General features: G+C 37.2%; 1 protein-coding gene across 1 annotated transcript; it reads left to right on the forward strand.

The window, feature by feature from the left end:
- The first annotated feature begins 25,998 nt into the window (after positions 1-25,998).
- Positions 25,999-53,954, forward strand: LOC144894194 (uncharacterized). Its single transcript, XM_078786287.1, has 7 exons — positions 25,999-26,186; positions 26,625-27,056; positions 27,143-27,336; positions 27,428-27,625; positions 46,225-46,231; positions 46,409-47,142; positions 53,921-53,954. Exons 1-7 carry the CDS (start codon positions 26,070-26,072, stop codon positions 53,952-53,954), a joined length of 1,716 nt encoding a protein of 571 aa, XP_078642413.1. The 5' UTR covers positions 25,999-26,069.
- Positions 53,955-72,089: the final 18,135 nt, after the last annotated feature.

Genomic DNA, 72,089 nt, shown 5'->3' on the forward strand with positions numbered 1-72,089 from the left:
TCCCAGCAAGCTGGTACTCAATTTGCCAACCTCAGAAGGATGACAGCCTGACTCAGCCTGAGTCAGGCTGAGTCAACCCCCCTGCCGTTAATTCATCAATTGACTTGGGATTCAAACTCAGGATCCATATTATCCCAAGCCAGCACCCTAACCACTAAGCCAACACCAGGCTCACTCAAGAGGCTGAATACTTTTGTAAATTAGATATTTCTGTATTTCGTTTTCAATAAATTTGTAAGACTTTTTAAAAATATGTTTTCCCTTTGTCATTATGGGGTATTTTGTGTAGATCGGTGAGAATTTTTTTTACTTTAATCCATTTTTAATTCAGCCTGTACCACAACAAAATGTGAAAAAGTTAAGTGGTGAAAATACTTTCTGAAGGCACCGTATATACATATGTAATATATATATAGGCACACTTAGTCGTCAAATTACACTCATTCTATTTGTTTTTTGTGTTAACACCTTAGACAAAGTACTGAACAATTTTCGATTTACACCTTGTGATTTTTGAGTTAACGTTTTTTTTTCACGCGGATTTTTTTTTAAAGTTTCGCGCCGGTGCACAATGGAGGTACAATGTACAGTACACCACTTTGCTCGCCCTCAGTATGTACTGTGCTCATGATAGGTATACTGTGACCTTCATTGATCGTATTCTGTGCCAAACTCTCCCAAAGCTCTTCATCATGAGTGGAAAACGACCCTCAAGTTCTCTTGCTGATATTCCCAAACAGAAGCTCATAAAGCTATTATGTGGACATTAAAATGGACATGGTGAAGCAATTCGAGCATGGGGAGCATTTGGTTTGGTGGACATTGCCTTTGATACTGCGCACTGTGCCTTTGATAAGTGCAATACACATTTACTTAAAACCGTCCATAAATTTATTCATTTAAACATTTATTTCTGTTCTTTATTGATTTATTTAGTTATCATGTCTTTACTATTTATTTACAGTGACTGTATTTAAACATTTACTGTCTTTACTTCGGTTAAAGTTTACTTAGGACCGGAAATTTCCACCCAGGAAGGCATCTTCAATTTATAACATTTATAATCTATGGAAAATCGTTTTCTATTTCATATTTAAGTTTTACATTCATGTTTTACATTTTACATCCCTGAATATTATTATATCGACCCAACAGCACCAGAAACGCACTGCATGAGTTTGAGATTGCTAAAAAGGACTAAAATGACAACTTGGCTAAGAAATAGCTTTGCATTGAAATTTTAGTCCTGTTATTTACTTTGGATGAACTACAAAGAATTACCGTCAACACTTACCTATTATTATTGGCAATAATCCTTATTGTCAAGAACACTTTTTAAATACAAAGTCAAGGCTCATTGAAGAGTTGGAATGTAATGTGTCAGAGGGAAGAAAGATAACGCGTTGATGGTGGGGGAAACGTAGTAATCTGTGATTGAGGAAGCTTGGATAGCGGAGGGTTAATGGGTTAGAAAACTTCATCTTTGCAAAAGGTACCCAATGACCAAAATTTACATTTTGATGTGAGAAATATTGGGTAAGTAATAAATATTGGTGGTAAGTCGGTATCTATATTTGTGACATATTTGGTTTGGGCCAAATATCCAATATTGATATTTCAATGTAAGTAATATTGGGTAAGTAATAAATATTGGCGGTAAGTCAGGGTCTATATTTGTGCCATATTTGGTTTGTGCCAAATATCCAATATTAATTTTGATGTGAGTAATATTGGGTGAGTAATAAATACTGGCGGTAAATTGGGGTCTATATTTGTTCCATATTTGGTGCATGCCAAATATCCAATATTGATATTTCGATGTAAATAATATTGGGGAAGTAATAAATATTGGTGGTAGGTCGGGGTCTATATTTGTGCCATATTTGGTGCGTTCCAAATATCCAATATTGATATTTCGATGTAAATAATATTGGGTAAGTAATAAATATTGGCAGTAAGTCAGGGTCTATATTTGTGCCATATTTGGCTTGGGCCAAATATCTAATATTAATATTTCGATGTAAATAATATTGTGTAAGTAATAAATATTGGTGGTAAGTCAAGATCTATATTTGTGCCATATTTGTTGCATGCCAAATACCAATATTGATATTTCGATGTAAATAATATTGGGTAAGTCAGAAATATTGGTGGTAAGTCGGCGTCTATATTTGTGCCATATTTGGTGCGTTCCAAATATCCAATATTGATATTTCGATCTAAATAATATTAGGTATGTAATAAATATTGGTGGTAAGTCGGGGTTTATATTTGTGCCATATTTGGTGCATGCCAAATACCAATATTGATATTTCGATGTAAATAATATTGGGTAAGTCAGAAATATTGGTGGTAAGTCGGCGTCTATATTTGTGCCATATTTGGTGCGTTCCAAATATCCAATATTGATATTTCGATCTAAATAATATTGGGTATGTAATAAATATTGGTGGTAAGTCGGGGTTTATATTTGTGCCATATTTGGTGCATGCCAAATACCAATTTTGATATTTCGATGTAAATAATATTGGGTAAGTAATAAATATTGGCGGTAAGCCGGGGTCTTTATTTGTGCCATAGTTGGTGGTTTTAATATAAAACCAACAATTCCTTCAAAATTCTGCACCATTCTGCTGGCTTATTGCTTTGCACCAGCTTTAATAACGACAGAGGATGGATGCTCTGCAGCATTAAATCGTCAAGACAAAATTCCAATGCATATTTTGTACATCGGGCTGGAGTTGGGAATGGGGACAATAGTAGTTCGACTTGTGCGTAAACGTTGCACGTACAAGGTTGCAGAGGGAAGTGAAAAATTCCACCATATTTGTGTTCACACCAACAATTTGAGCACCTCAATATATTTTTATGGAAGTGAGTTGGCATGGAAGGTAATACGGCTGATTTGTTAACTCTTCCTTTTCAGTTTCACTTTTCAACATTGCTGCTCAATATGGTAATCTGAGTATGAACAAGTAATATTTATGCATGAATCACTTCTTCAATAAAAACGTCAGCCCTTCTTTTGGTTATGCAAGGAAGACCTACATAACCCACAAAGGATTTTAAATCCCTTGGAGCAAAGCACAGTATGTAAATCCACGTTATTCAAGTGTGTCAGTAACTCACCTCACCTTCAACTACAGAAGAGTAATATGCCTTAGGGAGGCGTTTTACTAGATCATATTAAGTGGGGCTATTCAAAACTACTCCCATATAATACGTGGAATGAATACCATTGTTAAATGCAGTTTAATTGTAAATGAGGAAAGTTCACAAATTGTGATAATCAAGTAATATTTGAAAAAGGCATATAAAGTTACAGAAAACCTTATAATACGAGCTTTAATGATATTGTCATTTTAAAAGTCGGTATTAATATGTTGCTTTTGAGTATAATAACTGGAATATAAGAGATTTGTGTCAATAACTCATCGTTATTATTTTAAACATATTTTAACATGGATGGCAGCCTCCAGACAGGAAGCAACCACTACCGCTGCACGCCCCGGGGCATTGACCCCAAATGCGGCTGAACAAAAGCTTTTCCTCACAGTTCTATGTTGAGCATTTGCCTGTGAACTGTTGGGGCTATTGTCATACCAGTTATGAAACGAAGTTACAACAGTTTAACTCTCCAGCGAGCTTGCGGGCAGCAACTTGCAGCAACAACTTGCAGTAACTCCTTACCATAGCAAACACTTAGCGACACAAAATAGCAGTACTTAAAATAAGTACTTAAGTCATAAAATAACACTATGTTAAATTATTACAAGTCAGGAGACGACGATGGTTCACGAGCGAGCGGTATTCAATGACAAAGGACGGACTATAACCGAAACAGGCCCGGACAGGCCAGGCCCGGAAGTGTCAAAACGAAGGTTACTGACCTTGAAATGAGATAGAAAATAATGTATAATCAGTTATGAGGTTAGTTAGCTGCACAATACCGAAAATTCGATGAAAAATGAAATGAAAAAAAAAAAAAAATGAAAAATCGAGCTCCGTGGGGCTAGACACATGACTGGCCTAACCAAATACCGAAACCCCTGTCAGATTCCACCAACTCCCTCGCAGAAGATGTAGCTTGAACTTGATTACCCCCTAAAAAGACATCTTTTTCGGGCGTGGCTCCGCCCACAATGGGCGCAATACGCCCACTCTAGGCAGGACACAACTAGATCATGATATCAACCTCCCACCAAAGTTTCATCAAGATTATATGATATAATCGGGTAGTTATGCTGCAGACAGACAGACACACAGACACACACACATGACGAATATCGTGGTCACTTGATAACTCGTGAACCAACAGGCATGGATTGTTACCATACTGTAGATGGAGTTCCTGGTTCTAACTCACTTTGCGCAAGAATGTGACTAAAGTACTTCTTCCTCTCAGGTCTTCAATTGGACAGCACAGAAAATGCATGACTCTTTTTTGACCACCTCCCATTCCCCAACCCCCATGACGCTCTGCTGATCATTTGCCTGACTCCCTGCCTAAAAATACATGACTCTGTGAATGAGAGTAGTTGCCTTTAAAAAAACGTTATCAGCTTCCATTGTGCAAGTTTTTTTATTGGTGGCATCTGACAGCTAAGTCAATGAGATGGTGTTGCCCTTCAGATCCGTCCAAATCTGACAAAACTTCTCGTTGAAGTTCCTGCTTTCTCCTTTTTGGAAATGCCCTCCCGTAGTTTCAAATTAATAACTACCACACACACGAGAAGCGAAAAGCGGGGATAAGCAATTGATTCACTTCTGTCTGTCTGTACGTTTCTCAACAGACATCTGTTTGTGATGAAGGAACAACTTTATTTCAAGTGAATGTTGTATTTTTAACATGAATCGGAAAGGGATCCTGTGTGTAGTTAGTTTAGCAGTACTTTGGCTCTGATTCTTCCCGATCGCACATGTGCAGAGAGGAGCGAGACAATACTTTTCAGTTGTCTACCTGCCTGGCAGTGAAACAAAATTGAAAATCATTCAAAACTTGAAACTTACTGTTTTTAAGGACGTGATAAAGCAGAAAAACAACATGTATGAAGAACTAATGCAACATGTTAAACTATAACGGCACTCGGTGGTGTATAAAGACATCAACTGTGGTAATCTCTGGAATTTAGTTTTTCTACGACCTTTAAAGTCTATATTTTATTTCAATTGAATTATACTAGGGCATGCCCGTACTATATATATATCTAAAATTATATCCCCCCCCTCTATTTACATGAAATGGTTTGGTGCATGAAATGTTTTGGTCCATTCGCAACGCCAAAGCGAACGGCGAACGCTTTACATGAAATGGTTTGGTCCATGAAATGTTTTGGTCCATTCGCAACGCCAAAGCGAACGGCGAACGGCTTGCGAGTACAGTGACAATCCCCCCCCCCCCCCCCCCTCTATTTACATGAAATGGTTTTAATTAGTTTTAAAACATAGTTTAACGCCAACATATGGCATGCCCGTACCCGTACTATCCGTAATGGCGCACGCTCTCACAGGAGCTCCGGAAGGTCGCATATCGCAGGAAAGCGAAAGAATCGCAAATTAGTTTTAATTAGTTTTAAAACATCGTTTAACGCCAACATAGCGCCAACATAGTTTGCCGACGGGAAATAAATGAATACGCTCTCAAATGTGCCATCCGAGGCAGAGTCTGTTCGCCACGTTCGGCACACGTGATAGCTCGCTGCTCTCTGATTGGTTGAATCGTTTTTTGGACATAGCTCGGTAACTACTTCTGCGATTAATTTAAAACCTTGAAAAGGCACATCCTCGGGTCCCCAGCAATATACCTGGCAAGTTTCAAGTATATCGGACCCGTGGTTGTCGAGAAACAGCGGTCACAGACAAACATACAAACATACAAACAAACATACACACAGAGATTACTGGAATTATAGATAGACTAGGGCATGCCCGTACTATATATATAGGACGTGCCCGTGCCCGTGGGTGCCCGTTCCTTGCCAAAAAAAAAAAAAAAAATGTCTTCGCCCATGCATGCATGGGCGTGCCCATGGGCCCATGGGCGTGCCCGTAAGTGCGTGATGTGACCGTACAATGAATGTATCGTCCCGACGCCGCAGCTCGGATGGCGCTGCAGTTAATCGGGCCCCCAAATTCCTCATCGACGATAACTAAACAATATATTATATGAATCGCACCGTACATACCTCCTTCTAGATCTTGTTCTTGTCTTGATATACTCACTCAGGCTCACTCTATCACGACTGAGTCCTCCCAGCTCCTCCAAATGGCGCCCGCTAGCCGCTACGTAAGTCCGGAAGTGACGTCCTCATTTGACTGTCCGGAAGGTCGCAAATCGCAGTTACGATGAATCGCAAATTAGTTTTAATTAGTTTTAAAACATAGTTTAACGGCAACATAGTTTGCCGACGGGAAATAAATGAATACGCTCTCAAATGTGCCATCCGAGGCAGAGTCTGTTCGCCACGTTCGGCACACGTGATAGCTCGCTGCTCTCTGATTGGTTGAATCGTTTTTTGGACATAGCTCGGTAACTACTTCTGCGATTAATTTAAAACCTTGAAAAGGCACATCCTCGGGTCCCCAGCAATATACCTGGCAAGTTTCAAGTATATCGGACCGGTAGTTGTCGAGAAACAGCGGTCACAGACAAACATACATACAAACATACAAACATACAAACATACAAACATACAAACATACAAACATACACACAGAGATTGCTGGAATTATAGATAGATACTCGCAACATGTCCTGTGCAAATTGTTGCTTTTCTGTAGGGAGCTGGGACCACCCCATCCTAACTGCCTGCTCAATTTCCATCTCTCCCAGTTTTTTATGTGCATGATCATGTGTCTGTGGGCCCTAATAGGAATTCCTTTTAGTCATTGTTTGTTAACTTTCGGGTATATTTGTTTATTCACTGCGACTCCATGTTAGGATTTCTGTTTATGTCCTGTATAGTGCCCAATAAGGTGTATTCATGTATTCCCAAGTCTCACTCACACATGTGTCTGCCTGTCCATTTCAGAATGCTTCCCATGTCCAACCCGTTTCAGTTTATTGATAATCCATGGGGCATCTAAATTGGGACAATGACCTTTATTAAGTACTGAAGGGTGTAGATCTAATTTGGTATGCTATTTCTAGTTGCGAAGTGAGCTTCTAACATACATATATGTAACGTACTCCGACCTCGGCTCAATATCTTGAACATATCTGCATTGTACTGGTCTGCACAATCGGGGTTGGCATCCAAGTGCCGTGCAATGGCAGAAGAAGACGAAGAGGAAGAAGAAGAAGAGAGACGAAGAGGCAGAAGAAGAAGGATTAATGGTCGACTGGCCTTGAACGTTCTTGCATACCCGTACCGGTTGAGTCCTCACTCCAAAGTTCTTTCTTCCAAATCGCCAGGGGGCACGCTGTTTGATATGATCAGCAACCCGTGGGTTGTACAGTCCACGTTGTAGGCTACGATCTTTGGGTTCTAATCTCTTCCGATCTCTTTGCTGTGAATCGCCTTGAAGAGGACAGCACGAAAAGCTTCGGTGTTATTAGTCCCCTACCGGTGTACACTAGAGGGGACTATAGGTTTGCACGCCGTCCCTCCGTCCGTCAGTCCGTCAGTCTGTCAGTCCGTCAGTCCGTCAGTCCGTCAGTCCGTCACGCAAAGAACAGTTTTCCGGACTTTTTTTCTAAACGCGTAATGCTAATGATTTCAAACTTGGCACATCGTTTCCTCATGATAAGATACAGATCGAGTTCGAACTTCACGACGTTTCGATCATTTTTGACAAAGTTATGGCCCTTTGAACTTTGGAAATTCTGATAATTCTGATGATCCTTAACTCAGTGCCATTTTAAGTTTTAATTTCCTTTAAAAACCAATTTCTCTGCAATAATTGGAACGATTGATGGTGTATAGGGTTAGGGTTAGGGTTAGGGTTAGGGTTAGGGTTAGGGTTTGGTAGGGGCATAACCCTAATCGTCACATGGTTTCAACGAGCCGTCTAAACGGTGGTTTTTAATTGGAACGATTGAGATCAAATTTTCACCGTCGGAGGGACTCGGTCTGTAGAATATTTTATTGGTAATTATGACGTCACAGGCACGTGGTTCGGCCGCCATATTGTTTTTCGTGAAAACACGAAAACCCCTTTTTCTCTGCAACGGCTGAACAGATCGAGGCCAACCTTTGCAGGCAGAATCGCATACCCATGACGAACAAAAAAGTCAGTGAGCATGACGTCATGCGTCACATGGTTTCAGAGTTATGACGTTTTTAAGCATGAACCTTTAAAACCGAGCTCCTCCCTCATTTTTGATCCAATCGAGGGAAAACTTCACAAATCTGTTCAGCATGTCAGTCTACTAAAATGTCCTTTTGGAATTTGCGATAGGGCACATGGTTTGGCAGATATCGTTAATTAAACGAAAATATTTTTTTTAAATGGATATCTCTTGAATCGCCAGTACCTCAGACAGTGAGTTGGTAATAATTAATATAATTCACACAGTGCAATACATGCAGGCCGCTCCACGGAGCGACCTTGCGGGCTTATCAACAAGGCGAGGCGTGACACACATGTGTCTCAGCATACCTCAGATCAAGTTTGAAAACCAGCATCAACCGTGCATAAATTTGCATATTCGATCATTTTTTACAAAGTTATGGCACTTTGTTTATTCTAGAGTTCTCCTCAAGCCGCAACGCGCGCCCTCAGCCTCGTCTCGCGAACGTCAAAAGCGCGACACAGCGCGCTCTTTCAGGAGGGGCGGAGCCAAGCCGAGCAACATACTCGTATATACACACATCGATCATTGATCTTGAAAAACAACGTATTTTCTCGTGCTTCTGCTGACCTGTCTGCGAGGTGTATAAATCGAAGTCCCGAGTGCGAATCACAGGTGAGCCCGCCCTGAGGTAATTAGTGATTGGAACGATTCAGAACCTGTGGGTAAATAACCCTTGGTAATTTCCCCACCAGTTTTCGGGAATATAATTTGGAGTGCGGGGGGTCAAAGCTGTTAATATTCCTTGCGTACAATATGCTGTAATCGTGGACTGTTCCTTAAAATGCTTTCCTAGAATAAGCATCAAGTCAAAAACGTTTTCACTGAATTTTGTTTCCATTGACACAATTCTTCATATCAGGCAAGATTACATTGAATTCACATAGTTTACCAATAAATCAACAATACATCTAGGGAGGTTAGAGTGTCACTTTACCATATGCTTCTGTGCGTATAATCTGCGTGAATACTTCTTTAAATATGTATCTGATACTCTGCCCTCTTAGCAGTATACACAGTACGCATCAGAAGTAACCTAGCTTCCACGGTCCGCGGATAACCTGGTCAGGATAACCCGGTCAGGATAACCCGGTCTCACGTCATCCGCGCCCACATTCAACCGTGCATAAATTTGCATATTTAATGAGGTTCGTCTGTCACACTTTGGTTTCGTGCGATAACTCCACCAAACATTGGCTGATTTCAACAAAATTTTGTACACACATGTGTCTCAGCATAACTCAGATCGAGTTTGAAAACCAGCATCAACCGTGCATAATTTGCATATTTAATTAGATCCGTCTGTTCGTCTGTCACAGTTTGGTTTCCGTACGATAACTCCACCAAACATTGGCTGATTTCAACAAAATTTTGTACACACATGTGTCTCAGCATAACGCAGATCAAGTTTGAAAACCAGCATCAACCGTGCATAAATTTGCATATTCGATCATTTTTGACAAAGTTATGGCACTTTGAACTTTGGTAGGGGACATGTATTGCAGCGCAATACTCAGAATGCTTGTTGTCATTATGTTGTGTTTGTTTTCCTGTATATTATAATTTAATCTCTCTAAGGACGTTCAATATGGCAGAACTGACGGTCTTTCCTGCACGTGGGAAGTGAAAGGCCGGAAGACGCTTCTTATATTTCAAATGATTTATTTAAAAGAGAAATGACACCGGAATGGAGACAACAAAACTCAGGCAAATTCAGCACACAATGCAATGAATAAGGGAAGACATGACACAAACTTATTGCACAAATAAACTAAAACCCATATGGCACCAATCTACTGGACTCACAATAATAATAGCGACAGCCTAGGACTTGAGCACATGAGAATGAGTGAATCCCACAGGATTGAGCATCGCCTCTCCGAAACAGCAGAGATGGTCCAGTGGTGGTCACTGGTGGCGGGTGAATGGTCAGCTCTCTGGGCGCACTAAAGAGCAAAGTGCTAAGCAGAGGGTCTAACCCAATGGGTACGGGACTAAGAGCAGTCAATAGCCAAGGGAGCGGGCCAAGAGCAGCGAGAAGAGACCAAGTTTGCAGATGCACACGAGCAGCTTTTATGTCTTTAGGGCTGGCCTTCCAGCATGCAGCTGGTTACGCACTTGGCCACCCCACCGTGTGGAGCAGTGTCTTCACAAAAGCGTCCCACCTCCATCCAGGGCCTCCTCTGCAGCTGGAATGTGGTCCTCCATGAGGCAACCAACGGAAGCGATTCCCAAAGCTCCCATTCCCATTTTCACTCACATTAAGTCCTCCACCTGACCTTGCCTATAGGCTGGAAGATTTACACAAGATGTCCTTACCCTATAATGCTGTATGATGGACCTTCACTGCTCCTGAACAAATTCCAAATTCCTGCCCTAACCTACAAGAGGGGGTGATGTATCAGTGGCATCACTGCATCCCTCCAAGAAGGAGGAAACTCCCAACCAAGCGCTACTTGTGAACGAACAAATGATTGAGCCAAGTGATAGTAATTCCCTGTGTCTTGTACACCTTGTGGGTGGAAGTAGATTGGTGAAGACCGTGAAGATGCTGTTTCAGTTTCTGCAAAATATCAGTTTCTTTTTTTATTTTTTATTTTTTATACACAAGATCGAGGCTCGTGTAAGAGCTAACATATTAAACACAAAAACATAAACAGACACATAAAACATATAATAATGGAGTGGGAGACCAAATGAGGAGAGAGAGGGAAGCACACAAGCACAACAGTAGAGAACAGGGATATTGGGAGATCTGTGGAAGGGAGAGGGCTGGGGCGATTGGGGGCAGGGTACAAGGTATAAAAAAAATGACACTATCAGGAATGAAGTCTGAGATTGAAAGAGGTGGATTTGGGGTGTATTGATGGGGGAAGAAAAGATCAGGGTTTTGGAAGAAGGAAGATAAGAGATGGGGGTGAACAGCTGTTTTAAATACGTGGAGGGAGGAGTGGGATTGAAGAGAGTGAGGGAGTTTGTTCCAGAGGCGGGAGAAAAGAGGAATGAAAGAGTGAAGGTGAGCAGAGAGTCTTGATTTTGGAAGTTTCACCAGAAGAGAGTTGCTGGCAGATCTTGTGCGTCCTGTAGGAGTATTTGGGGGACAGAGCACAGACAGAGCTGGGGGAGCTAGGCTGGAGAGGAGTCGCGAGAAGACAGAAAGACCACCAACCTGCCTGCAGTGAGAGAGAGAAAGGCCCTCACAATCAGCTTCATCGCGGGAGATTCCAATTATTTTAAAGCTTTGGATTCAACCGCGTGAAGCCGAGCTAGGTGTGAGGCAGGAGCACCAGCCCAGAAGGGAGAGCAGTATCCCATCAAGCTTCGGATGAAAGCTTTGTAAGTGGTGAGTTTGGTCTTATGTAAAGCCAGCAAGATGGATTATACACATTACATGAGGATGGTGGTTTCCTAATGTTCAAGACACTGGAATGGTATTCTAGACTGGAGGTTGTGGGTTCAAGTCTGGTTGAGGGCAGCAATTATTTGGATTCTAAATTTCTGGAACCCTATGTCCCTTCTGTCAGTTGGTGGTTGTTAAAGATCGCGTACTGTCCTTTATGAAGAGTAAACCAACTATCACCAGAATCCTAAACAGATTACAATTCCTGCAGACTCAATTGAGTAGCCTGCATTGGAGTGGCAATCCAACCAGGATTGTAACCCGAGCCACGAAACTGCTTAAGCAGAACCGACACTGTATATTATAGAGCATGGTACATGATAATGGAATCCGAGCTTGTCTGTGGACAATTATCACGTCACTATGAGATTGTAGGTAAAATCCAGTTGGCTCATTAATGACCTTCAAGGAGGAGTAATCTATCTGCCTCTCCTAGTCTGGTGCACATGAACCCTAACAACACCCTGGGAACAAAGAAGCTGACGAGTTCAGGCTTTTACCCTTAATATGAGTAAAATAGGGGCGAGATTATTTTGTGGCATCCACATCAACATCCACAATTATTTTGCTCCGACGAAGGCTACATTTCCTAAATGTTAGATTTTCCTTGCTTTCCATGGTGGAAAGTTCTGTTGATTTCATCCATTCATCATAGTCTCTGGTTGTCTCGAAATTACTCTACAACTTGTGATGGACATTAAAATGCGACCGATTAAAAGGTAATGCCGCTGAAATTATCCATAATGGGATAGAGGAATTAAAAAAAACAAGACGCAAAGCATCGTAATGTGATGACAGCAGTGATTCATTTTCATCAAGTAGCTATGAAGGACGGGAGTTCATCTTATCTCGCACATCATGTCCTTCCCACACACATTATAAATCCTACCTGTAGCAAATGGTGGGAAAAGGAAGAAGTATAAGTCAAATTGTTGTGAACCAAGGCCTTCAACATCAATTTGGAATCTCCCGTGATGAAGCTGAGTCTATAAGCCTATCATTTTAACATCGCAGACAGGTCGGTGGTCCGTCTGTCTTATCCCGCTTCCTTTCAGATATTGCAACTTCTGCTCTTTCCACGCACTGTTCCCCACCGGGTGTTCACAGGGCACATGTGGTCTGCCAGCAATTACCTTTTGGTGAAAAATCCTAAAATCCAAGATCACTGCTCACCTCCACTCATTTGGTCCACCTTTTTCTCACCTGTGGAACCAACTTCCTCAGTCTTTGCAATCTCATTCCTCCCTCCGGGCTTCACCGAGACAGCTGTTCACCACCATCTCAGGTTCACCACCCCAATCCACAACCATGATATTTTCTACTTCCATTACCCAACCCTGTGGGTAATGGATAGAACAACCTTCGTCCCGTTAGTGTTGGATAGGGCCAATGCCAGGTTGTAGCCGTGTTGTCGCCACCTTTGTGTTCATGCCATCTGCTCTACAGTTATCGGGGTTTTGCCTTGATATCGAAATCGAGAGATGGCTGCTTCAGCTCAAGCACAATATGAACACCTTGCTGACGCAAATCGACGTGATAAGAGTAGCATATCACATTAACGGGATGAGAATTCTTCTGACTAGTTCCTGATGAGCTGTTTGGAATTACCATTCGAGTCTCCTTGAAACATCTGTTTTTTGGGCAATTGGCTCCAGAGCGCATTACGCGTGCATGTGATCACTTGAATTCTGAATAGGAGCGAACATTTTCGTTTACCTTCTTGGACAGTTGCAGCTGATTTGCCTCAACTGTATGCCAAGGTAAACTAAAATATATAGATATAATAAAATAATACGAACACCAATATCATTGCTTTAACTTGACGACAGTTCGGCCCTCTTATTGTTTTGTACCGAAAATGCTGGCAGCTCTTCAATTGCAAAAAAGCAGCAACATGGGACTTTCAATGGATCTGCCTTCCTTGATTTGGTAACTAGACTGATTAACTATTTCAGCTGCTGGAATGAGATGTGAAAGCTTCCTGCAGGAACATTTCCAAGATCTGGTTGAAGCTGAGGTTTTCTTGGCGGAGGCGGCACAAAAGCAGTTTTGCGGTGAAAACGAGGCATTAAAGGCCAAACAGGCACACAAAGGACAGACCATGCTATAATGTCTGGCTACATACTTAAATGTCTTTATTTTCTTCGATTCTGTTTAAAAGATATACTTAAATACACAAAATAGAATGAAAATATTATATTAAAATATCTATATATATATTATAATAAATAAATAAATGGCATTAAAACCACTAGAGCAAGCCCTGACCTTCTCATATTGCTCACCTTATCAAAGCATGGGGCTAAGACAGCATGGCTCATAGAGGAAGAGGACTACTCAGGTACTCAGCAGACAGGTGTGGAACAGTTAAATCCAAATATTAATTACCCCACGCACACGAAGCGAAAAGCGGGGTAAAGCAATTGGGTCGATTCTGTCTGTCCTGTCCACAAATGTCATTTTATGATCGAGGAACAACTTCATTTCAATTGAATGTTATATTTTGAACATGAATTGGAATATGAATCAGAAAACAAACCTGCTGTTTAGCAGTATTTTGGCAATACACTTGTCCAGATCGCACATGCGCAGAGAGGAGCGAGATAATGTTTTTACTCTGTCTGCTGTCTGACAGTCATACAAAATTGAAAATCATTCCAAATACCAAACTTACTGTATTTAAGGACGTCATAAAGGACAAAAACAACAGGCACAAATAACTAATGTAATGTGTTAAATTAGGTGGTGTAAAAGAGACTGCTGCAACGACGGTAAACTTCTAGAATTTTTTTTATCTACGACCTTATAAATCCTTATTTTATTTCAATTGAATTATGGTATATACTTGAACAATTTAGAGCACAAATGACCTTTTTAGCACTTTCAAAATCCTTTCGTTTAGCAGTACTCGGACAAAATAATATGACATTTTACATCATCATGACCAATCAAATTTGCAGCTCGTAGACCCCGCCCATGTCCTTGTTTATCAATACAGCGTGGGGTAATGTGTTCTATGAGCAGGAATTTGTTCAGGCTGCGAGCAATAGCTCTCACCTACTCCTCTCAAAAGACACTGTGGGATTTTTAACGTCTACCAACTAATGTTGGCAGACAAGCAGCCCATTTTATCATCCATCTTTAGCGTGGAACACAAAATGTCCGATGCTTTAGGATTCCCAGTCAATTCTCTTTATTCAAAAAGCAACCAATGTCGACTTTAACGTCTATCAATTAATCCCAACAGACAGGACACCCGATTAACGTCCACCCGACGGACGGCACACATTGATGAATCAACCTGCCTGTTAAACATCGAGATGATCAAGCTAGGTCAGGATTCAAAACCCAGGGTAGACACCTTAGAGGCGAGTGTGCGTATCTCTAGGCCATCCTGTTGGCCCTTTTATGGACTGAAATCCTGTTTGCACAGGTTCAGCTTCAGCATTTTTATCTGCTGGGTCATTGTACACGAATACTAAACTTTCTCTGCCTTTACATTTAACACCAAACTATGCAAACATTTTAGACATGGAATGTCCCGTAATGAAGCTAACTCCGAGGGCCTTTCACTCACTCACTGTAGGCAGGTTGGTGGTCTTTCTGTCTTCTACCGACTCCTCTCCGACCTTGCTCCCCCAGATCTCTCTGTGCTCTGTCCCCCAAATATTCCTACAGGTCGCACAAGATCTGCCAGCAACCCTCTTATGGTTAAACTGCCAAAATCAAGACTCTCTGCTCACCTTCACTCCTTCATTCTTCTTTTCTCCCACCTCTGGAACAAACTCCCACACTCCCTTCAATCCCACTCCTCCCTCCAGGGCCTTTAAAACAGCTGTTCTCCACCATCTCTTATCTTCCCCCTCCAAAACCTTGATCTTTTCTACCCCCGTTAATTCACCCCACATACACTTTTTTGAAATTCCGAATTCTTTCCTGGAAGTCCTAGCAGTGTCCATGTGTTTTATACCTCTCCCACCCCACCCCACCCCCACCCTTCCTATGCCTCCTCCCCCCAAGCCCTCTCCCTCCCACAGATCTCCCGATGTCCCTGCTCTCAGAATGTTGTACTTGTGTGCTTCCCTCTCTCTCCCCATCTTGTCTCCCGCTCCCTTTATCATATGTTTTATGTGTCCGTTTGTCTTTTTGTGATTAATGCTAGGGATTTTCACCCAAACCCGAATTCCTGGATAAAGTTCCGTTTTTTTCTTTGTTGATTATATTCATGTACATGACCTATCTAAAGATATCCAGGTGGGTTTGACGTTGTCACCCTTGGGCAATTTGAAATATTCAAGATTTCAAAATGGCTCCCAATCTGAAAATGTTTTCACCAATATTTCGGCTAATAAGGCCAAAACAGAGTAGTCCAAGTCCTAATTTTGATGTATATTCCCATATTTTCTCGGTTAAGTAATCTAATAAGAACACCAGTTATAAGTTTCGCTCACTTGCTTGGGGGCACTCGAGACCACATTCATGAGGTATGGTCGCAGGAAAAGTGGCATCATTAGAATCACTCTGAGGCCAGAAACACTAAAGACATAGACATACGGCCTACATGCTTGCAACACGCTGGTGAGTAATCTGGATTTGATGAAAACGCACGAGCAACACACAAACCTCCCTCACAAACTCATGAAAGTTCTACCTGCTGTTCTACTATGGCCATCACAAGGAGGAGATGAAAGCTGGAATAAAATCTGATGCCAAAGATAGAATAGCTCTATGAGAGAAATTAGAAGTCTGCATTGATCCACTCAAGAAGATAAACTAGCTAACCCTAACACATATGGCACCACAATGAGCCTTGACAAGAGGGTATTGTGGATATTGTGACTGGACAGGTGGTGACGCACCCATCTGCGAATGTTGGCAATGCTGCATATGTTGGAACCAAACAGATGGAGTCATTTGAAAAAGGTTGGCCTGCCAGCTTTCATGAGACAATTCACAAATGCGTGACAATGACACTATCTCGCAAGAATATCAAAGTCCCCGACATGAAGATATTTGACACAGAGCTGATATATGCCTGAGCTATGGCTCTTCAGTGCAGCCTCCGGAACTATGACACAAATAATCTGAGGGCAAATGAGCTGTCCCCCAAGCCGGCATCAATGTTTGATGACGGTGGACACCTGAAGGTAGCAAAGATAAAATCATCTCTAAAAAACATTTGAACGTTGAAGTGCCAGGAAGGCATGCACAGGTTGGCGTGTCATTCTAGGATGGCTGTGTAGTGATGTCGGTCGTGCCATGGCCCATGGCCAAGCAGGTGTTACTGTGCAAGACTTCCTCAACAACTTACTTACATCGACACATCCAGGGTCATCTTGAATCGAGTGATGTGGACCTGGTTTTTTTTTCTTTGTTTTTTTGTATACAAGATCGAGGCTCGTGTAAGAGCTAACATTAATCACAAAAAGACAAACTGACACATAAAACATATGATAAAGGGAGCGGGAGACAAGATCGGGAGAGAGGGGGAAGCACACAAAATGCCAGTGAAAAGAAGAACCGTTCGGTGATGGGACATCTATTAGCTGCTCATGGTGTTACTGGCTGTGACTTCTGAGTGTTTTGAGGTCAGACAAACACACTCTCTCCAAGGTTGGTGAGACATTAACAGCTCTCTCCAGGATGTAATCAAACGAGCTACACGATTCCTGCTGTCCTACTATAGCCATCCCGAGTGTGAATCGATGACCTCAGCCCAACAGAAGATATGGTCAACAAAAGGTGTCGCGTTGTATTGGTTGTGCCCCAAATTTTCAAAGCCTCCCTCCAACAAATGAGACATTCAGAGAATGTGTGGTCAGAGCACAGGTATAAATCATGATAAAAATAAATAAAATATAAAATATAATATAAATAAATTATAAATATAAGAAATATATTAAAATATATAAAATATAATATAAAATAAATATATAATATATAAATATATAATTGTAATAAATAATATATAATATATAATATATATAATAAATAATATAATAATAAATATAATTATAATATATAAATAAATAATAATCATAAATATATATAATAATAATAATAATAATAATAAATAAATAATAAATATATAATAAATAATAAATATAAATAAATAATAATAATATAAATAATATAAATAATAAATATAATAATACATATAATAATAAATATAATAAAATATAATAATAAATTAATATAATAATAAATAATAAATTTAAATAACAAATAATAAATAAATTTAATTAAAAATTAATATTAAATTTAATTAATTTAATTTATTTAATTTATTTAATTAATAAATATAATAATTTAATAATAATAAATATAATATATTAACAAATAATAATAAATAACTAGCGGTAACCCGTGAAAATCACGGGCAGAAATCGTGTTTATGTTCATACAAACTAACTTGCCCTTCCTCTTCCTTTCCGCTTCCTTTCAAAATAATTGTGTCAGTTGGCACCAACATTCATTCTGGCGGATCTCCTGAATATCGCTTTGTATTCAACTGCAGTATTGTCTCTTATAGTGTGGTTAATGGTAAGTATCCCCTTTACATTTCTGATCGCATTTATATTTGTATTAAAAGGCGTAGCATGCCCCTCGAGTCGCTGCGCATCCGGCACACATCGGGACGTCTTCTTCTTCTCCTCGGAATCAAGTGCAGCGTCTCACTGTGCGTAAAATAAAATGGCGCGGGTTATTCAAAACTTTTCACTGATTTTCAGCTTTTATTCCACACTTATAGACATTTGGAGACATAGGTATGCTTATATGGGAGGGTTAGTCATAACTACATAGTATCACACATATCTTAGGGCGACAGGAGCAATAGCTGGAGAGAAGTTCCGATTACAAACTTCAGAAATAAGCGTTTTAATGATATAGATATAATATGACCCTACTGCAAAGCCGCAATGAGCCGGCGAAGCCAAAGCCTGTAAAGTATCTCGACAAACTGCGATCAATTGTCGTACGCGTTTATTCACTCTGCCGATCAAGGCCCGATTCACAGCAGCGCCATCCGAGCTCTGGCGTAGGGATACAACCCGGTCCCGGTGTAGGGATACAACGGTGAACATTTGCACTGCATACATGACATCCTCCCCTTTAAGTCCAAAATTACCAAGAGCAATACGTGCTAGATTTCCAGAATTGACATTTCAAAAGCAACATTTCCAAAACATGTGAAAATATGTGTGCAAACGGTTATGAGAATAATGAAAATACGTGAAAATAGAACATGTGTCAACGTGAAAAAAAAAACATCTTCAAAGATTCAACCGGTCGGGTGCTTTTCTCTCACGCATTGAGCGTCGCGGTGTACCAGTGGATACAGAGTCCGAGGTGATTCCTTTGGGTCACGGTGTACCAGTGGATACAGAGTCCGAGGTGATTCCTTTGGTCTCCACGAAGGGTGTAGCGTTTGCAGAGGTTTTCGGGGCATCCGAGCCGGCTGGAGCGGCCACGACGATCTCCGGCAGTGGCGGGTCGAACTGTTGTCCTGACTGTGACGATGCTACAGGCTCCATCGACTCACAGTGACGGTAGGTTATGTGGTCCTGATGTCGACGAATTTCGCGGCCGTCCTGCAGGCGAATCACACTGGACAGTGGACCTGGCTTCTCGATGATGTCTCCCGGTAGCCACATCGCACCTGCACCAAAATTTCGGGCAAACACTGGATCTCCAATGTTGATACATCGACTGTTGGACGTCTTATCGTGCACCAACTTTTGATTAAGCTGGCTCTGATAAACATTTGATGATATGTCTGGTTTGAGATTGTCAAGTGTCGATCTCAAGTGTCGTTTCATCAATAACTCAGACGGAGCTGCACCGGTTGTTGATTGTGGCGTGATGCGGTATTTGAACAGGAGACGAGACAGCTTTGTTTCCAGGGTTCCCTCCTGAAGTTTCTGCAATCCGGATTTGATGATTCCCACGGATCGTTCGGCCAAGCCATTTGAAGCCTGGTGATGTGGGCTGACAAACTTATGTTTGATGCCGTTCCGACGTGTGAACTTGGCAAACTCGGTACTGGAAAAACACGAACCATTATCACTCACGATCATCCTGGGCAGACCATGAGTGGCGAAACAGCGTCTGAGTCTTTCGATGACAATGGCTGACGTAGTACCACGCGTCACATAGGCATCAATCCATTTTGTGCGCGCGTCCGTAATTATTAGAATCATGCTGCCGGTAATAGGCCCGGCATAATCGAGATGTAGGCGATGCCACGGTTCGCTGGGCCATTCCCAGGGATGCAGTGGCGCTTTCGCAGGTGTATTCCGGGTGCTCTGGCAGGGGTAACAATGTCGAACATGATGTTCGATATCAGCATCAAGATTCGGCCACCACACATAGTTTCTGGCGAGTGACTTCATCTTCACAATCCCGGGGTGACAGTCATGGATTTCATCCATGACCCTGGAATGCAGATTTTTCGCGATCACGACACGACATCCCCAGAGTAGGCAACCATTTTCCACGCTGAGTTCGTTTTTACGTGCTTTAAAAGCCGCAAAATCTGGGTCACCCTCAGGTAGCAAATGCCATCCAAGCTGTACAGCCTGGACAGTTCTGGACAGAACGGGGTCTCGTCGAGTATGAGTGCGGATCTGGCCGGAATCGACAGCACAATCTTCCAGATGATCCATCAGTGCGATAATGGATCCTGGTGTAGGCGAATCATCAACGGATTCTGGAAGGGGTAACCGACTCATGGCATCTGCATTTGTGATAGACGAACCGGGCTTATAACATATGGTGTAGTCATAAGCAGCGAGAAACAGGGACCAGCGGATGATCCTGGGCGGTAGTGTGTCAGATGTCGCCTTAGTTGGACCAAACAGACTGATCAGCGGCTTGTGATCAGTGCGAATCGTGAAATGATGTCCAAGAAGGTACTGGCGAAATTTGCCGACGCCGAAAACGATTCCCAATCCTTCCTTGTCAAGTTGGGAATAGTTTTTCTCTGCCGGGGACAACGTTCTGGATGCAAATGCAACCGGTCTTTCCGTACCATCAGGCATCACGTGCGATAATACACTCCCCACTCCATACCGACAGGCATCGCATGTCAGCACAAGATCCTTCTCTGGATCAAAATGAACGAGAACATTGTACGATTTGAGCAGATCCTTAGAGGTCTGGAATGCTGATTGTTCAGTAGACCCCCAGCTCCAGGAGACTCCTTTCCTCAAAAGCCGATAAAGGGGGCCCAAAACGTCGGTCACATTCGGGATGTAACGACCATAGAACTGAAGCAAACCGAGGTATGACTTCAATTCGGTCACATCTCGTGGAGAAGGAGCATCCTTGATAGCTCGGACTTTCTCATCTGTCGGGTGTAGACCCTCGGCATCAATCGTATGACCCAGGTACGTGACTGATGGCACCATAAACTTGCACTTGTCTCGACGCAAACGTAGGCCGGAGTCCGAAATCTTCTTCAGAACTCTCTCCAGGTTCTGTAGATGTTCCGCGTCCATACGACCAGTAACCAGAATATCATCCTGGTAACAAACGACGTTGCGTTCGGCGGCAAACAAACTGTCCATGACACGCTGATAAATTCCAGGTGCAGATTTCACTCCAAAACTAAGTCGGTGGTACCTATACAACCCATGATGCGTGTTGATGGTAAGATACTGTTTCGAATTCTCGTCCAAGCAGAGCTGTAGATAGGCGGATTTGAGATCGAGTTTCGTAAAAGTCTTGCCTCCCGTGAGACGAGCATAGAGGTCTTCGATCCTCGGGATTGGATATTTATCCAATGAAGAACACCTGTTCACGGTCATTTTATAATCTCCACATATGCGGATGGACTGGTCCGATTTTATGACCGGAACGATGGGCGCCGCCCATTCGGCATACTGGATTTGCTCGATGATCCCCAGATTTTCAAGATGATCCAGTTCCTTGTCAATCCGCTCACGCAGGGCGAAAGGGACTGGGCGAGCCCTGCAAAATATAGGATTGGCATCCCGGTCAACCCTGAGTTTAGCCGTATGTCCTTTCAAGGTTCCAAGCTCATCCTTGAAGACATCCGGGTACGTATCCAGCACATTTTTGAGTGTGTATGCTGCGGTAGGAGAAACGTTGGCTGCCCGGAGTTGATGAATGCTTTCCCACTTCAGTCGAATTATGCTCAACCAGTTCCTGCCGAGTAAGGAAGGGCCCTTTCCAGGAATGACGATCAGGGGTAGGTGAAACTCACGGTTATCGTAGCCCACCGTGACATCACATGTACCGCAGGGAACAATCTTCTCACCTGTATAGGTGGAGAGTCCATAGGTAGTAGGTTTCAGATGGGGTCGGTCAGCATCACTCCACAGGTTTGTGAAAACAGCATGGCTGATGAGCGAGACGGCCGCACCAGTGTCGACCTCCATTTGCAATGGTCGATTGTTGACGACAACATTGGCAAGAAGAGGGTCCCGCCTATGGTGAGAATCAATATGAAGCAGGTCATACGATTCTGAGTTGTCGGAAACAGAGCTCACCTGGTCAAGCTCAGGTTCCTCCGAACCGATAAACTGATGAATCTTGTCAGCAGCTTTTCCTTTTCCCGATTTGCGAGTGATGCAAGCTGGAGCAATATGGCCAGTTTTCGAACAGAAATGGCAGGTGGCATCTTTGAACCGACACGTCTCCGGAGGGTGCTTTCCGTTGCACCGAAAACAGTTGTTGTGGGTTTGAGACTGCACTGGCTTCTGACGAGGAGCCTTGTTCCAACGTTGTGGCTGAACATGATCCAACCGATTCACAGCAGGGCTGGTACCAGATGAGCGAGTGGCACCGATGCTTGTAGCGTTGCGTTCAGCACTTTCCATGGAAATTGCGGTGTCTCTGGCATTTTGGAACGTCAGTCTTCTCTCAGCAAGCAGGCGTCTACGAGTGCGGTCATCGGACATGCCAACCACCAGCAAATCACGAAGCATGTCATCGATCGTGTCCACAAACTCACACAGATGTGACAGTTTTTTGAGGTGTGCAATGAAGTCTGCGATCGACTGACCTTGCTGCTGTCTGCACATGTAAAAATTAAACCGACACAGGATGACTGAAGGAGATGGGTTGCAATGTTCCTTCAAAGCGGCCTTGAGCTCTGCATACGTGAGCTCCTGGATTGTCCGAGGCCGAATCAGGTTTTTAACGAGTGGGAACGTCTCACCTCCGCAAACGGACAGGAAGACGGCCTTCATCCGGCCTTCGGTCGCAATGCCGTTCGCCTCGAAGTAGAAAGACAACCGCTCAGAATACGTGTCAAAATCCCCCTCATGAGGGTCGAATTCATCGATATGGCCGAAAGATGTCATGGTCTAGATGTTTATCCTCGTCGCCATGTAAAGTATCTCGACAAACTGCGATCAATTGTCGTACGCGTTTATTCACTCTGCCGATCAAGGCCCGATTCACAGCAGCGCCATCCGAGCTCTGGCGTAGGGATACAACCCGGTCCCGGTGTAGGGATACAACGGTGAACATTTGCACTGCATACATGACAAGTTTTATTATTAGATAAAAGTATGACAAGATAAAAGTATTTTAATTACAAATTAGAGGTGCATAACATTGTGAATCAATTTTGACAAATTCACTCAACAAAGTCACTCCATCATATTGTATACAGTCACTCAAAGTATTTTAATTACACATTAGAGGTGCATAAGATTGTGAATCAAAAAAAGACGGATGGAACAAACTCCTATTGAACTTTTTCGAAATTTTTTATGCATACTTCTGTATCCGCAAGATGGCGGCCTCCATGGAGCGTTTTGGTTTTTGAAATATTTTTTCAAATGCTCGAATCTCATTGGTTCCGGTGTTTGGTGACGATTTTCGTTGAAGATAACCAGGGCCCGTGCGGGCCCGGGGAACGAGGTTGGTCTTAAAGTATTATAATTACAAATTAGAGGTGCATAAGATTGTGAATTAAAAAAAGACGGGTGAAACAAACTCCTATTGAACTTTTTCGCAATTTTTTATGCATAAATCCGCATCCGCAAGATGGCGGCCTCCATGGAGCAATTTGGTGCGTCAAAGCTTCGAAATTCTCAAAGGAATCAGCAAAATCTGGCTTTTCAACATAATACGTACACGTTCATTCACAACACCGGCTTCGCCAGCTATAAATATAAAATACTAGTACCCTACTGCAAAGCCGCAATGAGCCGGCGAAGCCAAAGCCTCTTGCCACTATTTTACCCATCACTATGGCATCAGTAGGTTAGGTAGTTGGTAGTAGTTAGATGTAGTAGGTATCGTACCTAGTTAAAAATGACACCATTTGCATTCTGGATGTGATTAAAATTTATAAAATATCCTTCTTGATTATTTTGGTGAATTCCGTCTCAATTTCGGATATTTCCGGCCGTGAAAAACTATCCCCTACGGCCGCGAGATTTCTAAAAAATAATTATTCGTCAATTTTAGAATATTTGACGCCGTTTTCAGCCTCCGAAACACGGTAAAAAGCTTTTTTGAAATATTTTTTCAAATGCTCGAATCTCATTGGTTCCAGTGTTTGGTGACGATTTTCGTTGAAGATAACCAGGGCCCGTGCGGGCCCGGGGAACGAGGTTGGTCTTAAAGTATTTTAATTACAAATTAGAGGTGCATAAGAATGTGAATCAAAAAAAATGGATGAAACAAACTCCTATTGAACTTTTTCGCAATTTTTTATACATACTTCCGTATCTGCAAGATGGTGGCCCCCATGGAGCGATTTGGTGCGTCAAAGCTTCGAAATTCTCAAAGGATTCAGCAAAATCTGGCTTTTCAACATAATACATACGCGTTCATTCACAACACCGGCTTCGCCGGCTATAAATATAAATATTATAAAATATAAATTGTAAATATAAAGGTTGTCATGATAAAAGTAAAATGATAAGAACGATCTGTGTTAAATGGAGATGACTTTAGTAAAAGGTAAAAATAAATGTTTGTGAAGGAAATATATAGCTATATGGAGACAGGCCTTGGAGCTCAACCCACCAGATATGAATCCTCTCACACATGGATGGGCAAGACTTGATGTCTCCACATCTCTGGCACCAACAACTGTTGCCGAGGATGTGACCCTCGTCACTGTTGATATGTTGAAAATGGTCAAGTGTTCTTGTGACAGTGACAGTGACATGCCATGTAAGTCGAAGATATGTGGATGCCACCATGCCCACAGAGCATGTACTACATTCTGTGCAGGTCAAGGTGGAGATGTCTGTTTCAACCAGAAAACGAGAGAACGCATCCAGGCAGAGGATGAAGATGAGAATGAGGACGAGGATACTGATGACATTTGATATGCACAAACTGCTATAACTCCGGCTTGAATGCATTTCTATACATCATGGTGACTTTATCTACAATTTGCGAAATACCAATGTGACTGTAATATAGGTGAGGGCGAGACTACCGGAAGTGGGGCCCTTTTGTGGTTTGTTTTCAACGTATCCAATCACGTGACTGTTGTCGCGAAGGGTGCACAAACCGGAATTTACGTAGTTCCGTCAGTAGGTGATAAATGTTGCTTCTGGGACACCTCCGTTTAACATGGGAAATCCCTATCTAATGTCATTTACCCCCCTGTCTTTAAAAAAAATCATAAACACCTCTCTTTCTCCCTCTATGAACCTATAATCCTTCTCACCTTATGAACCTATGATCCTTCTCGCCTTATGAACCTATGATTTTCTTCCTTTATGAACCTATAATCCTTCTAGCCTTATGAACCTATGATCATTCTCACTTCCATGTAAATTTCCCTCTCACCATCACTTTTCTTCATTTCCCCTTAACACCTCTATTCCTGACCCCCTTGGTCTTATGGGCCTTTTACTCTTACTATCAATGATCATTGTTGTTCATTGATCATTGATTATGTTCGGGTCCTGTGCCACACACTTTTTGTTAAGCTCCGCGCCACTTTTTGCTAAGCCCCGCCCACTTTTTGTTAATCCCCACCCCTTTTTGGTAGGCCCGCCCACTTTTGGTAGGCCACGCCCACTTTTGGTAGGCCCCGCCCCCCTTTTTGGTAGGCTCCGCCCACTTTTTACTAAAGACCACCCACTTTATAAACTCTCCAGCATTACATTATTTTTAGTTAAGACATTACATCATTTTCTGTTGAAACATTACATCATTTTCTGTTGAAACATTACATCATTTTCTGTTGAAACATTACATCATTTTCTGTTGAAACATTACATCATTTTCTGTTGAAACATTACATCATTTTCTGTTGAGACATGCCCAGACTTGCCCAAGGGAATTTCCACAGGAAATGACACACCCAGTCTTTCTTATAAAAGGCACTAACCACACAGGCCTTTTCAAACACACTTTCTGCTTCACTTGAGAATGGACTACTATGCTGAAAAGGAGTTGGATAACTTTGACATTCCTTGGAGTCCTACTACCTGTGTGGAGCTCAACCTTCAGATTGATGAACTGGACTCGAACCTCTTATCAATGGAGGTGTTTATTTATTTATTTATTTATTTATTAAATTTTTTTTTTTTTGTATTTTTTTTTTTGTATTTTTTTTTTTTTTTTTGGGATATTTTTTTTTTTTTTTTTTTGTATATTTTTTTTTTGTATTTTTTTTTTATTTTTTTGTATTTTTTTTTTAGTATTTTTTTTTTTTGTATATTTTTTTTTGTTAGTATTTTTTTTTTTTAGTTTTTTTTTTTTTTTTTAGTATTTTTTTTTTTTTTTAGTATTTTTTTTTTTTTTTTTTTTTTAGTATTTTTTTTTTAGTTTTTTTTTTTTTTTTTTTTTTTTTTTTTTTTTTTTTTTTTTTTTTAGATAAGACTCGTGCAAGAGTCAACAAAGTTTCTTTTAATATTCATAGAGCTTGATTTATATAAATAATAATATTGTATTAAATTAATACATTGTTATTTTCTCTCACAGGAAATTGTATCTGAGATACAAAATGAAAATACCACTTTTGCCACAACCTGGGGTGAAATGATGATTGATTTGTTTGAAGACCTTTTGAACAACCAAGACCCACAGAACGAGTTCTACCTTGATGACCCAGCCAAAGAGTTATACCGTGGAGACTCACTAAATTTGGGAAAAACAAATTATGAGGTCTGCCTAGATGGTTCTAACTGTGGAGCCTACCTTGGAGACTCACTAAATTTGGGAAAAACAAATTATGAGGTCTGCCTAGATGGTTCTAACTGTGGAGCCTACCTTGGAGACTCACTAAATTTCATAAAATTAGGAAAAGAGTTTTACCTTGGAGACTTTGAAAACTGGTTTCGTTTTGGAGACTCTAGCTGTGTGGAGCTAAACCTTCACCTTGATAAACTCGATTCAAATTTCTCATCAATGAAGGTAATATTTTATTTTAATATACATATAATAATTGTGTATTAAATGTAAAAAATAATTAATTAATACGTTGTTATTTTCTCTCACAGGAAATTGTATCTGAGATTCAAAATGAAAATACCACTTTTGCCACAACCTGGGGTGAAATGATCGATTTGTTTAAAGACCATGACCAAGAGAACGAGTTTTACCTTGATAATCCAACGAAAGAGTTTTACCTTGGAGGCTCTTTGGATTCTAAAGCAATGAACAATGTTCTTTCTTTAATGACGTTTGATTTAAGGTAAGTTCAGTTGATTAATAATCAATTAAAGTATATGTTATTTCATTCAATATTAGATAAGTAATATATTTCTTTTTTACATGTATTTCAGCAATATCAAGAAAGTTCGGGGAAGAAGATGCTGGAAAATACTTTCTTCCCATTTCTACTTTTTCCAACTTGAAAGCCTTGAAAGACAGAATTGGAGGAAGAGGAAAAATATATATATTGAAATACGTATTAAAAAACATTTTAAAAAAATATTGAAATACGTATTAAAAAAAGAAAAGGAAAAAAAGATTATGCTAGGGTTAGGGTTGGGATTTTGAATGTGAGGGTTAGGGATGGGGGTTGGGTTAATGGGTTGGGTTAGGGTTGGGATTTTGAATGTGAGGGTTAGGGATGGGTTGGGTAAGGGATGGGGATGGGTTAGGGATTGGGTTGGGTTAGGGTTCTGGATGTGAGGTGAATTTTTGAATGAATGTCAAACCTCACAGACTCATTTATCTTATATTATCATTGAATTGTTTTTAAAAAGTTGGGAAAAGATAAATAGAATTGGAAGGTCATACAAAGAGATGGAGTTAAGAACTTTTTTTAATGGTTGATGTAATGGATTCAGTTGTTTTGACTAACAAATATGGTGTTTTAATGTGGGGGTTGGGTTAGGGTTTGTACATTATTATGACCCACTCACACACACACAAAAGTTAAGCCCCAACTAAAAAGTTGTGGGATTCTGTGTTTGGGGTTCACAGATTTAAAAACGTATCCCCATGATACACACAAAAGTTAAGCCCCAACTAAAAAGTTGTGGGATTCTGTGTTTGGGGTTCACAGATTTAAAAACGTATCCCCGTTATACACACAAAAGTTAAGCCCCAACTAAAAAGTTGTGGGATTCTGTGTTTGGGGTTCACAGATTTAAAAACGTATCCCCATTACATTTTTTTATTTATTTATTATTTTCAAGGGTTATCAGCTTTGTTTTTTGTAATTCCTGTGAATAAAATGACCCTAAGATTTCTTCTCCATTTAAATCATATAATTTGTAGGTCCAAGGGACTGTATCCATTACATCAACGATTTTAAATAATTCATTAGTCCATTTTTTTGTATAACCTTTCTCAAAATGGCTTTTCCATCTGTATATTCTTACAATATCACCAACTTTGAACTTCGGTTTTCTCAAATTAATCTCCTTTTCATATTCTAATTTTGTAAATGATTCTGATGGTTTTGATTTTGTTGATGAATGAACGGTATTATTGTAATTATCTACAATACCCTGAATTAAATACACCCATTTTTGAGAACCGAGTTGTGTGAATTTTTTATATAGCCTCTCTTTCAAAGTACGATTAAAACGCTCAATAACAACTGCTTTTCCTTCATTAAAGGTGCTGTATAATTTAATACCCTCCCCCTTAAGAAATTTCATAAATATTTTGTTATAGAACTCTGTTCCCTCATCGGTCCACAGTTTCTTTGGTTTTCTTTTATCCCTATCAAATATTAGCTTAAAGGATAACATTAAAGTATCACCCTTTTTATTTTTTAAAGGAACAACCCAGGCAAATCTACTCCTCAAATCAATAACGGTTAAAGCATACCTGTATCCCCTGTCATTATTCAATTCAATTAAATCAGCGGACCATATGTAGTCAGTGTCTTTGGAATAAACCTTCCTTCTTTTAAACTTGGTGATTATAGGTTTGTGTAATTCTTCAGCCAAAAGCTCCTCAGTCTTGATGACATCATTAGAGCCTAATAGTTTTTTGAGGGTGAATAACCAAGACCAAGTTTCAATTTAGCATTTATCAAATTTCTCACAATAAACCTATCAACTTTCTCTCTCAACGTTGGATTTTGTATCAAAGACAAATTATACAACATTTCTCTGTCGGCTTTATGTTTTTCAGTCAACGTAGTGGTTTTCCCATAAGCAATATCATGCTTCATACACACTTCATCAACCCTATTTGTAGGTTTAGACCAAGGTTTAGGATTGTCAGCCTCATCTAATCTTTTATCCAAGTTTGTTCCTGGGCCACAGAAAGAATACCCTGGAAGGTGTAATTCCCCTGGAATTCCAGTTGTTGTAAATTTGCTACCTGACAAAAACTTTTGTATGTCTCCTCCACTTTTATGAGAGATGAATTGACACTTTTTAGAGCCACACACTTGACATATTCCTTTTTGATAAACTCTATTATTTTTAGCTTTAACATAAGAGATATTTTTAGATTTAGTTTTCTTTTTACATTTGAGACAATAACTCATATTTATTTATGAGAAAAAGTCCTACATAGTGCCAAAACCTTTTTGGTTTTCAACATATACATTTCTATCTTGATTTTTAAAACATAAAGAATCCTTAGAAATGGCTTCACTCTCTCCTCCATTTATTTACAAATAAAACTAACTAAAGTCAATAACACCAACATCATCAACTATATGTTGTATATCTGCGCTCTGAATTCATTATAGCAAATTTAAAAACCAATAAGTTCGGAAGAGTCATTAATTCTTTATTTTCCTCTTCAGTGCGTTGAGATTTATTTATTTGCCGTAATACCTTCAATCTTTCATTAATCTCAGGAATGGTCATATTTTTATATTTTTCCACCCTCTCTCTTTCCTCCCTCTCCTCCTTCTCCTTCTCCTCCTTCTCCTTTTTCTCCCTTTCATCCTTCTCCTTTTTCTCCCTCTCCTCCTTCTCCTTTTCTCCCTTTCCTCCGTCTCCTTTTTCTCCCTTTCCTCCTTCTCCTTTTTCTCTCTTTCCTCCTTCTCTTCTTCAACTCCTTCCTCATCCCTTGCTACCCTTGAGCTTGAGCCCCAAAGAATATCTATATTATAATAGCCGTAGATGATTCTGTCTGTCTGTCTGTCTGTCTATCTGTTGGGTGTCTGTCCGGGGTGTGGCTTACTCGGTTTGCAGAGTAGCTCCACCCATAGCTCCACCCATTCTGGGAGTGGCTATAAACAAATATCCACCATTTTATTAACTCGCATAGCTTTGAGTCCTGTTTTGTAGGCCCGTGGTGTCTTGCTCTCCACCAGTTTTATTTCAAATCAAATTCGATAAATCATTTCATTTTTCACAGTCGCTAACATAGTTTTAGACTCGGTTGAAAAAAAACGGGAAGAAAATCCGATGAAAGTTGCCGTTTATATTTATTTGAATTCTCAAAGGCCTGTAACTTCAAGGCCATTGAGTCTCTCTCACGCCTTTATCTCCAATCTAACTCACCATATGATTTCATTTTTATCGATGGTTTTACTTTTAGACTCGGTGTCAGCAATAATTGAGAACAATCCACACACGCGGGAAAATGCAGAGATATATTTTTTAAAATCGCGTCATGGTGTATCATACACCGCCCAACATGACACCGCCGGCAATGTGTCGATATATATTAAAAATTCGCTTTTGCTTTTCCGTTATGATATATTACTATTTCGTTTGATGATAGTCGTCACAAAAACGTCAACAATGATGCCGACATATATTTCTTCGTTTTTATTTCATTCAACATATTAGCCGGAAGTAAAATATGTTTCAGGAAATTACCGAGAGATATTTCTTCGTTTTTTTTATTAGTTATGTGCGCATACACTTTAAATAGGTTTATTTGAAATCTTTAATTTTCCACAAACATTCCACACACGCGGGAAAATGCAGAGATATATTTTTTAAAATCGCGTCATGGTGTATCATACACCGCCCAACATGACACCGACGGCAATGTGTCGATATCTATTTTAAATTCGATATATCATTTCATTTTTCACAGTCGCTAACATAGTTTTAGACTCGGTTGAAAAAAAACGAGAAGAAAATCCGATGAAAGTTGCCGTTTATAGAACGAAATGAATTCTCAAATGCCTGTAACTTCAAGGCCATTGAGTCTCTCTCACGCCTTTATCTCCAATCTAACTCACCATATGATTTCATTTTTATCGATGGTTTTAGAGTCGGTGTCAGCAATAATTGAGAACATTCCACACACGCGGGAAAATGCAGATATATTTTTTAAAATCGCGTCATGGTGTATCATACACCGCCTAACATGACACCGACGGCAACGTGTCGATACATATTAAAAATTCGATATATCATTTCATTTTTCACAGTCGCTAACATAGTTTTCGACTCGGTTGAAAAAAAACGGGAAGGAAATCCAATGAAAGTTGCCGTTTATAGAACGAAATGAATTCTCAAACGCCTGTAACTTCAACTTCAAGGCCATTGAGTCTCTCTCACGCCTTTATCTCCAATCTAACTCACCATATGATTTCATTTTTATCGATGGTTTTGGACTCGGTGTCAGCAATAATTGAGAACATTCCACACACGCGGGAAAATGCAGAGATATATTTTTAAAAATCGCGTCATGGTGTATCATACACCGCCCAACATGACACCGATGGCAACGTGTCGATATATATTAAAAATTCGCTTTTGCTTTTCCGTTAAGATATATTACTTTTTCGTTTGATGACAGTCGTCACAAAAACGTCAACAATGATGCCGACATATATTTCTTCGTTTTTATTTAATTCAACATTATTAGCCGGAAGTAAAATATGTTTCAGGAAATTACCGAGAGATATTTCTTCGTTTTTTAAAATTAGTTATGTGCGAATACACTTTAAATAGGTTTATTTGAAATCTTTAATTTCCCACAATATAATTTACTTGCCATTTATCATTTGATGATTACGAGACAAATTCCTCTTGAGGATCGTGACAATTCATGCGCTGCGTGGAAACTTCTATTTCCAAAATGAATGAGACGATCGATGAAGAACGCAGACTTGAACAGGATGCAGCAAGAAAACGAATGAGACGGGCGAACGAGTCCATCGACGAACGTCAATGCAAACTTGCGGGGTCACCCGTGGGAATCCCACGGGCATGGATGTGTGTGACATTTCGACATATTGAGTTAGATGCTGCACATTCATTTTTACAAAATGGTTACTGGCAAGTCATCAGATCCAGAAATGGTGTAAAAACCACCGTTTAGAGGCCATTTTTCCCCGCAAAGCGGGGGTTGGCCTTTTCGGGGACCGTGGTAGTTGTTGTTTTTTTGTCCCCTTTTTGAAGCAATGTTTTACGGCCGGATGCCCTTCCTGACGCCAACCCTTTTTGCCGCCTTCAACGACAAACAGGGAATTACCAGTGAACTGGTACTCAATTAGCCGACCTCGGAAGGATGACAGGCTGAGTCAACCCCCCTGGCATTAATTCGGCGATCGACCGAGATTCGAACCCAGGATCCTAAGCCGGCACCCTAGCCGCTAGCCCAACACCAGAAATGGTGTCATGAACACAATTTATTTACGCACAAGCACAAAAGCAAGACGGGCCGATTTCCGATTCCGACGGGCCGACGGGCGAGACGGGCCGATTTCCGATTCCGACGGGCCGATTTGGAGCAAGAAAAAGAACGAGACGGGAGAAAAAGGAGCGAAACGAGACGGGGAAAGCCGATTGGAGAGGCGAGTGAGGCGCGATTGGAGAGGAGTGTGAGGCGCGATTGGAGAGGAGTGTGAGGCACGATTGGAGAGGAGTGTGAGGCGTGATTGGAGAGGAGTGTGAGGCACGATTGGAGAGGAGTGATTGGAGGGGAGTGTGAGGCACGATTGGAGAGGAGTGTGAGGCACGATTGGAGAGGAGTGTGAGGCGCGATTGGAGAGGAGTGTGAGGCGCGATTGGAGAGGAGTGTGAGGCGCGATTGGAGAGGCGTGTGAAGGATTGCAGAGGAGAGGAGTGTGAGGGATTGGAGAGGTGAGGGATTGGAAAGGAGAGGGATGTGAGGGTTTGGAGAGGAGAGGAGTGCTAGGTGGAGAGAGGAGAGTGTCAGGTGGAGACAGGAGAGTGTCAGGTGGAGACAGGAGAGTGTCAGGTGGAGAGGAGTGAGGGGTCACATATTATGTGAAATAACTAAATTCACACCATTTCTGGATCTGATGACTTGCCAGTAACCATTTTGTAAAAATGAATGTGCAGCATATAACTCAATATGTCGAAATGTCACACACATCCATGCCCGTGGGATTCCCACGGGTGACCCCGCTAGTTATACATATACTCATCTGGATTTTGAGATATTCTTGTATCTATAATTATTTTTCTCATAATAGGATACCAATAAGATTTGTTGACGATTTCTAAAAGAGTTTTATATTTCATAACTTTGAGAAGTTCATTTTTATTTAATATTTTAAACAAGTCTCTATTTGTGGGTTTAACAATATCAGTATAAGGCCAGTTTTTTATGACAAAATTCCCATGTATATGCTCCAAATCATAAGGTATGTAATACCGAGCACCCTTTTCTTGTAGGTATCCTTGAATACAAAAATTATAATTCTCTTGTAGTCTTCTTCCTGCCATTTATGTATCAGAAATATATGTGAGATTAATATTATGACAGGTAATACCACCCCATCTTCCCACTACCAAATCGGTTTGTATTCCTCGGCTTTCTATCCTTATCTCATTACCTTCCTTCTTTGTCATGCGAACCATCGCTATACTATCATATATTTTTCTTTTCTTAAAATCACGTATTTGTTGTTTACTAATTGTACTTCCACATAAATCCTTATCTTCACCAAGTGGATAATATTCTTCTTTACGAGACTGATTTAAATCATGTAGGTCTTCTATGTTTATTGAAAAAGACCAATTATACCCTAAATCAGGCATATCATACCCCCATTTATTAATTCGCATATTAACTAAATGTCCTTCTTTATAAAATTCAATTGTAAGCAGGTAGTTAAATTCAATGAGGAAAGGTGTATGGTCAGTATAACCAGGTGTTGTAGTTGTAAATTTTACTTGTTTAACAAAACGTGCTGTTTTCTTTAAAAATATATATTGTGATAAATCACTTAATCTAATTAAGTCATTCGCATCTGTAGGGTTTGGATAATTGATTAATTTATAAGTATTCTTCATATTAATATTTTTACTTACACTATATTTTTGTCGTTCAGCCTGTGCCTTTGTATAATAATTTGATAAATCAATATCCTGAGAGGATTTTCCAAAGATAGAACCATCTTTTCCAACATAAGTCATTTATATTAGATTTAAAATGATATCATAAAAATTTTCATTATTGTTGAGTTGAAATAATACATATAAACAAAATTGACCACAACATTTAGAATTAATTTCTTGAACTTGAAATGTTTGATAAACACCATTCTGTAAGAATTGTATTACTTCAACAGGTGGTGGCATACCATAACTATCAAAATAATATTTATCCTGACTATTATGAATACAAACCCAATGAGAACCATTCTGTGTGTCTAAATTCATAATAATATTCTTTGTATTCTTATTTATATGTATTAATTCATCTCTCATACAAATAACCACATTATCAATTTTTAGTGTTTTACAATACTTAGCTAGTTCTATATTTGACGTTGTATTCTTTCCAAATTGTTTAAACCATTTATCCATTTATTTATGAGAAAGATACAATCCATTACCCCGTTTAGTTAGTTTAACACCCGCTTGAGCGATAGAGGAAAGCATATCTCCAACTAACAATCTAGCTTTATCAGGTAGACTTTCAAGTTTTTGAGCAAAATCTACAATTACACCACTTCCACTAATTTGTTTCTCCAACTCCTTGTTATGTCTTTCCAATTCTTTTTGAGCTTTTAGTTGTGCCTTCCTTTCGTTAGCAGTTTTTATCGCTGCTGAAATACCACCAGTCAATGCTCCCGCCGCACTTAAACCAGCAAATAAAGGAATTAGAAATGGGAGAAATCCTCCTCTTGACTCGTCTATTGAATATTTCTTTAACATAGGTTTTGTCATTTTAATTTTAAGTGATCCAGCATCATTTAGTGTTTTCACCTGCTCTCTTGTGAGTAAAACATCAATTCTTACTGCTCCTTTTCTTTGAAATGTATTAACATTAATAATACAAGGCTTTTGATTTTGAATACAAGATGTTAATTTATCAAGATTGATTTGATTAACATATACCCCTACCATTTATTTATGAGAAAAAACCTATGTGATATTAATCATAACACCATTATCTGTATTAATCTGTAATTCTGTTTCCTCCAAAAGCAAACAATAAGCATCAACTTCTTCATTCTCTCCTCTTTCAATGTATAGAGAAGTATCCACTCTATTAGACTTTATAGTTTCCTTTTGAGAACTCAGGTCAATTGCGTAGATTGTATAAAGTTTTTGAAACGCAACCATATCCAAAATAGGTTCATTATTACCATTACTTTCACACACCTTTTGGTAGGACTTGTAGGCTTCCGCATAATCATTTTTTTCCCAATCAATTTCCAATCTATCTCGCGGATAAAATGTTCCATCAAGAGAAACCCGAAGTTGTTTCACCTTAGCATTATCACTCAGCGCATTATTCTTATTAGTACCCTCCTCTCCATCTGGTTTTTTAAAAATGAGCCAGAGGTATCGTGGCTTTCCTTCAAGAACACCCAAATTCCAAGTGTAGGTAGTGTGTTCCAGTTTAACGTGTTGACATCTTCTTTTAAGGTATGATACATTTAGCGGTTTCTTTGAGTTAAGTCTTCTATTTAACATCTCTTCCGTTTTAAGATTAGGAGTATATTCACTGATATACCAACACAAATCATTAATAACAAATTTATTATTTTCTCCAAAAGCATTTTCATCCCCAAAAAGCAACCTATTTACATTATCATTCCTTTGTAGTTGAAATCTAATTTTAAGGCCATACAAAACTTTATCATAATCACAAAATCCAAATATACCTTTCAGAGGTACTGCTACCGTAAAACTATTCTCTGCTTTTGTATCATCATTATACATTGACTTCCTTTGACTATAACCAGGGTCAGCATTTGTTCCCGTTGACATATCAGGAATAAAACCTTCAACAGCTCCCTTACCCATTCTATCACTAAACGAATATAGTGTAAATTTCATCATTTCAGATATAGCAGAGACATAATCAACCGCTTCAACCTCTTGTGTTCCAATATACAGGCGGACACTATCAAACATTTTCCAGAAGAAATCATTTACGAGTGTAGCATTAGTATTATTCGCAGCCTTAGTGAATTTAAATTTACACAGCAAGAAACTATCAGCTATATTCAAGTAAGTTTGTTGATTATTTATTTCAAAACTTTTTGTTCCGTTTGAATTCCAGTCTGTTCCTGTTATAGCATTTACCTTAAAATAGTCTTCCTTTTTAGTAGAGTTTGAAATGATAATCGTATCATCCAAATCATAGATACTATCAATCGCTTCCATACTTGTATTTATATAGCATTAAAATCGTTGAAACCCTGACCCAAGTATTTTAATGATTTTTTGTCGTTCTTGTGAAGATAGTTGAGTTTTACCTTTTTTAATTTCTTTGATTGCTTGTAATTTATGAGACTCCTTTTGAGCATCTTTTATACTCTTTATAGCACCCGCAACTGAGCCCACGGCTGAAGCAGTTGAACCAATTAGGTCTTTATGTTTAAGGATGGTTGAACCAATACCCATTAGAGTATCAATTATCCCATCTCCTTTATTTCTAAATTGATGTCCCACACCCCGTTGTCTCTTTGGTTTATAGTATCCTCTCCCAAGAAACATACCTTCACCCTTATAGTATGGTGAAAGGAACATCCCATCCCCTGTAATTATTTTATATTTTCCCAACTCGTGTTTTCTCACAATAACCATTATTTATTTATTGAAAAACTTCACGTAGGTGAATTCTGATGGATATAATTTCATCATTAAAGGATATCATACGATTATCTTGGTCGGTTATCCTAAAATTTACTCTGTATATGGTTTTTCCTGACACAGGTAAATAGACAAGATTTTTTGGTTCCATATTAAATTTATAACCAATCGGGGTTGAGTATGCGCTGAATGAAAATATTGTATTTGTTCTTATTCCATCGTTATAAGCACCATCAATCAAATCACAATGAATTAATACTGAATTTATACCGGAGGATATTTGAATGACATTATCACTGTAAAACGTCCCGTTAGTTTCAATCTTTTTAGAAGAGAACCCCAATAGCTCTCTGAACGAATTTTCAATCGTGAAATCAACTTTATAATTATTTTTAAGTTTAATAGTTGATTTTGAAGTGTGTTTTTGAATATCTATTACAATATTTTTTGGTTCATCACCTTTTTCTTTCATAAGGCGAGAGACTTCTGAAGATATTTGAGAAATCTCGTAAGCACCGGGTGAAACGGTTATAGTTTTATATCCACTTCCTGGATTATAACCAAACTTGTTGTTTTTCTCTGTGATATTAAAAAGGGTATTGTAAGTCTCCATTGACAACAAAGAAGCCTCATATTCTTTTTTGGGGTCAAGTTGTAGTGGGTAAGGGAATGAAGCTGTGTAATCACTCGTTGTGAAATTAAAACTAAGAATTGTGCTTCTCATCTTATTTAATATCTAATAAAATATCTTTGTATTGACATTTATTAATTATTTTCATATTCATCAACTGATCTAAAATGGCGGATGCTTCATTAAAACAATTGTTGTTTCCAGCCTTCTTACTACCTAACAACAATAATAACCTATTAACTAATTGTGATGGGTCATTTGGAAGAAAACTAACACCCGAACCAAGCTTACTTAAAGCATCAATAATATGTTTCTCCTTCTCATTCTTCTTACTTTTACCAGCAACAGAAACTCCATAATCAAGTGCGTTTAGCAACTCAATATACTCTCTATCTTCCTCTCTTTCCATATCAAGCGGTTCATCAAAATAAGGTGAATTAGAATGTCCATCTTTTGTTAGAAGAAACATTAATCTTGGGGTTAATTCAACATTTGGTTGGTCAGAACTTAAGAACACCAATTTATCATTAAATATCAATAACTTTTCTTTCACAAGATGGAACTGTGCTGGTTCTTCTGTTGGAATGAGACCTGCTCTGGTTTTTGAACCCTTCAAATATTCATTGTTTTGAAGAGCTTCTACAATATAATTGGAAAGTTTATTTACCTTCTCAAGATGCCGAAATAATCCTTCATCATCATATTCTAATTCTCCAAGTTCTTGCTCTGTCATTTGACTAAAATCTTTGAGCATTTGAAATTTTTTTGGAGTAAATTCTACCGTGGGAACTGTAGGTGAAATCGTTTGTTGAGTTTTTAAAAGTGGTTTAAAAGATTTCTCTTGTTTTCTTTCAAAGGCTTCTTCACCAGTTAGTTTCTGTCTCCTTTTCTTCTTTATGTCTTCCTGTTGCTTTACAACTTTTGAAACCAACTCTTGATGTTCTTTAAACTTTCTTACTCTTTCTTCGGTATTCATTTTCTGTATTTATTTATTGAAAAATATCATTTAGTATCTCATCTTGTTTCACAACAATATATTTATATTTTCCGATCGTGTGTTTCATATTATTTTCAAATTCCTTCTTACTACGTAATGTAGAACAATTATCTCTCCAAAAATTATTTGTATCTATTGAATTTAACTTAAATAAAATAAAAGTATTAGCATTGTTTCTTATTGAGCGCCGAGGGAGTTGAAAATATGACTGACTAAGATAAATACAATTACAAGAAGAATGTCTCCCTCTTGTATAGTAGCTATCCATTACTGTTTGGTTTCTCTCATTAACACAATCATCAAAGATAACGAGGTTCTTTTTTGATTTATCTAAATCTTGAGGTGAAGGTATATCATCCGTATTATCACTGAGAATACAAGTTATGGGTTTTAGTTTTGATTTTGATTTCTGTGTATCACAAAATAATTGTATTATATCATCAATATTATAATCATTTAGTTTGTTTTGAAGTTTAAATAAACCGATAATGTCTTCCTTTTTAAGACCCGCATTAAAACCCTGTGAGAGTAGTTGATACTCAGGTTGAAAACTTGACTTTGTAAAAATTATTAAATTATCATAATCTAAAAAATTAGGACTAAGGAGCATCTTTAAAAGTAAACAGGTTTTTCCACATCCGCTTGAACCGACTATTAGACATCTCAATGAATTTGGAAGATTTTTATGGTTATTAAATTTTATCTTATTTTCCCAAACGGGTAAAAAATCATTCATTTATATATTTGGAAAACAAGTCATCCAACTTTTTTTGAGTTTTTTGAGAAACTCTATATTTTATCCTGAGTTCAGGTTTAATTTCAAAATAATCCATTATTTTGTTTATATAGTATCTTGTATTAACATTTCCATTAAAATTATTTTGAATAATAAATATCATTAAACCCTTATACATTTCCTCAATACAAATAGTCTCTTCCCTTGTAAGAAATGGTGTATTATCACCATAATACTTAACATTCATCTCTCTTATTAATCTTGTAAAGTAATTCATTTTTGGTTCTAATTTAAAAGAGTTATATATTTTTCTATATTTTTTGTTATCATTAATTAGAAGATAATCACAGAAAATACATTGTTTATATGCTTCTGATTCTGTATTAAGCCCCACTCTACCACAAGCCAGACAATTCTCTAATTTATCATATGGAGAGTCTGGAAATTCTAAATATCCTTCAGAATTTATCATATTTATAAAGTAAAATTATACTTAAAACAAAGTGCCTTTTTTAGAGGCTTTTTTAAAGATGAAACTGTGCTTAAAGTAAAACACCTTTGAGCTTTTCAACTCGTTTTATGTATATAACTTTACTTAAACTAAACGCAAATTTATTAGCTAATAAATACAATGTTTCAAAACACAAAAGACAAATTTCAATCAATCTCTACTTCGGTGGAAGATATAGAAAAATATGTCAAAGATGTTAAATTGAACAAAGATAAATATGGAAATTTTTGGATTAAACCCATAATGGAGAATAACATGTGTCCTTTTATTAAATTTACGGGACAAGCTATGTTAATTAATAACTCTATTAAAGTAAATTTGACAAAAGTTTCTCCACTACTACTAACAATTTACTCAAAGCTTGAAAAGGTCATTGATAAAGAAGCTTTGAAAATGAATGATAAGACCATCAACGATTCTAGAGGAAACATTTGTATATTCTTTAATAGACCCAAAGATGTGGGTGAAATTAATAATATGAATATTAGTGGTGAACTATCATTCCGTACTCTGATTATTAGAGATTATTTGAAAATAACATTTAATGTAGAAAATATTGTGGTTATTAGTTCTAATGGAAGAAAACATATAGATATTGATGGAAGTTTAATGGTATGTAAATGAGTGATATTAACAGTCAATACTCTGAGAGTTATTATACTGAGAGTCTAGGATCTGAAGATAGTTATGATACTAATAGTTTGTGTTCAAATGATAGTTATGAGAGTAGCTTTATTGATGACTCAGATAGTGAAATTGAAATTGATGAACTAGAGTATCTAAACTTTCTGGCTAATACATAGACGCTTTACTTTAAGTAAAGTTATATACATAAAACGAGTTGAAAAGCTCAAAGGTGTTTTACTTTAAGTAAAGCTATATACATAAAACGAGTTGAAAAGCTCAAAGGTGTTTTACTTTAAGTAAAGCTATATACATAAAACGAGTTGAAAAGCTCAAAGGTGTTTTACTTTAAGTAAAGTTATATACATAAAACGAGTTGAAAAGCTCAAAGGTGTTTTACTTTAAGTAAAGTTATATACATAAAACGAGTTGAAAAGCTCAAAGGTGTTTTACTTTAAGCACAGTTTCATCTTTTAAAAAGCCTCTAAAAAGGCACTTTGTTTTAAGTATAATTTTACTATATAAATAAATATGATCAAAGCAACGTATTGTGATGTTTGTGAACAAGAATATAAACACTACAAAAGACACCTTAAAACTAACAAACACACATTTAATCTACTTCACCTACTATCTCCTATTCAGAAGGAAACAAAACACTGTTCTGCATGTAATAAAAATATCCTCAAGAAAGGCTTCGAAATACATCTTAAAACAATTCTACATTTATCAAATTTTATCACAACTAAAAACTCTGATGGCGCATTCAAAGAACATATTAAAATAAGAGTCTTTAACTTCAAACCTCCTGAACCAGAGTCTATAGTTGATGCTGTAGAAATAGTTAAACCTGCTGTTCAAACGTTGATTGAAAAAACACTAAAAGAAATGAAACCACTTAAATTTTATATGGGAGTAAAATTAGAAATGACAAAGGACGAAGGAGTTATAGATACACCATACATGAGAACTGAGCCACACTTTATATCTTCATATCAAGATTTTAAAACATCAGGAGTCTATGATGAACTTATTAAACAAGAGCAAGATGTGGATAATTCAATCGTAGGAAGTGGATTCAATATAGGAAAAATTATTTACATAGACATTCATATTCTTAAATCAGATCCTCTAAAAGCTTCTTCCTACATTGATTTACCCAGTGTTATCAAAAATAGAAAAGCAGTTATCAATATCAAAAATAAAGACAATAAATGTTTTCTCTGGTCTATTCTAGCACACTTACATCCTCCACATTTTCATGATGAAAGAGTATCTCATTATAAAAAATATGAGAATACATTAAATACGAAAGATCTAAAGTTTCCGATGGCTTTAAATGATATTCCTAAATTTGAAAAGATAAATAATTTATCAGTTAATGTTTATGGTCTAACAGAAACAAACAGCATTCAGGTTTTAAAGCTTTCTGACAATTGTAAACAAACTCATATTAATCTTCTATATTTTAATTCAGAGGAAAATTCACATTATACATACATTAAAGATATTGCTAAATTAATAAAACCACAAGTATGTAAAAGAACAAATAAAATATATATTTGTTTGCGTTGTCTTAACTTCTTCCATACACAAGAAAGATTAGATAAACATTCAAATTATTGTGGTGAACATAAATCAACGGTAATCAATATGCCTAAAGAAGGCTCAAATATCACATTCAAAGATGAAAAGAAAAAGATCAAACATCCATTTGTTATATATGCTGATTTTGAAAGTATTCTAGAAAAAATAGATACTGCTTCTCCAGATCCAAAAGATTCATACACAAATAAATATCAAAAATATACTCCTTGCGGTTTTTGTTATTATATCAAATCATCCGTTGGTGATAAATATAACAAGTTAGAGGAGTATAGAGGCTCAAATACCCCAGATGAGTTTGTGAAACGACTAGAAAAAGACTGTGTCCGATTAACCAAGATAATGAGAGAAACTAATAAACCAATGTCCTTGACGAGTGAACAGAAAAGGGAATTTAGAAAAAACAATGTTTGTCATATTTGTGAGGAAAAAATTGGTGAAGGTCTAAAGGTTAGAGATCATTGTCATCTCACTGGTAAATATAGAGGTCCAACTCATCAAAGTTGTAATATTAATTATCAACTCCCCTCTTTCATTCCTGTCTTTCTTCATAACAATGCTCATTATGATACGCATCTATTTATTAATGAACTTTCAAAGACATCTGGACACATTTCAGCAATTCCTAACACAGATCAGAAATACATTTCATTCACAAAAACAATTCACACATCTCCTATTACTCATATCAGATTTCTTGATACATTTAAATTCATGGCAAGTCCATTGGCTAACTTGGTTCAAAATCTAAAAGAGTTTCCATGTCTTTCAGAGTATTTTTCAGATAAAGATTTTCTAACACAAAAGGGAATTTACCCCTATGACTATATGGACTCATTTGAGAGATTCAATGAAACACAACTTCCTTTAAAAGAAAATTTCGATAACAAATTAAACAACAGTCATATATCTGATAAAGATTATGTACACGCACAAAATGTTTGGGAAAAATATAACATCAAGAATCTTGGTGAGTATCACGATTTGTATCTCAAAACTGATGTGCTTTTATTGGCCGATGTATTTGAAGCCTTTAGATCTGTTTGTCGCACTGGATATGGATTGGATCCTGCTCACTACTACACAGCACCTGGATTGGCTTGGAGCGCGATGTTGAAAATGACAAAACAAGATTTGGATTTGATAACCGATGTCGATATGCTTTTGATGATTGAAAAGGCAAAAAGAGGTGGAATTTCACAAGTATGCTCGAGCAGATACGCAAAAGCAAATAACAAATATCTTCCAAATTATGATTCAACGAAAGAGAGTTCTTACTTGATGTACTATGACGCAAACAACTTGTATGGCTGGGCAATGTCTCAAGCTCTTCCTTATGGGAAACTAAGATGGGTAAAGGAAAAAGACTACACAAAGGTTTTACAAGATGTATGTATCTCTACACAAAAACAATTGGATGATTCAAAGGTTGGTTATTATTTTGAGGTCGATTTAAAATATCCTGAAGAACTTCATATCAAACATAAAGATCTTCCATTTGCTTGTGAGAAAGAAAGTCCAAAGAAAGAATGGTTGAGTGATTATCAACGATCGTTTGATATAGGTGAATCAACAGAAAAATTACTTACTACATTATATAACAAGAAAAATTATGTACTACACCAAAGAAATTTGCGACAATATTTATCAAAAGGTCTAAGAGTAGAGAAGATCCACAGGGTTCTAAAGTTCAATCAAAGTCATTGGTTAAAGGGGTACATTGATTTTAATACACAAAGAAGAACAGAGTCAAAAACAGATTTTGAGAAAGACTTTTATAAATTGATGAATAATGCGGTCTTTGGTAAGACCATGGAGAATGTGAGGAAAAGACAAAATATCAGACTAGCAACATCTTGGGAACAAGCATCAAAATTAATTAATAGACCGAGTTTTACTAGAACTGAGGTCTTTACTGAGAACTTTTGTGCGATCCATTTGGTTAAAGAGAGTATTGAAATGGACAAACCTATTTACATTGGAACATCAATTCTTGACTTGTCAAAGTCATTAATGTATGATTACTTTTATATTAATCTAAAATCAAAGTATAAGGATAATGTGTCATTGTTGTATATGGATACTGATAGTTTTATTTTGAAAATTAATACTGATGATGTTTATTCAGACATGAAAAAGGACATTAATATCTATGATACAAGTAATTACAGTCCAGAGAGTGAGTTGTTCTCTTCTAAAAATAAAAAGGTGATTGGAAAGTTCAAGGATGAATTGGGAGGAAATGTTATGAGTGAATTTGTGGGATTGAGGTCGAAGGCTTATGCTTATAAATACATTGTGAATAACGTTGAAAAGACTGATAAGAAGTTAAAAGGTATAAAGAAAAATGTCATTAAAGAAACAATAAACTTTAAGGATTATTATAACTGTTTAACAACAAAGAAAGAAGAGTTTAGAAAGATTAATGGAATAAGAAGTTATAAACATCAATTATATTCAGAAGAGGTGAATAAGAAAGCATTGGGGGCTTTTGATGATAAGAGGTTTATTTTAGAAAATGGAATTGATAGTCTCCCTTATGGTTATATAAGTATATAAGTGATAAGATATATAAGTGATAAGATATATAAGTGATAAGATATAAGTGATAAGATATATGTGATAAGATATATAAGTGATAAGATATATATATAAGTGATAAGATATATATATATAAGTGATAAGTTAAAAAGGGGGGTTAGGGATTTTAACGGGCTACCGCCACCTTTTTTACTATTATATAAATGATAGAACCAAGTATCAACCAGACTAAAGAGTGGAGGTGTAATCAACCTTGGTATATAAATGGAAAACATAACGAATGTGAAAAATATCAGATTCAAGAGGTTGAGAGAATCACTGGTCAGAAGGTTCTCAAGACGGATAAACGTATTCATTTGTTAAGTGGGGTAATGGAGGGCGGGAAGAAAAATATATTAGAGTGGAGTGAGAACTTTAATGGTTATCAATCGGATAATAAATATTATAATTTTAAAATGGTATGTGGGAGAGGAGGAGGTCAAACAAGAACCCTCCGTGAAACATACCACTTTATACTTTCACAACAAAAGGTTAAGGAACCTGTATACTTTATAAATATACTTGATGGGGATGAGTTATATAGGAGAATGGAACTCTTAAAAAAGTTAGAAAGAGATAATATATTTATAGGCTCATTAGTAGAGTGGTCTAAGGAACTACATTAAGGGGCTAGTGGGGGGAATAGGGTAAAAATTACATGGAAGTGAGAATGATCATAGGTTCATAAGGCTAGAAGGATTATAGGTTCATAAAGGAAGAAAATCATAGGTTCATAAGGCGAGAAGGATCATAGGTTCATAAGGTGAGAAGGATTATAGGTTCATAGAGGGAGAAAGAGAGGTGTTTATGATTTTTTTTAAAGACAGGGGGGTAAATGACATTAGATAGGGATTTCCCATGTTAAACGGAGGTGTCCCAGAAGCAACATTTATCACCTACTTCCGTCCTCATCCATATATATTCTTCATGTCTGTCTTTGTGTGTGTGAGATGGAGGTTGTTGTGTGTACATGAGTGCATGAAATGATGACGGTGATATTTTTCGTTAAATTACGTACCGACCCAGCATCTTATTTCCTTTAGGCCTAAATATTGGGAAAAACATTTGAGTGGTCGCTATTTTGAAGTACAAAATGGCTGACCCAACCAAGTGAGCCAAATTTATAACCACGTAGTGTTCTTATTGGATTATTTAACCTATAAAATAAGGGTATATACATCAAAATTAAGACTTACATGCCTTATGCCTTATTAGCCGAAATATTGGTGAAACAATTTTCAGATTGGCAGCCATTTTGAAATCACGAATATTTCAAATTGCCCAAGGGTGACAACTTTACACCCACCTGTACATCTTTATATAGGTCATATCCATGAATAATCAACAGAGAAAAACATTTTTCCAGGAATTTCAGGTCCTGCTCCTTACTGCCAGACTATTGTTAACACAATGCACTTACACAGTATGATTCTTAATTTATAACTCTGGAAAAAGGGACAACATCATAAAACCCGATTTCAAACAACCATAGTAAACAAGTAAGAGAAAGTAATTAAATAAAAATCCCATCTTTCTAGAATAAATCGAGCTTGTGTGGCTGTAGCTATGTCAGCAGTATTCACTTGTCGATTGGTGGCGGCATTGATCAATTGGGTGCAACCGTTTTTCCCACTATTGTTATTCATGTCTATTGTTATCGTGTCTATGTGCCTCAGCAAACAGTCCATCTAGGTGGTGCGGCAAATCACGGGCTTTCCTCACCTTGCGTTTCCTCACCTCTCACAGTGGTGATTACAGTATTGATGATTACGGTGTGGTGTCTTTGTCACACATTATCCTCACCTCACGTTACTTCACCTCAAGTCACTTCACCTCGCGTCACTTCACCTCGCGTCACTTCACCTCGCGTCACTTCACCTCGCGTCACTTCACCTCGCGTCACTTCACCTCGCGCCACTTCACCTCGCGTCACTTCACCTCGCGTCACTTCACCTCGCGCCACTTCACCTCGCGTCACTTCACCTCGCGTCACTTCACCTCGCGTCACTTCACCTCGGGTCACTTCACCTCGCGTCACTTCACCTCGTGTCACTTCAGCTCGCTTCACTTCACCTCGCGTCACTTCACCTCGCGTCACTTCACCTCACGTCACTTCACCTCTCGTCACTTCACCTCTCGTCACTTCACCTCGCGTCACTTCACCTCGCGTCACTTCACCTCGCGTCACTTCACCTCGCGTCACTTCACCTCACGTCACTTCACCTCGCATCACTTCACCTCTCGTCACTTCTCCTCGCGTCACTTCACCTCGTGTTACTTCACCTCGCATTACTTCACCTCGCGATACTTCACCTCACGTTACTTCACCTCTCACAATGGTGTTTGCAATATTGATGATTAGGATACAGAATCTTTATCACAAACTATCCTCACCTCGTGACTCATGCTGGTGATTGCTATACTGATTGTGGTGCTATCCTTGATAATTTTCTATCCTTGATAATTTGCTATCCTCGATAATTTGCTATCCTTGATAATTTGCTGTCCTTGATAATTTGCTATCCTCGATAATTTGCTATCCTTGATAATTTGCTATCCTTTATAATTTGCTATCCTTGATAATTTGCTGTCCTTGATAATTTGCTATCCTTGATAATTTGCTACCCTTGGTAATTTGCTATCCTTGATAACTTTTCTATCCTTGATAATTTGCTATCCTTGATCATTTGCTATCCTTGATAATTTGCTCTCCTTGATAATTTGCTGTCCTTGATAATTTGCTATCCTTGATAATTTGCTATCCTTGATAATTTGCTGTCCTTGGTAATTTACTATCCTTGATAATTTGCTATCCTTGGTAATTTGCTATCCTTGGTAATTTGCTATCCTTGATAATTTGCTATCCTTGATAATTTGCTATCCTTGATAATTTGCTATCCTTGGTAATTTGCTATCCTTGGTAATTTGCTATCCTTGATAATTTGCTATCCTTGGTAATTTGCTATCCTTGACAATTTGCTATCCTCGATAATTTGCTATCCTTGATAATTTGCTATCCTTTATAATTTGCTATCCTTGATAATTTGCTGTCCTTGATAATTTGCTATCCTTGATAATTTGCTACCCTTGGTAATTTGCTCTCCTTGATAATTTTCTATCCTTGATAATTTGCTATCCTTGATAATTTGCTATCCTTGATAATTTGCTCTCCTTGATAATTTGCTGTCCTTGATAATTTGCTATCCTTGATAATTTGCTATCCTTGATAATTTGCTGTCCTTGGTAATTTACTATCCTTGATAATTTGCTATCCTTGGTAATTTGCTATCCTTGATAATTTGCTATCCTTGATAATTTGCTATCCTTGATAATTTGCTATCCTTGGTAATTTGCTATCCTTGGTAATTTGCTATCCTTGATAATTTGCTATCCTTGGTAATTTGCTATCCTTGACAATTTGCTATCCTTGGTAATTTGCTGTCCTTGATAATTTGCTATCCTTGATAATTTGCTATCCTTGATAATAATTTGCTGTCCTTGGTAATTTGCTATCCTTGATAATTTGCTATCCTTGGTAATTTGCTATCCTTGATAATTTGCTATCCATGGTAATTTGCTATCCTTGGTAATTTTCTATCCTTGATCATTTTCTATCCTTGGTAATTTGCTATCCTTGATAATTTGCTATCCTTGGTAATTTGCTATCCTTGGTAATTTTCTATCCTTGATCATTTTCTATCCTTGGTAATTTGCTATCCTTGATAATTTGCTATCCTTGGTAATTTGCTATCCTTGGTAATTTGCTATCCTTGATAATTTGCTTTCCTTGGTAATTTGCTATCCTTGACAATTTGCTATCCTTGGTAATTTGCTGTCCTTGATAATTTGCTATCCTTGATAATTTGCTATCCTTGATAATAATTTGCTGTCCTTGGTAATTTGCTATCCTTGATAATTTGCTATCCTTGGTAATTTGCTATCCTTGATAATTTGCTATCCATGGTAATTTGCTATCCTTGGTAATTTTCTATCCTTGATCATTTTCTATCCTTGGTAATTTGCTATCCTTGATAATTTGCTATCCTTGATAATTTGCTATCCTTGGTAATTTGCTATCCTTGGTAATTTTCTATCCTTGATCATTTTCTATCCTTGGTAATTTGCTATCCTTGATAATTTGCTATCCTTGATAATTTGCTATCCTTGGTAATTTGCTATCCTTGATAATTTGCTATCCTTGATAATTTGCTATCCTTGGTAATTTGCTATCCTTGATAATTTGCTATCCTTGATAATTTGCTATCCTTGATAATTTGCTATCCTTGGTAATTTTCTATCCTTGATAATTTGCAATCCTTGATAATTTGCTATCCTTGATAATTTGCTATCCTTGGTAATTTTCTATCCTTGATAATTTGCTATCCTTGGTAATTTGCTATCCTTGGTAATTTGCTATCCTTGATAATTTGCTATCCTTGATAATTTGCTATCCTTGATAATTTGCTATCCTTGGTAATTTGCTATCCTTGGTAATTTGCTATCCTTGATAATTTGCTATCCTTGGTAATTTGCTATCCTTGACAATTTGCTATCCTCGATAATTTGCTATCCTTGATAATTTGCTATCCTTTATAATTTGCTATCCTTGATAATTTGCTGTCCTTGATAATTTGCTATCCTTGATAATTTGCTACCCTTGGTAATTTGCTCTCCTTGATAATTTTCTATCCTTGATAATTTGCTATCCTTGATAATTTGCTATCCTTGATAATTTGCTCTCCTTGATAATTTGCTATCCTTTATAATTTGCTATCCTTGATAATTTGCTGTCCTTGATAATTTGCTATCCTTGATAATTTGCTACCCTTGGTAATTTGCTATCCTTGATAATTTTCTATCCTTGATAATTTGCTATCCTTGATCATTTGCTATCCTTGATAATTTGCTCTCCTTGATAATTTGCTGTCCTTGATAATTTGCTATCCTTGATAATTTGCTATCCTTGATAATTTGCTGTCCTTGGTAATTTACTATCCTTGATAATTTGCTATCCTTGGTAATTTGCTATCCTTGGTAATTTGCTATCCTTGATAATTTGCTATCCTTGATAATTTGCTATCCTTGATAATTTGCTATCCTTGGTAATTTGCTATCCTTGGTAATTTGCTATCCTTGATAATTTGCTATCCTTGGTAATTTGCTATCCTTGACAATTTGCTATCCTCGATAATTTGCTATCCTTGATAATTTGCTATCCTTTATAATTTGCTATCCTTGATAATTTGCTGTCCTTGATAATTTGCTATCCTTGATAATTTGCTACCCTTGGTAATTTGCTCTCCTTGATAATTTTCTATCCTTGATAATTTGCTATCCTTGATAATTTGCTATCCTTGATAATTTGCTCTCCTTGATAATTTGCTGTCCTTGATAATTTGCTATCCTTGATAATTTGCTATCCTTGATAATTTGCTGTCCTTGGTAATTTACTATCCTTGATAATTTGCTATCCTTGGTAATTTGCTATCCTTGGTAATTTGCTATCCTTGATAATTTGCTATCCTTGATAATTTGCTATCCTTGATAATTTGCTATCCTTGGTAATTTGCTATCCTTGGTAATTTGCTATCCTTGATAATTTGCTATCCTTGGTAATTTGCTATCCTTGACAATTTGCTATCCTTGGTAATTTGCTGTCCTTGATAATTTGCTATCCTTGATAATTTGCTATCCTTGATAATAATTTGCTGTCCTTGGTAATTTGCTATCCTTGATAATTTGCTATCCTTGGTAATTTGCTATCCTTGATAATTTGCTATCCATGGTAATTTGCTATCCTTGGTAATTTTCTATCCTTGATCATTTTCTATCCTTGGTAATTTGCTATCCTTGATAATTTGCTATCCTTGGTAATTTGCTATCCTTGGTAATTTTCTATCCTTGATCATTTTCTATCCTTGGTAATTTGCTATCCTTGATAATTTGCTATCCTTGGTAATTTGCTATCCTTGGTAATTTGCTATCCTTGATAATTTGCTTTCCTTGGTAATTTGCTATCCTTGACAATTTGCTATCCTTGGTAATTTGCTGTCCTTGATAATTTGCTATCCTTGATAATTTGCTATCCTTGATAATAATTTGCTGTCCTTGGTAATTTGCTATCCTTGATAATTTGCTATCCTTGGTAATTTGCTATCCTTGATAATTTGCTATCCATGGTAATTTGCTATCCTTGGTAATTTTCTATCCTTGATCATTTTCTATCCTTGGTAATTTGCTATCCTTGATAATTTGCTATCCTTGATAATTTGCTATCCTTGGTAATTTGCTATCCTTGGTAATTTTCTATCCTTGATCATTTTCTATCCTTGGTAATTTGCTATCCTTGATAATTTGCTATCCTTGATAATTTGCTATCCTTGGTAATTTGCTATCCTTGATAATTTGCTATCCTTGATAATTTGCTATCCTTGGTAATTTGCTATCCTTGATAATTTGCTATCCTTGATAATTTGCTATCCTTGATAATTTGCTATCCTTGGTAATTTTCTATCCTTGATAATTTGCAATCCTTGATAATTTGCTATCCTTGATAATTTGCTATCCTTGGTAATTTTCTATCCTTGATAATTTGCTATCCTTGGTAATTTGCTATCCTTGGTAATTTGCTATCCTTGATAATTTGCTATCCTTGATAATTTGCTATCCTTGATAATTTGCTATCCTTGGTAATTTGCTATCCTTGGTAATTTGCTATCCTTGATAATTTGCTATCCTTGGTAATTTGCTATCCTTGACAATTTGCTATCCTCGATAATTTGCTATCCTTGATAATTTGCTATCCTTTATAATTTGCTATCCTTGATAATTTGCTGTCCTTGATAATTTGCTATCCTTGATAATTTGCTACCCTTGGTAATTTGCTCTCCTTGATAATTTTCTATCCTTGATAATTTGCTATCCTTGATAATTTGCTATCCTTGATAATTTGCTCTCCTTGATAATTTGCTGTCCTTGATAATTTGCTATCCTTGATAATTTGCTATCCTTGATAATTTGCTGTCCTTGGTAATTTACTATCCTTGATAATTTGCTATCCTTGGTAATTTGCTATCCTTGGTAATTTGCTATCCTTGATAATTTGCTATCCTTGATAATTTGCTATCCTTGATAATTTGCTATCCTTGGTAATTTGCTATCCTTGATAATTTGCTATCCTTGATAATTTGCTATCCTTGGTAATTTGCTATCCTTGACAATTTGCTATCCTTGGTAATTTGCTGTCCTTGATAATTTGCTATCCTTGATAATTTGCTATCCTTGATAATAATTTGCTGTCCTTGGTAATTTGCTATCCTTGATAATTTGCTATCCTTGGTAATTTGCTATCCTTGATAATTTGCTATCCATGGTAATTTGCTATCCTTGGTAATTTTCTATCCTTGATCATTTTCTATCCTTGGTAATTTGCTATCCTTGATAATTTGCTATCCTTGGTAATTTGCTATCCTTGGTAATTTTCTATCCTTGATCATTTTCTATCCTTGGTAATTTGCTATCCTTGATAATTTGCTATCCTTGGTAATTTGCTATCCTTGGTAATTTGCTATCCTTGATAATTTGCTTTCCTTGGTAATTTGCTATCCTTGACAATTTGCTATCCTTGGTAATTTGCTGTCCTTGATAATTTGCTATCCTTGATAATTTGCTATCCTTGATAATAATTTGCTGTCCTTGGTAATTTGCTATCCTTGATAATTTGCTATCCTTGGTAATTTGCTATCCTTGATAATTTGCTATCCATGGTAATTTGCTATCCTTGGTAATTTTCTATCCTTGATCATTTTCTATCCTTGGTAATTTGCTATCCTTGATAATTTGCTATCCTTGATAATTTGCTATCCTTGGTAATTTGCTATCCTTGGTAATTTTCTATCCTTGATCATTTTCTATCCATGGTAATTTGCTATCCTTGATAATTTGCTATCCTTGATAATTTGCTATCCTTGGTAATTTGCTATCCTTGATAATTTGCTATCCTTGATAATTTGCTATCCTTGGTAATTTGCTATCCTTGATAATTTGCTATCCTTGATAATTTGCTATCCTTGATAATTTGCTATCCTTGGTAATTTTCTATCCTTGATAATTTGCAATCCTTGATAATTTGCTATCCTTGATAATTTGCTATCCTTGGTAATTTTCTATCCTTGATCATTTTCTATCCTTGATAATTTGCTATCCTTGATAATTTGCTATCCTTGATAATTTGCTATCCTTGATAATTTGCTATCCTTGATAATTTGCTATCCTTGATAATTTGCTATCCTTGATAATAATTTGCTATCCTTGGTAATTTGCTATCCTTGATAATTTGCTATCCTTGATAATTTGCTGTCCTTGATAATTTGCTATCCTTGATAATTTGCTATCCTTGATAATAATTTGCTGTCCTTGGTAATTTGCTATCCTTGATAATTTGCTGTCCTTGGTAATTTGCTATCCTTGATAATTTGCTATCCTTGATAATTTGCTGTCCTTGATAATTTGCTATCCTTGATAATTTGCTATCCTTGATAATAATTTGCTGTCCTTGGTAATTTGCTATCCTTGATAATTTGCTATCCTTGGTAATTTTCTATCCTTGATCATTTTCTATCCTTGGTAATTTGCTATCCTTGATAATTTGCTATCCTTGATAATTTGCTATCCTTGGTAATTTGCTATCCTTGGTAATTTTCTATCCTTGATCATTTTCTATCCTTGGTAATTTGCTATCCTTGATAATTTGCTATCCTTGATAATTTGCTATCCTTGGTAATTTTCTATCCTTGATCATTTTCTATCCTTGATAATTTGCTATCCTTGATAATTTGCTATCCTTGATAATTTGCTATCCTTGATAATTTGCTATCCTTGATAATTTGCTATCCTTGGTAATTTTCTATCCTTGATAATTTGCTATCCTTGATAATTTGCTATCCTTGATAATTTGCTATCCTTGGTAATTTTCTATCCTTCATCATTTTCTATCCTTGATAATTTGCTATCCTTGATAATTTGCTATCCTTGATAATTTGCTATCCTTGATAATTTGCTATCCTTGGTAATTTGCTATCCTTGATAATTTGCTATCCTTGGTAATTTGATATCCTTGATAATTTGCTATCCTTGATAATTTTACGTTTCTTTGACTCTCCGGACACAAAGTGACCATCCGTGTTCAGTTGGTTGTCGGGCAGGATTACCCGCAAGTTTTAGTAATACCGTACTACATTTATCATTACTGGCCTGTAACTTTCTATATTATTTCCTCTATTTTGATATTTGTTTTCCAACATCCTCTTTTTATTGCCACCTTTTTGTATTCTCCAATAAGAGTACACCTACTGAAAACCCGAACTTTCGGCTTGCGCTACCTCCATTTTGTCATTTGAAAACGTTTTTAGGGTTTTGTAAAAAACAGTCCATTCATTCTTCTGCTGATAAGGACTTTAAAGGCAGAATGAGCACCTAATGTGCAAGAATTGTGTTGAAGGAAACTTCTGCAAATCCATGTGAACATTACACTCGTGTGTGGCCCTTTTGAGTGGTAGCACTTACCTGGCAATGGCGTGTGGAGGTTTACAAGTACGCCTCGCATTGCAACCTGGTGTGGAATGTGGATTTTTGTTTTAAATTATGAGTGACAACCTTTTGTGAGTTTTGTAAAATTCAATGATCAGATAAAGACTCTGACATCCTTTGAGTGTGAAACAGGGCGGCTGTAAATATATTTAATGGCCCAACTTGATCCACTCATCTGGTCATTTATCCCCATTTTCTACCTCCTTTGCTTTCATCGCATTCCATGTATATTGGTCTCGCTAGTAAAACGGACCAAATGAGTAGTCGGCTGCAGGGCTCTTTCTCATCAATGTGGTCTTTACGGCCACTGACCATCTCTGATGGGATACGGCTCCCTGACTTCTCATTCGGTCGATTTAACCTCCGGGACAATTTTCTGTCTTCTTTCAACTATAGTTGCGCCCAGGGACGCGAGACCAAGTTTGGTCTCACCTGCCGTTGAAAAGTAATGGTCACGAGTGCCCACCACAATTTTACTTGAAATTGATTATATTCACCTCCTTGAAACCTTTTACATAGATAAGTTCGTCCCTCTTTTGTTATGTAGAGAGGTCGAGGCTCATGAAAGAGCTTTTCAACATTGACCCAATGACTACTTACAATCTCTATATCAGTTCACTGCAACATCGTTATCAATCTGTGTATATTAACCATTTCATGCCAAAAATATACTGGTAGCATGGATCTCTACCTTTGTAAACATGATTACATCGATATCCAGGACCGAATGAGTAGTCAGCTGCAAGGTTCTTTCTCATCAATGTGGTCTTTATGGCCATTGACCATCTCTGATGGGATTTGCACGAGGTGAGGTAACGAGAGTTGAGGAAATTAATTCGTGGCTATATATTTATTATGTATGGAGATCTGTTGGTTTTTCCACTCCTTCCATACCCTGAAAGTTGTTCTAAAGTTAACGTAAACTGCTAGGAAGTATATAAGAGTACAACTGCAGTTATAACAATACCATTTTTGCTTAATGCTTGTTTAATGGCCATAAACGCACTCTTAAACATACCCTCCCACTCTTAAACATACCCTCCCACTCTTAAACATACCCTCGCACTCTTTTAAACATACCCGCGCACTCTTTTAAACATACCCTCGCACTCTCAAACATACCCTCGCAATCTCAAACATACCCTCACAATCTCAAACATACCCTCGCACTCTTAAACATACCCTCGCACTCTTAAACATACCCTCGCACTCTTAAACCTACCCTCGCACTCTTAAACATACCATCGCACTCTTTTAAACATACCCTCGCACTCTTAAACATACCCTCGCACTCTTAAACATACCCTCGCACTCTTAAACATACCCTCGCACTCTTAAACATACCCTCGCACTCTTAAACATGCCCTCGCACTCTTAAACATACCCTCGCACTCTTAAACATGCCCTCGCACTCTTTTAAACATAAACATACCCTCGCACTCTTAAACATAAACATACCCTCGCACTCTTAAGCATGCCCTCGCACTCTTAAACATAAACATGCCCTCGCACTCTTAAACATAAACATACCCTCGCACTCTTAAACATACCCTCGCACTCTTAAACATGCCCTCACACTCTTAAACATACCCTCACACTCTTACACATACCCTCACAGTGGGGGGAAAATGGGGGAGTCTGGGACACATTTAATTTAACATTGAAGTCAATGGGGAAAAAGGGAAAAACTTATTGACTCACACCCCCTCTCTCATAAAATTACACCCCCTTTTCTCTCAAAAAATTGTGTCCACTTTTTATGAAGCTAATTTACCAACTACTAAAACACATATAATTTAAAATTGAAGTCAATGGGGAAAGAGCTAAAAAAAACTTCACAACTCACTGGATTTTCAACCAGATTTCACTCTCTTTTGGGACAACCTATTTACAAATATTAAATGCTCAATCGACCTAACTACTACGCATAGGTTCTAGCTCACCTCAAATTTAACATTTAACATCATGGGGAAAAGTATGGAAACTTATTGACTCAAACCACCTATCTTGAAAATTTACACCCCTTTTTCTCTCATTAAATGGCACCCCCTTTTCTCCCTCCTAAGCCCCGCCCACTTTTTACTAAGCCCCGCCCACATTCCCTAAACCTTGCCCAGGCATGCCAGGCTTGAAAAATTACACCCTTTTTCTCCCTGCATTTAACTTATTAACTCCCCCCATTTTTCAATATACTCATACAGAGACCCAACGAATATTTGTGTTTCATTTTTAGGTAATAACTTAATTCCCTTAGAAGAACAATCACCATCTAGAATATTGACAAATGTTATATTAGAATTTAACTCTCGGTTTAGGCATCGCCGTTGAGCTGATATGAAATGATAAACTTCTCTTAATGACCTCGTCTGACCACCTCCCGAACCACATACCATTTTGAGATTACAGTAAATTATTTTCCCCTCAATCTCTTGGCAATCACTTTTTTGTCTAATAAATACGTTTCAAAACACAAAAGACAAATTTCAATCAATCTCCTCATTTAAAAAGGATACTGAAATATATTGCACTGATGTAAAATTGAACAAAGATGATTTGAATAACTTTTGGATTAAACCTATTATGAAGGATAATATGAGCTACTCAACCCCTTTTAAAGGAAGAGCATTCTCTGTCTTTGGGAAGTGGCAATTAAAGTAATTACAACAAAAGTTTCACCAATATTTATGGAGATTTATAACAAACTAGAGGAGGTAATGAAACATGTAAAAGTATCAAAAAATAAAAGTCTTTTTACTGAAGCTACCGAAAAGGAGGATAAAACTATTAGCTCTAAACACGGTGAAATTTCTATATTCTTTAATAACCCCAAAGATGTCAATCTTGATGAAATGAAAGATGCTAATATAACAGGAGAAATGTCATTTCGCTCAATAGTAGTTAGGAGCCATTTTACAATTACCTTTAATATTAGAGATATAGAAGTTGAATCTGTTAATGAAAAAAAGTATATGGATATAGACGGTAATGTTTTTTCTTCTAATTAAATATGAGTCATTATTCAGGTGAAGATTTTGTTGATTTTAAAAGTGATGATAGTGGTAGTGAGACTTTGTCTTTGCAAGACAGTTATGATACTAAGAGTTTGTGTTCTAGCGATACCTATGAAAGTAGTTTTTTAGATGATGATGATGATGATGAAAGCACCGATTATAGTGAAGATGATTTTTAGTTTAAGTAATCTTTTACTATATAAATATGATAAATCCGAACGACATACCAGATATTGAGCCTCTTGAATTCCCTGATTCTCCATATGATAAATTAGAGAATTGTCCGGCTTGTGATAGAGTGGGATTAAATACAGTCAAAAGCCCATAAACGATGTTTATTCTGTGATTATCTTTTAATTAATGATGATGAAAATATATAAATATATAACTCTTTTAAATTAGAACCAAAAATGAATTACTTTACAAGATTAATAAGAGAGATGAATGTTAAGCATTATGATGATAATACACCATTTCTTACAAGGGAAGAGACTATTTGTATTGAGTAAATGTATAAGGGTTTAATGATATTTATTATTCAAAATAATTTTAATGGAAATGTTAATACAAGATACTATATAAATAAAATAATGAATTATTTTGAAATTAAACCTGAACTCAGGATAAAATATAGAGTTTCTAAAAAAGCTCATAAAAAATTAGATGACTTGTTTTCCAAATATATAAATGAATGATTTTTTTACTCGTTTGGGAAAACAAGATCAAATTTAACAACCATAAAAATCTCCCAAATTCATTAAGATGTCTGATAGTTGGTTCAAGCGGATGTGGAAAAACCTGTTTGCTTTTAAAGATGCTCCTTACCCCCAACTTTTTAGATTGTGATAATTTAATAATTTTCACAAAATCAAGTTTTCAACCCGAGTATCAACTACTATCACAAGGTTTTAATGCGGGCCTTCAAAAAGAAGATATAATCGGTTTATTTAAACTTTAAAAAAAACTAAATGATTATAACATTGAAGATATAATACAACTATTTTGTGATAAACAGAAATCAAAACCAAAACAAAAACCCATAAATTGTATTCTCAGTGATGATACGGATGATATACCTTCATCCCAATATTTGGATAAATCAAAAAAGAACCTCGTTATCTTTGATGATTGTGTTAATGAGAGAAACCAAATGCTTATAGATAGCTACTATACAAGAGGGAGACATTCTTCTTGTAAATGTATTTATACTTTCAACTCCCTCGTCGCTCAATAAGAAACAATGCCAATACCTTTATTTTATTCAAGTTAAATTCAATAGATGTAAATCATTTTTGGAGAGACAATTGTTCTACATTATGTAGTAAAAAAGAATTTGAGGCTCACACGAAACACACGATTGGAAAATATAAATATATTGTTGTGAAACAAGATGAGATACTAAATGATATTTTTCAATAAATAAATACAGAAAATGAATGCACAAGAAAGAGCAAGAAGATTTAAAGGACATCAGGAGTTAGTTTCAACAGTTGTAAAGCAACAGGAAGGCATAAAGAGGAAACGCAGACAGAAACTAACAGGTGAAGAAGCGTTTGAAAGAAAACAAGAGAAATTTTTTAATCCGCTTTTAAAAACTTTCCAAAAAAAATGATTTCGTCTACAGTTCCTGCGATAGAATATACTCCAAAAAAACTTCAAATGCTCAAAGATTTTAGTCAAATGACGGAGCAAGAACTTGGAGATATAGGAGAATTAGAATATGATGATGAAGGATTATTTCGACAACTTGAGGAGGTAAATCAACCTCACAATTATATTGTGGAAGCTCTTCAAAACAATGAATATTCGGCGGTTTCAAAAACCAGAGCAGGTCTCATTCCAACAGAAGAACCAGCACAGTTCTATCTTGTTAAAGAAAATGTATTGATATATAATGATGAATTGGTGTTCTTAAGCTCTGCTCAACCAAATGTTAAATTAACCCCCAGATTAATGTTTCTTCTAACAAAAGACGGTCTGCACCGACCAGAATCATCATATTATGATACACCATTGAATATGAAAAATGAAGATGATAGGGTATATATTGATTTACTAAACTCACTTGATTATGGAGTTTCTGTTGCTGGTAAAATTAAGAAGAATGAGAAGGAAAAACATATTATTGATGCTTCAAGCAATCTTGGTTTAGCCTCGAGTTTGGGTGTTAGCTTTCTTCCAAATAACCCATCACAATTAGTTAATAGGCTATTATTGCTGTTAGGTAGTAAGAAGGCTGGGAACAACAATTGTTTTAATGAAGCCTCAGCCATTTTAGATCAGTTGATGAATATGAAAATAATTAATAAATGTATATACAAAGATATTTTATTACATCTTAAATAAGATGAGAAGCACAATTCTTAGTTTTAATTTCACAACGAGTGATTACACAGCTTCATTCCCTTACCCACTACAACTTGACCCCACAAAAGAATATGAGGCATCTTTATTGTCAATGTTTTCTCTCATCTCCCCTTCCTGTTCAGGCTGGAGTTCCCCAAGGCAGTGTTCTGGACCCTGTGCTTTTTCTGGTCTTTATCAATGATCTCTCCGACTCTCTGGAAAATCCTCTCTTTCTCTTTGCTGATGACTCCACTCTCTGCCGCTCCATTCCTCTTCCCTCAGATCGGCAGTCTGCAGCCTCCTCACTCTCTGAAGAGCTGGACAAAATCACAGACTGGTCAAACAAGTGGAACATGTCTTTCAATCCTGACAAATCTCACACTCTTACTATGTCTCTCCGAAAAGATCGACTGGACAACCCTCCCATCTACTTTCTCAACAATCCTCTCCAAGAAGTTCTGTCACTCAAGCTTTTGGGTCTCACTATCTGCCATGATCTTTCTTGGGAAAACCACATTTCCAAGCTGGCCTCCAAAGTCAGTCGCCGACTGGGCATCCTCCGTCGTGCGAAGTCCTTCCTCGGCACACCTGAGCTCCTCACCACATACAAGGCTTTCATCCACAGCTCAATGGAATACTGTTCTCCCCTACGGGCCGGTGCTCCTGCCTCACACCTAGCTCGGCTTCACGCTGTTGAAACCAAAGCTTTCAGAATCATTGGAATCTCCCGTGACGAAGCTATCTCCGAGGGCCTTTCACTCACTCACCGCAGACAGGTAGGTTGTCTTTCTGTCTTCTACCGACTCCTCACCGGCCTAGCTCTCTCTGTGCTTTGTCCCCCAAATATTCCTACAGGTCGCACAAGATCTGCCAGCAACACTCTGATGGTTAAACTGCCGAAATATCGGCTCTCTGCTCACCTTCACTCTTTCATTCCTCTTTTCTCCCGCCTCTGGAACAAACTCCCACACTCCCTTCAATCCCACTCCTCCCTCCAGGTCTTTAAAACAGCTGTTCACCACCATCTCTTATCTTTCCCCATCCAAAACCTTGATCTTTTCTACCCCCACTAATTCACCCCAGATCCACCTTGTTTGAAATTCCAACTTCTTTCCTGGAAGTCCTGGCAGTGTACATATGTTTTATACCTCTCCCACCCCCCTTCCCATGCCTCCCCCCCCCCCCCCCAAAACCCTCTCCCTCCCACTGATCTCTCGATGTCCCTGCTCTCAGATGCTGTGTTTGTGTTCCTCCCCCTCTCGCCCCATCTTGTCTAGCGCTCCCCATGTTATATGTTTTATGTGTCGGTTTGTCTTTCTGTGTGATTAATGTTAGCTCTTTCACGAGCCTCGATCTTGTATACAAAAAAAAATAAAAAAATGTTAATTTATAATACCTTGTTTAATATCACAGAGAAAAACAACAAGTTTAGTTATAATTCAGGAAGTGGATATAAAACTATAACAGTTTCATCTGGAGCATACGAGATTTCTCAAATATCTTCTGAAATTTCTCTCCTCATGAAAGAACAAGGTGATGAACCGAAAAATATTGAAATAGATATTCAAAAACATACTTCAAAATCAACTATTAGACTCAAAAATAATTATAAAGTTGATTTCACAATTGAAAATTCATTCAGAGAGCTATTAGGTTTCTCTTCAAAAAAAATTGAAACTTATGGGACGTTTTACAGTGATAATGTTATTCAAATATCCTGCGGTATAAATTCGGTATAAATTAATTGTGATTTGATTGATGGTGCTTATAACGATGGAATAAGAACAAATACAATATTTTCATTCAGCGCTTAGTCAGCCCCGATTGGTTATAAATTCAATATGGAACCAAAAAATCTCGTCTATTTACCCGTGTCAGGAAAAATCATTTGTCGAGTAAATTTTAGGATAACCGATCAAGATAATTGGACGATTTCTTTCAGTGATGAAATTATATCCATCAGAATTCACCTACGTGAAGTTTTCCAATAAATAAATACAATGATTGTGAGAAAACACGACTTGGGAAAATATAAAATAATTACAGGGGATGGAATGTTCCTTTCACCATACTATAAGGGTGAAGGTATGTTTCTTGGCAGAGGATACTATAAACCGAAGAGACCAAGGGGTGTAGGGCATCAATTTAGAAATACAGGAGATGGGATAATTGATACTCTAATGTGACGTTCCGCAACCTATGGGTCGCAGCCCAATGTTTGGGTCGCGAAGGATTTTCAATCGGTCATCAATGTCACCTCAATGTCACAATGTCATGCATTGCACATCGTTTCAGAAATCACGGGAAAAAACTTTATCGACGATTTACTTCTCCCGACTGAACAGAACAGAGATCAAACGAACGCCGACACAAACTTTATAGTGTGGACTCTTCTACCACGCTGTACCGATGTACCGTGAATCCCGTGATGTACCGTGCGTGCATCCGGTCAGTCAGATCATACGTTTAGTTTCCGACACGCGAATGTCCATTGCTTTTCATTCGAAAGATTGAGCTGTGAGCATAAGGTACTTGCCATGGCTAGAAAGTATCAGTCTGTGTTCCTGAACTATAGGTTCACCCTGAATATCGATAAGCACAATGTTCATCGACAACAGTGTGTGATATGCCTTGACATTTTGGCCAACGAGTCCCTCAGGCCCCAAAAGCTGAAACAGCACCTCGAGAAGAAACATGGAGATCATGTCAACAAGTCGCGGGAGTTTTTTCTCCGGAAAGAACGCGAGATGAACAACAGCAAGTCAGTAATGAGTTTGGCTGTTTTTCCGTCGAAGGGACTGACCAAAGCCAGCTACTTGGTGGTGGAGAAAATAGCCAAAGAAAAGAAACCGTACACTATTGCGGATTTTTTTTTTTTTTTCGTAAAAGTATTTCACTGCATTGGCGGTTTGCAGGTTCATAAAATAATACATGCCACTGTAAGTATAGTTAAATTCATCATCATCATCATCATCATCTCGATCTCATCATCATCATCTCGACTTGATCGACATTGTGTCTGACGGTACACTTGAGACACTGTTCAGGAAGGACACTTTAGTAAAATTTTGGCTGTGTGTCTCATGAGTACCCAGAGATTGCACATCTCACGGTAAAGTTCCTGATGCAATTCACGACGACATGGATGTGTGAGGCAGGTTTCTCAACGGTGACATATCTGAAGTCCAAGTATCGAAACAAACTGGAGACAGTGGCCCTGTGCGCCAACCTGAGAATCGCATTGTCGCCGCTTCAAAGCCAAATCGATGATCTCGTAGCCAATATGCAATGTCAACCATCGCACTGATGTGGATAATCCACATCTACAATGTTGCTAACGGAACATTTGAATTAGGCTTGTAAGTTTCACTTTCGGGTTTAATCAGTGAAAGTTGTTTATTTAATGTTGTTCATGATAACGGAACATTGAACCTGGATATAAGTTCAGATGCATATCGGTTTTTTTCAGTAAAAGTTATTCTTATTTTGTTTATCAGTTCATGTTACATTTTAAGTTCATCATCTATTCACGATGAGGATTAAAATAAAGTTCCAACACCTTATCTTAGCGTGTCACTTTAATAATTAAAGTTTTATTCTATTTCACAAAAGATACACTGCCAATGAATGTTGTGAGATTCATCTTCATCTTCATCTTCATCATCTTCTTCATCTTCTTCATTAAATCTTCATCCGGATTCATCGTAGGGCCGGATTCATCTCTTCCGAAGCTGCTACAAGGCAGGGAGTTTACGCCTGATTGGCTGACAATAATATCAAGTGGGCGGTGTCTGTGATTGAAGTCGCTGCTCATTCTCAAGGGGGCGTGGTCTCTCGCTCTCTCTCTCCTCATGGTCGTGGAGATCCGTACAAAATAACAACAAAATAAGGACAGTGTTTGGTATGATTGTCGTCACTTTGCTTTCTTGTTCAATTACGAATTGTACTACTGTACAAAGATTATGAACCGAACCCTTACCAATTAATGTCATAAGCAATCGATATTTCCTTGACGGTTTGTGGGGGGGGGGGGAGGGGGGTGTGGGGTTCGATGGGCCACGACTGGATGCCTGGGATTTTTATTGGGACCTGGGCTAAAAAGGTTGTGGAATGCAGCTCTAATGGGTATTGGTTCAACTATTCTTAAACATAAAGACCTAATTGGTTCAACCGCGTCTGCTGTGGGAAATGTAGCAGGTGCTATAAAGAGTAAAAAGATGCTCAAAAGGAGTTTCAGAAATTACAAGCAATCAAAGAAATTAAAAAAGGCAAAACTCAACTATCTTCACAAGAACGATAAAAAATCATTCAAATACTTGGGTCAGGGTTTCAACGATTTTAATGCTACATAAATACAAGTATGGAAGCAATTATTGATAGTATCTATGATTTGGATGATACGATTATCATTTCAAACTCCACTAAAAAGGAAGACTATTTTAAGGTAAATGCTATAACAGGAACAGACTGGAATTCAAACGGAACAAATAGTTTTGAAATAAATAATTAATCAACAAACTTATTTGAATCTAGCCGATAGTTTCTTGTTGTGTAAATTTAAATTCACTAAGGCTGCGAATAATACTCATGCTACATTCGTAAATGATTTCTTCTGGAAAATGTTTGATGGTATTCGTTTGTATATTGGAACGCAAGAGTGGAAGCAGTTGATTATGTCTCTGATACATCTGAAATGATGAAATTCACACTATATTCGTTTAGTGATAGAATGGGTAAGGGGTCTGTTGAAGGTTTTATTCCTAATATGACAACTGGAACAAATGCAGACCCTGGTTATAGTCAAAGGAAGGCAATGTATAATGATGAAACAAAAGCAGAGAATAGTTTTACCGTAGCAGTATCCCTTAAAGGTATATTTGGATTTTGTGATTATGATAAAGTTTTGTATGGTCTTAAAATTAGATTTCAACTACAAAGGAATGATAATGTAAATAGGTTGCTTTTTGGAACTGAAAATGCTTTTGGTGCTAAAAATAAATTTGTTATTAATGATTTGTGTTGGTATATCAGCGAATATACTCCTAATCTTAAAACAGAAGAGATGTTGAATAGAAGACTTAACTCAAAAGAAACTGCGAAATGTATCATACCTTAAAAGAAGATGTCAACACGTTAAACTGGAACACACTACCTACACTTGGAATTTAGGTGTTCTTCAAGGAAAGCCACGCTACCTATGGCTAATTTTTAAGAAACCAGATGGAGATAGTGCTACTGATAAGAATAATGCGTTGAGTGATAATGCTAAGGTGAAACAACTTCAGGTTTCTCTGGATGGTACATTTTACCCACGAGATAGATTGGAAATTGATTGGGAAAAAAAATGATTATGCGGAAGCCTACAAGTCTTACCAAAAGGTGTGTGAAAGCAACGGTAATCAAGAGCCCATTTTGGATATGACTGCGTTTCAAAAACTTTATACAATCTACGCAATTGACCTGAGTTCTCAAAAGGAAACTATAAAGTCTAATAGAGTGGATACTTCTCTATACATTGAAAGGGCGGAGAGTGAAGAAGTTGATACATATTGTTTGCTTTTGGAAGAAACAGAATTGCAGATTAAAACAGATAATGGTGTTATGATTAATATCACATAGATTTTCTAATAAATAAATGAGTGCTAAAGTATCAACTGATATATATGTTAATAAAATCAATCTTGATAAACTATCGTCTTGTATTCAAAATCAAAAGCCTTGTATTATTAATGTTAATACAATTCAAAGAAAAGGAGCAGTAAGAATTGATGTTTTGCTCACAAGAGAGCAGGTGAAAACACTAAATGATGCTGGCTCACTTAAATTTAAAATATCAAAACCTATGTTGAAGCAATATTCAATAAAGGAGATAAGAGGAGGATTTCTCCCATTTTAAATTCCTTTATTTGCTGGTTTAAGTGCGGCGGGAGCATTGACTGGTGGTATTTCAGCAGTGGTAAAAACTGCTAACGAAAGGAAGACACAACTAAAAGCTCAAAAAGAATTGGATAGACATAACAAGGAGTTGGAGAAACAAATTAGTGGAAGTGGTGTAATTGTAGATTTTGCTGAAAAGCTTGAAAGCCTACCTGATAAAGCGAGATTGTTAGTTGGAGATATGCTTTCTTCTATCGCACAGGTGGGTGTTAAACGAACTAAAAGGGGGTAATGGATTATATCTTTCTCATAAATAAATGGATAAATGGTTTAAACAATTTGGAAAGAATACAACGTCAAATATAGTACTTGCTAAATATTGTAAAAAACTAAAAATTGATGATGTGGTTATTTGTATGAGAGATGAATTAACAAAGTTGTCCAAGAATACAAAGAATATTATTATGAATTTAGACACACAGAATGGTTCTCACTGGGTTTGCATTCATAATAGTCAGGATAAATATTCTTTTGATAGTTATGGTATACCACCACCTGTTGAAGTAATAACATTCTTACAGAATGGTGTTTATCAAACATTTCAAGTTCAAGACATTAATTCTAAATGCTGTGGTCAATTATGTTTATATGTATTATTTCAACTCAATAATAATGAAAATTTTTATGATGTCATTTTAAATCTAATATAAATGACTTATGTTGGAAAAGATGGTTCTATCTTTGGAGTATCCTGAGAGTTGGATATTGATTTATCAAATTATTACACAAAGGCACAGGCTGAACGACAAAAATATAATATAATATAATATAACAAAAAATATTAATATGAAAAATACTTATAAATTAATCAATTATCCAAGCCCCACAGATGTGAAAGACTTGGTGAGATTCAGTGATTTAACAAAATATTCTACAGCACTTTTTATCAAACAAGTAGAATTTACAACCATAACACCTGGACCTACAAACCATACACCCTTCCTTATTGAATTTAACAATCTACTTAAAATTGAAATCTTTAAAGAAGGATGCTTAGTTAATATGAAAATAGAAAAATGGGGCTATGTTATGCCTGATTTGGGGTATAATTGGACTTTTTCAATAAACCTACAAGACCTACATGATTTAAATAATTCCCGTATCGAAGAATGTTACCCACTTGGTGTGGATAATGAGATATCTGGAAGCATAAATAACAGGCAACAAATACACGATTTCAAGAATAGAAAATTATATGATTGCGAAGTGATAGTTTATATAACAAAGAAGGAAGGAAATCAGATAAAGATAGAAAGCCGAGGAATACAAACCGATTTAACAATTGGAAGATTGGGAGGTATTACCTGTCATCATATTAATCTCCCCTATATTTCAGAAACATGAATTTTTTAATACATAAATGGCAGGGAAAGGCCTACAAGAGAATTATAATTTTTGTATTAAGGGATACCTACAAGAAAAGGGTGATCGGTATTACATACCTTATGAATTGGAACATATACATGGGAATTTTGTAATTAAGGACTGAGAATTTTGTAATTAAGGACTGGCCTTGCAGTGATATTGACAAACCCTCAAATGAAGATTTGATTAAAATATTAAATAAAAATCAACTTCTAAAAGTTATGAAATATAAAACTCTTTTAGAAATCATCAACAAATCCTATTGGTATCCTATTATGAGAAAAATAATTACAGATACAAGAATATCTCAAAATCCAGATGAATATAATTATGTATGATATTCTTTGGGGCTCAAACTCAAGGGTAGCAAGGGATGAGGAAGGAGTTGAAGAAGAGAGGGAGAAAAGAGAGAAGGAGGAAAGAGAGAAAAGAGAGAAGGAATAGAGTGAGAAAAAGGAGAGGGAAAAAAGAGAGAAGGAGGAGAGGGAGGAAAAATATAAAAAGATGGAAATCAGTGAGATAAATAAAAGATTGAAGGTGACATAGATTTTGGTGTAGGGCGTCCTTTCATAATTTCTTTCATGAATAAATGAAAAGTCTAATGGAAATATTAGTTTCGAGAATAACTGTTCCATCACTTTCAGGGGAGGAGATTTAAACGAGAAAGTGGGGACAAAGAGGAAGAAGGAAAAGATTATGTGGTTGATGATGTTGGTGTTATTGACTTTAGTTAGTTTTATTTGTAAATAAATGGAGGAGAGAGTGAAGGCATTCCTAAGGATTCTTTATGTTTTAAAAATCAAGATAGAAATGCATATGTTGAAAACCAAAAAGGTTTTCGTACTCTGTAGGAATTTTTCTCGTAAATAAATGAGTTATTATGTTAAGTGTAAAAAGAAAACTAAAACGAAAAATATATCGTATGTTAAAGGTAAAAATAATAGAGTTTATGAAAAGGGGATAAGTTGAGTGTGTGGCTCTAAAAAGTGTCAATTCATTTCTAAGCATAAAAGTGGGGGAGATCTACAAAAGATTTTGTCAGGGAGTAAATTTACAACAACTGGAATTCCAGGGGAATTACACCTTCCGGGGTATTCTTTCTGTGGTCCAGGAACAAACTTGGATAAAAGATTAGATGAGGCTAACAATCCTAAACCTTGGTCTAAACCTCTAAATAGGGTTGATGAAGTGTGAATGAAGCATATCACAACGTTGACTGAAAAAAATAAAGCCGACAGAGAAATGTTGTATAATTTGTCCTCGATACAAAATCCAATGCTGTCAACATCTGTCAACGCTGTCAACCAACACATCCGTCAAACCAACACATGCACCAAACCAACACATCCGTCAAACCAACACATCCGCCAAACCAACACATCCGCCAAAACAAAACATCCGCGAAACCAACATATCCGCCAAACCTTCGCTCTTTCACGAGCCTCGATCTTGTATACAAAAAAAAAAAAAAAAAAAAAAAAAACCGGCACATCCGCCAAACAAACACATGCGCCAAACTAACACATCCACCAAACAAACACATCCGCCAAACAAACACATGCGCCAAACAAACACATCCGCCAAAAGTTAAATGGTAAAATAATGAAATATATATATAATTATTTAAATTGGCCCCAGAGTGAGAACTCTGGGTATAGTTCTCAAGTCACTCTGGGCTGTGACTTAAAGAATGAATTGAAGTTGACATGGTGTAGAAAGATGGGAGGTTGCGATGTTGGTACTGTGGATTCTATGAAACAAAGTACAGACAAATTTTGTTTCACTTCAAAAAAATTGTGGACAAAAGTGGGTGTGTGATTCAACCTTTTGGTAAGGATGTAAGTTAAAACTGAGTTATGGAATTAATTGCTTTAATGAATAATCTTTCAGCATGCAAAGGGTAACAAGACATGGGATTTTAATTGGATTTGTAATGGGATTTTAATGGGATAAATATAAAAGATATTTGTTTTTTGTCAAGAAAAAGTGACAATTAGCTGAGGAGTCACCGAGGCCAAACTTTAACCTTTGACAGCAGAGAAATTGTGTTCTGACAGCAAAAGACTTCCAAATAATATTTATGGCTGGATTGCTTCAAGAGATTGACATACTATTTATAAAATTGCTATGAGATGAAATTATATTTTCGGTGTTGGTGTGACAGTAATTACCTAGAAAAAATATATCTGAAGACTTACGGCCATAATTAGGCAAAATATGGCAGAATAGTTGTTGAATGCTTGTTGATTTAAAATTTCAAAGTCCAATTTTTACACCTTCAGGACTTCATAGCTACACTTACTTTCGGAGAGTCATATAGGAATCTTTGACAAATGGAAGTTGAAGGAAATAAGAAATGGGGATCACATGATTTCACTCGTATCTAATGGGACTTTATAATATTAATCTTTCTGTCACACTATTAAAGCACAGAACATAAACAAAAATTGTTTTTAAAGGAATAGAGTACTGATGAAATCTCCATGTTTTTCCACATGTAGTTTTGTTGAAAAACGGATGAAGATGAATAATTGACGATTATTGGAAAATTTTGATTGGTCTTTGTTGATGTTGTGACTTTGTTCGTTTCAATTATGGTAGGAATTAATAGAATTGCTATTAAATGAGAATGTTCAATTGGATGTTAAAGCAACGAAGAGTTTTATGGGATTATAAGGTCATATTGCGACATCATGGAAAAGCTAATGTTAATTGTGGGATGTCAGAGGTAATGGTGTAGTTTAATGTTCACACTATTTGGGAAAATAATGCTCTATGCAACATGATTCTAATAGGAACCCATCCCTACATCTAAGGATCAGGGAGGGAAGGAATGGAAAATTTGAGGTATTAAAGTTACGAAACTCAAAATATCTAGGTTTGGGTTTGGATGTACAGTCATTAAAAAATTGAGTCATTCATTGGTTTGATGATAATCCTAGGAATAATATTGCTAATAGTTTGTCTGAAGGCTTTGATAAATATTTGTCTAAAGCAAACAGCGACTTCTAAGATGACAGAAGTGTGGGGTATTTGGCATCGCCAGGCTAGCTTATTGGTTTAGGAATGTTTAGAGGTCATTACAATGTGATAATTACTTGCGTGTAAAATTTTCATTTGTGAAATTTCATGAACAGATATGTGACATGGCTCTAATTTGAGTGTGTATGAGAAAATTTGTTGCAGGATTCGTGGAATGTTCAAGGTCGGACATGATCGTTGGAGAACTTACAGTAAATTTGGGAAAAAGAAGTGACTTTCCATAAGATTTTCACCAAAGATTTTCATAGGAAGGAAGAGAATAAATTTGAATTGGAAATTCTGGAAAATTAAAATTAAAAGACCCTGTATTGGACTAACACGTGTGTTTAGGGGGGCATCATGGGGAATAGAACTGAAAGACAATTTTCGGAACAATTGATTTACCAGTTAATGGGAACGCTATGAAAGTCGCATGAAATTTAATGATAACAGGACTCTCACATAGAAGTCATAGGATGAAGCTGAAGGGAAAGGTGTGTGCTGCATGTGTGAGGGTGTGTGTGTGTGCAACGAAGGCTGGAAAGGGTGGAAATGCGAATGCTTTGGTGGATATGCGGAGTATCGTTGAGAGAGAGGAAGACAAATGATGAATTGCGAAAGATGATGGGAATAGAGCCTGTGATTGATGCTGTAAAGAGGAACAGGTTGAGATGGTTTGGTCATGTGTTGAGGAAGGATGAAAGTGACTGGTTGAGAAGAGTGATGGAAATGAATGTAGATGGAAGTAGAGGACGGGGAAGACCGGGAAAGACTTGGCTAAAGATGGTGGAAGAAGAAATGCGGGCAAGGGGGTTAACAAGGAGAGATGCAGAAAATAGGGCAAAATGGAGAAGATTGTCATGGGGACCGCAAGGCTAACCCCCGCTCTAGCAGGGAAAATCGCCTTAAAATGCATGTTGTTGTTGTTGTTATCTGGCATGTGAAAATATCTGTTATTAATCTTTTTGTAAAATTTTGGGGAGAATTGACCAAGGAAGGTAAAAGGGAGCTGCACATGTTAATAATGATAGACCAGATGGGAAAACACTGGATAATATATTGTGGGACAAAAACGTTGGTCTAAATGTTAACATTGTGTGTAGTTCTAAAAATTAATAGGCAAATATTGATGAGCAGACTTTAAAAAATGACACCTACCCTGATATGGGAAAGTAATAGTGCAGAAAATTGGCAAAATTGATAGACTATGTATTATTATGATGTTATGTAAGTACGAAAGGTTTGTGGTCACAAATTTCAAAGGACATGGAAGTTATGTCTTTGGGAAGTTTTCAAAATTTGTAAGGGATCTTGCATGGGTCCAGCACAGTTTAATGGAAGTTGGATTTTGTAAAATATATACAGACATATGTGGGTACAGACATATATTCGGGGTAAATTGACAATTTTCTGATTGGATTAAGATATAATAATAATAATAATAATGCATTTATTTTATATAGCGCTTTTCAGGGAGCCCAAAGACGCTTTGACAGAGTGCAAAACATAATGCATAGCAAAACATAAAAACAATTGCAAAAAAAGAAGAATCAATAGGGAAATATTCAAAGCACAAAGGAGGGAGAAGGAGAGGAGATAGTCAGGGGTTAGATGCTGTGGGTTAAATGTTGAATGCAGTGTTGAACAGGTAGGTCTTGAGTGATGTTTTGAATGTGGTGAGTGAGGAGGAGTCTCTGATGGTGTGAGGTAGTGAGTTCCAGAGGGTGGGAGCAGCGATGGAGAAGGCCCTGTCCCCCCAGGATCTAAATTTGGTCCGGACATATGAACATATATATGGTTTAATGTAACCACAGTATAAAATAATATACAGATTTGGGACATTTTGTAAACTTTGAATAATGAGAAAAGTCATAAAATTCATATTATTTAGTGAATGGAAAATATTTGGGTTACAAGTTACAAGTGAAGTTACAAGCATGTACAAGCATAGTTACAAGCATGTTACAAGCATGCAAGCATTACAAGTGAAGAAGCATGGTTAAAATCAAGGCATTATCGCACAATCAACTTCCGTAAGCTAAACGCTCTTTCACCTACCTCATTCTCATCCACCCTCTCTGAAAAAATG

Source organism: Myxine glutinosa, chromosome 11 (assembly GCF_964187855.1).
Source record: "Myxine glutinosa chromosome 11, kmMyxGlut1.1, whole genome shotgun sequence".
Taxonomy (NCBI): domain Eukaryota; kingdom Metazoa; phylum Chordata; class Myxini; order Myxiniformes; family Myxinidae; genus Myxine; species Myxine glutinosa.

Bases quoted from the DNA above. Each gene is read 5' to 3' on its own strand.
- LOC144894194 (XM_078786287.1), top strand. From the start codon at position 26,070: ATGGACTACTATGCTGAAAAGGAGTTGGATAACTTTGACATTCCTTGG. The intron at 26,187-26,624 runs GTGTTTATTTAT...TTTCTCTCACAG, and splicing joins CGAACCTCTTATCAATGGAG to GAAATTGTATCTGAGATACA. The intron at 27,337-27,427 runs GTAAGTTCAGTT...CATGTATTTCAG, and splicing joins TTAATGACGTTTGATTTAAG to CAATATCAAGAAAGTTCGGG.